This window comes from Schistocerca piceifrons, chromosome 2 (genome assembly GCF_021461385.2).
Source record: "Schistocerca piceifrons isolate TAMUIC-IGC-003096 chromosome 2, iqSchPice1.1, whole genome shotgun sequence".
Classification (NCBI taxonomy): domain Eukaryota; kingdom Metazoa; phylum Arthropoda; class Insecta; order Orthoptera; family Acrididae; genus Schistocerca; species Schistocerca piceifrons.
This window is the reverse complement of record NC_060139.1, coordinates 549,144,618-549,216,706: the sequence shown is the minus strand read 5'-3', so window position 1 is coordinate 549,216,706 and position 72,089 is coordinate 549,144,618.

Below are 72,089 nucleotides of genomic sequence, written 5' to 3'. Positions count from 1 at the left end.
CACTGTCCAGTTCTACAGCCGACTTTAATAGGAATGATTCACTTGTTATAGCTTCAGAGATCTCAATTGCAGAGACGCTAGTTAGCATAGCCTTCAGCTAAGTCAGTAGCTACGACCTAGTCAGGCGCCACATACAGTTTATGCATTAACAATTGATATATATATGTGAAGCAATTAGAATTGTAAAGAAGTATTCGCAGTTCAATCTATAACTGCACTTGTAAATATTATTGTACAAAGTCAAGATCTACGTTACCGCTGATGCTGAATTAAAGCTAAGTATTTAATTGTATTCCTGTCTACTAACTTCTAATCACCTAAGATGTTCCAGATACATCCCATCAAGTTTAGTTCATTGACCCTCACGTCAGTCTACGTGATCAACGCGTGCAATTAATGGCCACACCTCGTGATCAGACTAAGAGTCAAATTGCGTGACTCAGCCTGGTCACCCTTTTTCCATGAGGCCCATAGTTCCGCCTCGTACACAACAAAATGGCGACGAGGATGGGATTCGAACCCACGCGTGCAAAGCACGGAAACGCCGATGCGTTGTCCCGTTTACCTGTAGCTGAGGATAAAGCATTCGATTCTTCCGAACTTGCTTGTATGTTTATCGACACTGAAACCGATGACGTGGTCGAATCTTTTCCGATAGATTTTCGTCGTGTAGCCATAGCCACGGTTGCCGACCCTGTCATTGTTTTATTGTTCTGCGATATCTTACAACGCAATGGCCGTTGTCAAAGTCACGGATCTTGGACCCGTTGGCTCGCCCATTTTTTCCTCACAGACAGAGACTTTGTTCGGCGTGGTGTGTTGTTGTTGCGTACTGATAATGATCAGTCCAGACTCATAGTGCCCCGTTCTTTACAGTCTTCTGTTTTAAATCTTCTCCAACAAGGACACTGGTGTGTAGTGCGGACGAAGCAACTTGCTCGCCGACACTGTACTTGGATGGGAATCGATGCAGCGATTACAAAGATTTGCTCTTCTTGCACGGTTTGTGCAGACCAACAATCAGCAGAAGTTCATTGATCCTCACGTCAGCCTACGTGATCAACGCGTGAAATTAATGGCCACACCTCGAAATCAGACTACGAGTCAAATTGCGTGACTCAGCCGGGTCACCCTTTTTCCATGAGGCCGATAGTTCCACCTCATACATAACAGTATGGATTACTTCTCACAGGAATTTTTAAGCTAAAGTCGCGAGTCATGCCTAGCTAGCCGAGTCGGTAATAACGTTTCTAGCGAAAGGCCACGCACCGAATGTTAGTTCCGGCCCGGCACGTAGCTTTAATCTGTTAATAAGTTTCAAAACCGGGGTGGCAACTTTTGACTATAAACGTTAATGGAATATTGCTTGGCCGGCCGGTGTGGCCGAGCGGTTAAAGGCGCTACAGTCTGGAACCGCACGACCGCTACGGTCGCAGGTTCGAATCCTGCCTCGGGCATGGATGTGTGTGATGTCCTTAGGTTAGTTAGGTTTAAGTAGTTCTATGTTCTAGGGGACTTATGACCACAGCAGTTGAGTCCCATAGTGCTCAGAGCCATTTGAACCATTTTTTTGAATATTGTTTCAAATTTTCGGACTGCTGTACTCCCCGCCTAAGCAATTAAAATGATGTAGTGGTAGTATAATATATGTTAAAGTGAGTTTTTATCTATCCAAATAATTTTATCCTGTATAACAATATTATAGGAAATATATATTTCGCAAACGTCTTTGTTTCTCTGTTCAAGTCGAGCGCTCGATCGGCGCAACATTCCGAAGTCAGAGTCTTGGTTGCAGCAGACGTTGACGCTGATCCGGTCTCCACCACAGCTTTTGCGACAGCCAGAGATAACAAGAATATCCCGTCTTTGAGTGTAAGGGAGACCGGGGAAATACCAACATATCAGGCAATACCGTCATCGTTTTCACAACTAAGTAGCGCTGGAGTCAGTAGGAGGTTGTGCTCCAGCTCAGCAGATGATGGTAGAAGTAGGGTGCACAGGCGACGAGTTCTCACAATCGATAGTCTTATTGCGGCACAAAACATTAGTTTTTGTTTAATTTTGATGTTATTTTTGGTTTGTACTTGAACTGATGTAAGCCTTTCAGTGCTTTTTTTACGTTAATAACTATAATGTCCTGCCCCCATGAACCATGGAGCTTGCCGTTGGTAGGGAGGTTAGCGTGCCTCAGCGATACAGATGGCCGTACCGTAGGTGCAACAACAACGGAGGAGTATCTGTTGAGAGACCAGACAAACGTGTGGTTCCTGAAGAGGGGCAGCAGCCTTTTCAGTAGTTGCAGGGGCAACAGTCTGGATGATTGATTGATCTGGCCCTGTAACAATAACCAAAATGGCCTTGCTGTGCTGGTACTGCGAACGGCTGAAAGCAAGGGGAAACTACAGCCCTAATTTTTCCCGAGGGCATGCAGCTTTACTGTATGGTTAAATGATGATGGCATCCTCTTGAGTAAAATACTCAGGAGCTAAAATAGTCCCCCATTCGGATCTCCGGGCGGGGACTACTCAAGAGGACGTCGTTATCAGGAGAAAGAAAACTGGCGTTCTACGGATCGGAGCGTGGAATGTCAGATCCCTTAATCGGGCAGGTAGGTTAGAAAATTTAAAAAGGGAAATGGATAGGTTGAAGTTAGATATAGTGAGAATTAGTGAAGTTCGGTGGCAGGGGAACAAGACTTTTGATCAGGAGAAAACAGGGCTATAAATACAAAAGCAAATAGGGGTAATGCAGGAGTAGGTTTAATAATGAATAAAAAATATGAATGCGGGTAAGCTACTACCAACAGCATAGTGAACGCATTATTGTGGCCAAGATAGACACGAAGCCCATGCCTACTACAGTAGTACAAGTTTATATGCCAACTATCTCTGCAGATAATGAAGAAATTGGTGAAATGTACGATGAGATAAAAGAAATTATTCAGGTAGTGAAGGGAGACGAAAATTTAATAGTCATGGGTGACTGGAATTCGAGAGTAGGAAAAGGGAGAGAAGGAAACATAGTGGGTGAATATGGATTGGGGGAGAGAAATGAAAGAGGAAGCCGTCTGGTAGAATTTTGCACAGAGCATAACTTAATCATAGCTAACACTTGGCTCAAGAATCATAAAAGGAGGTTGTATACATGGAAGAATCCTGGAGATACTAGAAGGTATCGGATAGATTATATAATGGTAAGACAGAGAATTAGGAACCAGATATTAAATTGTAAGACATATCCAGGGGCAGATGTGGACTCTGACCACAATCTATTGGTTATGAACTTTAGATTAAAACTGAAGAAACTACAAAAAGGTGGGAATTTAAGGAGATGGGACCTGGATAAACTGACTAAACCAGAGGTTGTACAGAGTTTCAGGGAGAGCATAAGGCAACAATTGACAGGAATGGGGGAAAGAAATACAGTAGAAGAAGAATGGGTAGCTCTGAGGGATAAAGTAGTGAAGGCAGCAGAGGGTCAAGTAGGTAAAAAGACGAGGGCTAGTAGAAATCCTTGGGTAAGAGAACAAATATTGAATTTAAGTGATGAAAAGAGACAATATAAAAATGCAGTAAATGAAGCAGGCAAAAAGGAATACAATCATCTCAAAAATGAGATCGACAGGAAGTGCAAAATGGCTAAGCAGGGATGGCTAGAGGACAAATGTAAGGATGTAGAGGCTTATCTCACTAGGGGTAAGATAGATACAGCCTACATGAAAATTAAAGAGACCTTTGGAGAAAAGAGAGCCACTTGTATGAATATCAAGAGCTCAGATGGAAACCCAGTTCTAACCAAAGAAGGGAAAGCAGAAAGGTGGAAGGAGTATATAGAGGGTCTATACAAGGGCGATGTACTTGAGGACAATATTATGGAAATGGAAGAGGATGTAGATGAAGACGAAATGGGAGATAAGATACTGCGTGAAGAGTTTGACAAATCACTGAAAGACCTGAGTCGAAACAAGGCCCCGGGAGTAGACAACATTCCATTGGAACTACTGACGGCCTTGAGAGAGCCAGTCCTGATAAAACTCTACCATCTGGTGAACAAGATGTATGAGACAGGCGAAGTACCCTCAGACTTCAAGAAGAATATAATAATTCCAATCCCAAAGAAAGCAGGTGTCGACAGATGTGAAAATTACCGAACTATCAGTTTAATAAGTCACAGCTGCAAAATACTAACGCGAATTCTTTACAGACTAATGGAAAAACTAGTAGAAGCCGACCTCGGGGAAGATCAGTTTGGATTCCGCAGAAATATTGGAACTCGTGAGGCAATACTGACCCTACGACTTATCTTAGAAAATAGATTAAGGAAAGGCAAACCTACGTTTCTAGCATTTGTAGACTTAGAGAAAGCTTTTGACAATGTTCACTGGAATATTCTCTTTCAAATTCTGAAGGTGGCAGGGGTAAAATACAGGGAGCGAAAGGCTATTTACAATTTGTACAGAAACCAGATGGCAGTTATAAGAGTTGAGGGGCATGAAAGGGAAGCAGCGGTTGGGAAGGGAGTGAGACAGGGTTGTAGCCTCTCCCCGATGTTATTCAATCTGTATATTGAGCAAGCAGTAAAGGAAACAAAAGAAAAATTCGGAGTAGGTGTTAAAGTCCATGGAGAAGAAATAAAAACGTTGAAGTTCGCCGATGGCATTGTAATTCTGTCAGAGACAGCAAAGGACTTGGAAGAGCAGTTGAAGGGAATGGAAAGTGTCTTGAAAGGAGGATATAAGATGAACATCAACAAAAGCAAAACGAGGATAATGGAATGTAGTCGAATTAAGTCGGGTGATGCTGAGGGAATTAGATTAGGAAATGAGACACTTAAAGTAGTAAAGGAGTTTTGCTATTTGGGGAGCAAAATAACTGATAATGGTCGAAGTAGAGAGGATATAAAATGTAAACTGGCAATGGCAAGGAAAGCGTTTCTGAAGAAGAGAAATTTGTTAACATCGAGTATAGATTTAAGTGTCAAGAAGTCGTTTCTGAAAGTATTTGTATGGAGTGTAGCCATGTATGGAATTGAAACATGGACGATAAATAGTTTGGACAAGAAGAGAATAGAAGCTTTCGAAATGTGGTGCTACAGAAGAATGCTGAAGATTAGATGGGTAGATCACATAACTAATGGGGAGGTATTGAATAGAATTGAGGAGAAGAGGAGTTTGTGGCACAACTTGACAAGAAGAAGGGACCGGTTGGTAGGACATGTTCTGTGGCATCAAGGGATCACAAATTTAGCATTGGAGGGCAGCGTGGAGGGTAAAAATCCTAGAGGGAGACCAAGAGATGAGTACACTAAGCAGATTCAGAAGGATGTTGGTTGCAGTAAGTACTGGGAGATGAAGAAGCCTGCACAGGATGGAGTAGCATGGAGAGCTGCATCAAACCAGTCTCAGGACTGAAGTCAACAACAACAACAACTATAATATAGATATACAGTATTTTTCATAGTGCATCATTTGGAATGGGTTTTTGTGACTTTTCGAGGATTGGGAAAGCTATTGAAGTCAGGTCTCGGCCATGATGTCTGAGTGAGGTAGTATCGACGGACGAATATGTGGCAATGTCGATAAGCTGTCGATATGTGTCCATGCACTAAACTTCAGAAAAAAGTTATTTACACTTAAGATGGCAAAAGAAATTCAGAGAGGGCAAAATGGACTGAAAAAGACATTAAAAAAGCATTAAGTTTAGTGGAGTCAGAGAGATCACTGAACAGCTTTTCAAAGGAGCTGAACATACCAAAAATTACCTTTTATGATCGATTAAAATCAAATTAAGGCAAGAAAGTTTCTTGGGGATAATATCTGCCTTTACTCCTGAACATGTTAGTCAACCATGTGGCCACATTCACACAATTACGAGTATTCTATGGCATTTTCCTTGCTGAATTGTGGAGAATTGTCTGTTACCCTGACGAAAAATTAAACGACAGGCATAGTTTCAATGAAATTAGCAAAATGTATATACGAAGACAGTAACTTGTTCTCGAAAGAACAGTTACTGTTGATAACCGTGCAGCGATTCCCTGGAATAAATTATGACTAAGTGACAACCTCAGCTGCCGACAGGTGTTGTTGATATACCTCGATGTGAACAGTTGAAAATGTGTGCCCCGACCGGGGCAGAAGCTCTATCCACCTGAGCCACCGAGGACACAGATGAATAGCGCGACTGCAGGGACTTATCCCTTGCACGCATCCCGTGAGACTCACATTCCCAACTGTCCACAATTGTACATACGTATTGTACCTTATAGACATTTGCCCACTCACTCATTACTCGCGCACGCTTTGGCGTTTCCCGTAAGAGTTTGGACAACCTGTGCGCATTCGCAAAGACGAAGATCAATGGCTGGGTAGCCTTTAACTATACGAAGACAGTAACTTGTTCTCGAAAGCACAGTTACTGTTGATGACCGTGCAGCTTTTTCCTGGAATAAATGATGACTAACTGACAACCACAGCTGCCGACAGGTGTTGTTGATATACCTCGATGTGGACAGCTGAAAATGTGTGCCCCGACCGGGACCCGAACCCGGTATCTCCTGCTTACACGGCAGACGCTCTATCCATCTGAGCCACCAAGGACACAGATGAATAGCGCGACTGCAGGGACTTATCCCTTGCACGCTTCCCGTGAGACTCACATTCCCAACTGTTCACAATTCTACATACCAAAGCGTGCGCGAGTAATGAGTGGGTGGGCAAATGTCTATAAGGTACAATACATGTGTAGAATTATGGACAGTTGGGAATGTGAGTCTCACGGGAAGCGTGCAAGGGATAAGTTCCTGCAGTAGCGCTATTCATCTGTGTCCTCGGTGGCTCAGATGGATAGAGCGTCTGCCGTGTAAGCAGCAGATACCGGGTTCGGGTCCCGGTCCCGGTCGCGGCACACATTTTCAGCTGTCCACATCGAGGTATATCAACAACACCTGTCGGCAGCTGAGGTTGTCAGTTAGTCATCAATTAGCAAAATGGCTCGAGAAGACTGGTTTTCTGGTTTCAAAATAGAATTCCTAAAGAAGTTTAAGAAAACGTTTCAATAAAGCTGAAGTTGAATTTTTTTCCTACTTTAAAAACATTTCCGAAAATTTGGTGTGTACGTATTTCAACACATTTTAAGATAATGAACCATGTTACTTTCTTACAATAGGAATTTTATTCTGTCTGTATTTCATACTGTTGTTATGACCCTGAAACGATGTCGACATTGCCCAGGTATTCGGGGCAATACCGACAGGCTGCAGACTTGAGAAGATGTATATGTAGCTTTGAAAATATTCAACTATTTTTACTTTTCTGGTACAGCCAAGCATCTAACGTTGCCAGGTCACATAGGTTGCCATAAAGTTTTGCATGGAAGTGACAGATCACAAAACAAACCGAAAAATCGCTTATGATCTCAGTATTCCCCCCAGTCTGCCCTAAAGAGCCTTTTTCAGTTTACACACCCCTGACTCCATTGTGAATTAGAAAAATCCATTGCGAAAACTAAATAACTGGATGACTTCCATGTATCATGAAGTACACCACGTAGAAATACTTCACTTCTTGTTTAGTACTGATCAAGTTTCGAAGCACTAAGATTGCGTGCTATAGTATGTATGAGAAACTGCACCTGTAACGTTAATAACTTACATTGCATTGAGATGTTTTCTTCATGCAATTGAGATACCTCCCACGAAAATGAAATGATTTTATATGTTGAATGATATTATCTCGCGCGGAATATTTTCTTGAACGAAAATATTAAAAAGTACAGAGAGAAAAAGAGTATTCACGATTCGCTCAAGGAGCATAAAGATTGTCTCTGAAAAATTGCTGAATAGTCTTTTAGGCGAGAATACAGCAAATTACAAGGAATCAGACTTTTTTTTATTTCTATGCTTAAACGAACCAGCAAAATGAAAAATTAAGATACTGCATTGAAAATCAGAAGGTTTGATTGTGCCTACACACTGAAGGAAGTTATTGTTTCGAAAAGAGTCAATTTAGCAAGCAAAATCATCGAAAGCTATTCGACCCAGCAAAGTAGCGCAGTGGTGAGCACACTGGACTTGCAGTCGGGAGGACGACGGTTCAAACCCGCGTCCGGCCTTCCAGATTTAGGTTTCCCGTGATTTCCCTAAACAGCTACAGGCGAATTCCGCGGTGGTTCCTTTGAAAGTACACGGCTATCTTCCTTCCCCATTCTTCTGTAATCTGATGGGACCAATGACCTCGTCGTTTGGTCCCTTCCCACTTATCAACCAACCGAAGCTATTCGTACAGTCACAGAACGTGAGAGATTCATTATTCTTGCAGCTTTCTTTTTCTGGGTGAAGAACGCGAAACAAACTTGTAAAACCAAGAAAAGAAAGGTATCAAAGAATGAAAAAAGTTTAAGATAATTTATTTCTAAGGTAAATAATGCCATGTTGAGATATCCTGTTGCAAAATTTGTCGAAATTCTTTACGTACGCGATCACATTAATTGAGTATATGTACACTACTGGCCATTAAAATTGCTACACCACGAAGATGAGGTACTATAGACGCGAAATTTAACCGACAGGAAGAAGATGCTGTGATATGCAAATGATTAGCTTTTCACACAAGGTTGCCGCCGGTGGCGACACCTACAACGTTCTGACATGAGGAAAGTTTCCAACCGATTTCTCATACACAAACAGCAGTTGATCGGCGTTGCCTGGTGAAAACGTTGTTGTGATGCCTCGTGTAAGGAGGAGAAATGCGTACCATCACGTTTCCGACATTGATAAAGGTCGGATTGTAGACTATCGCGATTGCGGTTTATCGTGTCGCGACATTGCTGCTCGCGTTGGTCGAGATCCAATGACTCTTAGCAGAATATGGAATCTGTGGGTTCAGGAGGGTAATACAGAACGCCGTGCTGGATCCCAACGGCCTCGTATCAGTAGCAGTCGAGATGACAGGCATCTTATCCGCATGGCTGTAACGGATCGTGCAGCCACGTCTCGATCCCTGAGTCAACACATGGGGACGTTTGCAAGACAACAACCATGTGCACGAACAGTTCGACGACGTTTGCAGTAACATGGGCTATCAGCACGGAGACCATGGCCGCGGTTACCCTTGACGCTGCATCATAGACAGGAGCGCCTGCGATGGCGTACTCAACAACGAACCTGGGTGCACGAATGGCAAAACGTCATTTTTTGGATGAATCCAGGTTCTGTTTACAGCATCTTGATGGTCGCATCCGTGTTTGTTGACATCGCGATGAACGCACATTGGAAGCGTGTATTCGTCATTGCCATACTGGCGAATCACGCGGCGTGATGGTATGGGATGCCATTGGTTACATTTCAGCAGGATAATGCACGACCGCATGTTCCAGGTCCTGTATGGGCCTTTCTGAGTACAGAAAATGTTCGACTGCTGCCCTGGCCAGCACATTCTCCAGATCTCTCACCAATTGAAAACGTCTGGTCAATGGTGGCCGGGCAACTGGCTCGTCACAATACGCCAGTCACTACCCTTCATGAACTGTGGTACCGTGTTGAAGCTGCATGGGCAGCTGTACCTGTACACGCCATCCACGCTCTGTTTGACTCAATGCCCCGGCGTATCGAGACCGTTATTACGGCCAGAGGTGGTTGTTCTGGGTACTTATTTCTCAGGATCTATGCACCCAAACTGCGTGGAAATGTAATCACATGTCAGTTCTAGTATAATATATTTGTCCTATAAATACCCGTTTATCATCTGCATTTCTTCTTGGTGTAGCAATTTTAATGGGCAGTAGTGTATGCAAAGGGATTAAATAATTGCTTGGAATATATGTCTATAGATGTACCTCCAGTACTTTCACTGTTCAGATTAGGGAAGTTCGTTTACGGACACCCGGTATAAGCCGAGGTCGCTCCTATAATTCGGTGTCTTCAGCGAACCGGTTGCACTTTGCACGGTCTATTACCGCTGTTAGTTGATGAGGGGCAGATAAATGGTGGCTGGCTCGAGTTAGGTAAGTGGATTACTAGAGCCGAGGTAGAAGCTGAGTCGATTACGACATCGCCGCTGCAAGAGCGCACGCCCGTGGCCCGCCGTGGAGTTGCATCTCGTCCCGTCGCCACAGCGCAGCAGAGCACAGCAGAGCAGGGGACGGGGCCGGCTCGCCGACTCAATCTCGGTTTCATTTCCTGGTCGCCCGCGGACGGAGAAGTTTTCTATTTGAGTGCGGCGGGCGGCAGTGCTTGGCCTCTGTGGTGGGACGGAGCCTTTCGTCTTCAGCCGACGTCGCCTGCCGTATCTGCAGCCAGCCGGAGACAGCCGACCTCCTCCCGCGGCTCGCGCCTCGCTTTCAGGCACTTGCGGAGCGGGTCGCAGGCTGCGACTTAGGAAGCTGAATAATTTCTACACAAGCATCAACTGGAGATTTTCAAACTCGAGGACCACAGGGTGAACCAAAAAGAATCTTCCGATTTAAACAAAAATCGTAACTATTATGTTGTTTGATATATGTGCGTGGACAGTGTGCTGTTGGAAAGAGCAAACTCTCGAGTTTTACATGGTTCCCGCTAGGTAGCAGCAGTGCGCGGCCCCTTCTGTTCTAGTAAAAATGGTGTCGGGACAAGAGAAAGCGTTTTGTGTTGTGCGTTTTGCGCAATGCGGGTCAATAATAACTGTTGAGCGTGGCTTGCGTACTAGGTATGGTATAGATCCTCCAGCAGCAAAGAACATTAGACGATGGCATGAACAATTCCGAGAAACAGATTGTTTGTAAAAAGGCAAATCGCCGGGCCGTTCCCGAGTGTCTGACACAAACGTCGAACGCATCCGTCATAGTCACAAGGAGTCCGCAGAAATCCGTTTGCCGTGCAGCTCGACAGCTGAACATGCCCCCCGACGTCCGTCTGGTGTGTGCTGCGTCGACGTTTACACACGAAACTATACAGAATTGGACTACGGTAAGCTCTTTGTAAAGGTGACAAACAAAGAAGTGTGGAGTTCTTTAATTTCGTTCTTGGCAAGATGGAGGACGACAGTTTTCTTCCACGCTTAGTGTTCAGTGACGAGGCAACATTCCATGTAAATAGAAGAGTTAACCGTCATTATGTGAGAATATGGGTTACGGAACAACCAAATGTAGCTATACAATATGAGAGGTATTCTCCAAAATTTAATGTGTGTTTGTTCAGTTTCACGGGAATGCATGTATGGTCCATTTTTCTTTGCCGAGAACACTGTTACAGCAGGCACTTATCTCGATATGCTTGAGAACTTTCTTTTCTCACAGTTGGAAACTGGCTCGAACGACTTCATTTACCAACAGGATCGGGTACCGCCACACTAGTATCTGGAAGTGCGGGAACCTGTAAACCAAAGGATTACTGAACGACGAATCGGTCGCATTGGGCCAAATTATTCAGCCTTTCATTCCTGACCTACAAGGTCACCGGACCTAACTGTGTATGATTGTTTCTTGTGGAGGTTTACAAAAGACTATGTTTGTGTGCTTCCGGTGCCAAAAAAGAAAGGTTCAAATGGCTCTGAGCACTATGGGACTTAACTGCTGTGGTCATCAGTCCCCTAGAACTTAGAACTACTTAAACCTAACTAACCTAAGGACATCACACACATCCATGCTCGAGGCAGGATTCGAATCTGCGACCGTAGCGGTCCTGCGGTTCCAGACTGTAGTGCCTAGAACCGCTCGGCCACTCCGGCCGGCTAGTTTTGAAAAGCAAGCTCCACAACGGCATAGCGAAGCCGCGGTGGCAACCTCTTAAAGGGGTGGCAGAAAGGAGGACAGCGACGCTGGGCCAGGAGATTCAAGCTGGAGGGCCACCTGTAGCGAGGACATTGGTACAAGAGCAGGCCGGCTCGGTACCAACAGCAATGAATGAACTGAGACATCATATAACAGCAGCTGTGGAAGCTGTAACTCAAGACACGCTCGCTGCAGTGTGGGAATAATTTGAATACCATATCTACGTGAGCCATGCCTCTCAAGCGTGGTGTAATAAACGCCTATGAAAAGATATGAGAAAAAACTTTTTGAGTTTCCCGTTCATCAAAAAACAAAATTCTTTGAAGATGTTTATTAATTTCAGAAATATATACGTGCTAGATCGAATGTTTCTTTTTGATACACCCTGTATACCGATTCCATGGTCCAAGAACAACATGTAAAATAATATGTCCGACAATCCCACATTTTCAGGTTGAAAGAAAAATTGTAATTCACAGTATCCTCCGCAGTTTTTAAACATGTAACAGCATTTGTGTCAGTGCTCAACAACAAGATGCAAGCTTGAAAAATCATTATTTGCACAGATCTGCATTGTCACTTTGTTAAACACCCACTTTCGGTCATCAACAGATCATCCTCAGGTGTCTACAAAGCGCAGAAAAGACAAGAAGGAGGCACAGTGAGCAATTAAAAAAAGTATTCGTTATGTACTAATCACTATTCATAACCCTTACAATATGACATCATTGTCAGATATATGACATACCATAATTATTTGTCGTGAAGTCTCAAAACTATTTTGCCATTCTCCCTGAAAATAACTTGAGTTGCCCATTCACCCCCACCCCCCTCTCTCTCTCCACCTCACCCCTCTCTCCAGCTATGATCCTGGGTACGCTGTTAACCCTAACACTCATCTTCAATAACACGTTTTAGAACCTTTACTATTATTGAGTTCTGTCGGCAGTTAGAAGAATGCAATGAACAATACATTCCTCTGCGATGTTGAACAGTATGTTTTCATTTCCTATCAGCTCAGAGCCAGACTACTAAAGGAAAAAGTCTCAAGAGAAAGCCTATACGATTTTCTTTTACTATCGGCTTTTAAAGTGAGTCGTAAATTGTCCACCTTCAGTTCTAGGGGAAAGCCATCGCCAAGGTAGCCCCTGCGGGCCGGCAACGCATCTAACACGGCACAGGAACGAGGTTGCCTACTTCCTGCAGAGGGAGTTCGAGATGGCCAGCAGGAAGTATTACTACACCAACATCTGATTGGCTGACCAATACTATTTAAAGGCTAGAACCAGCACCGGACGTCAGTTTCACGCTGAATACCGACCGCAAGGACGTCTCCACGGAAGACTACGTCTTCGCCCTCGGAATAGGACTTGGAATTAAGTGTATTTGTGTTACAACGAACTCTTATGGGGAAACTTAGAAGCTATCTTTTGTTGCCTCTGTTAGGAAATTCTTACTGGCTTTGTGATTGTGATTTTTTGTTGTTATTCAGTCATTTCCATGCAGACTCACGAAAATAAAAGTTGTGTTGTAAAAACGTTCGAATTGTCAGTTACAACACTTAGCAAGCGTATAGAGAGGAAATCGGCTGTGGACATATTACAATGTTAGATTCCCCACATATACCTGCACGAAAAATAGTTCAAGGATATCCGACGGTGGCATTTGGGGCGCACATCGTCTAATAACGGTAAAACACTATTCACATAGATAACAGTGTATTCTAACAGATATGCGCATGGATCATCCGAAACTGAATAATTCACACCCTGATAATGTGAAGCTATCTGTATCTGAAACTATCAAATGGCTTTTAAAAAGTTTTAGTTAACACGTATTATTCTTCCAACTAACCTAATTATGGGTTCTGAACAAGTTTTAGCGAGATGGCAAATCAGAGTGAGATGCTTTCTTGTTATACAGAGATGACAGTGAATCTAACCTGTGGGCATTGATCTCAGATACTCGCAACTAACTGTAGCCGATTGCTCAGCAGTTTCTAATAAATCTGTGAAAACGTTAGATCGAAACCGAATGAGGCAGTGGAAATGAAAAATACGGATAGATGGAGACAGTGCATAGGTCTGGAGTGTCTGAACCCTTCCAGGCCGGCGAACTCAACGGCGCAGGTATAGAGGAGGGTGCATTTTGAAGCGAAATTTTAAACACGTCGGTATAAAGTAAAACTAAATTCTACCCCCCCCCCCCCCCATATAATTTTGGAGCTGTCGAGGTGTAATGGAGAAAGTGGCAATGGGAAGGAAAGATAAAAGGAGACAGTGTAAATGAGAAAGGAAACAGTGGCAGTGGGATATACTGGAATCAATGGAAGGAAAAGGAGACATGTATACAAAGTAGCAATGAGAGGGAAATGCTGAGCATAAAGGTTTGACTACAAAGAGAGACAGGGTAAAAGCATTTAGAATGATAGGTGTTAAAAGAACGCGAGTACGTGCGCATGCCAAGATTTTTGGCGAGGAAAGCGGAATGACGACTGAGGTAGCAGGATCCCCACTTTTCTGTCAGTCTTTTAAAGAGGAACACATTCGCTTTCTTGTGCCCCGATAGGAGCATTTTTCCGCTAGATAACAACATAATCAAGACATGCACACAAGTGCAATGGTCAGATGTGATTAAAATATTCACTGCGAAGCTCGAAAATCCTTGATCAAACGAATGTGAGTAGCGCCGTCTTTTGTTAAGATTGCGATGCAGGGCAGGCAACGGTCATCACTCGAGCTTTCCAGCTTGTCGAGCCGCTTGGACTGTACAAGATATTCAGCGTATCAGACTCGTTAAGTAGATTATCAGTTACTACGAACAACGAGGGGTAACAACGTTTATCTCATGAACGTTATGCAGAAGAAAGAAGATGGTTTACAAGCTGGCGATACTGTGAATTGCAAACTGCTAGCCCCAGAAGATCATGGTGTATGGATTTTAGATGTGGCGTACATAATTAATGTCAATGATTACTCAATTTCCTCCAAAGGACATCTGTCAGAGAAGTGTCAACTTTTTCGGACACTCAACATCATAGAATGAATTATATCCTACAATTTCCTTGTATGACAGGTATGCCAATCAGCAAGTAACTTTATGGAAGAGACATAACAAACTGAAACACAATTTTTCCACTATTATTAATCACACACTCGCATCAAAAAATGCAGAAACTTATAAAATGAACATCGACTTGTATGACATTCTAACCTGTACATGCATGTGTTCTGTCTGTACTAACGTTAATTTGTTGCAGCCATCAAATGTAGCACTAATATAATATGGTTTAGGCAGCATGGCATGTAGGTCAGCTGGTAATAAAATTAAATAAATAAGGAAGGAAAATAGTTACTGCGCATCTAAAACAGCACGGTAATCTCTATTACAAGGAACCAAAGCTGACCTACAGGACAGGGTGGCCAAAATAAAGCTATCACGGAAAATATTTACATTGAGACTGACACGAGACTGACTCTTGTTAATGAAAATCACAGAAGATGCTGGAAAAGGCCACTGTTAACACCGATGCCGCGCTGCGCACGATTTATGAAACAGTAAGACACTGGCAGCAGTTTCGCCTGAGAAACAACAGCAATAGTGTTTTCAATATTCTGCTGCAGCTCTAGAAGTGCTGAGGATTCAATTTGTCCCACAGGTAAAAGTGACTGGGAGAGAATGAGTCGACCGAGGTGGCTAGGAGATTGTTGCACTGTCTGTGTTTATTATACTGTCCTCGCAGAACACCTCATGTCTCGCCGGCCGGTGTGGCCGTGCGGTTCTAGGCGCTTCAGTCTGCAACCGCGTGACCGCTACGGTCGCAGGTTCGAATCCTGCCTCGGGCATGGATGTATGTGATGTCCTTAGGTCAGTTAGGTTTAAGTAGTTCTAAGTTCTAGGGCACTGATGACCACAGCTGTTAAGTCCCATAGTGCTCAGAGCTATCACCTCATGTCTCGTGACGTGGTTGTCAAGACGGCGGGATATCCATACAATCGACGATCTTGCGGGAGTTGATTCACGTATTGATTAAACGCTTTCTGAACATGGCGGTTAGCATTAGCAGTTTGGTGAAGGAGGAGTGCTACGTTACGGACACCAGACAATACGCATCAAACTAAATCACTGAGATTATGTAGGAGCTCTTCTATTACTGATGGGATTTTCTGACGCAAAGTGGGCGCATAGTCTGTGAGTTTTCATACCAGTCAGGGTGAACAACACCTCATCTGAAGAAATGGAAAACTGTGGATACAAAAGTTGTGATTCTACTTCAGTCAGAAGCTATCAACAGAGCACGGAAGATCGTCTGGACGCTTTGACTCTTACACAATAGTGAATCAGTAAGGAAACATAAGCAGTTCGTTTTTGAAAACGTTTCTCACTTGCACAGATAATGGCTTTGAGATATCGTCGGACTTTGTTGTAGGCATTCCTCACCAGAACCGTATTTTCTGGTATTCCAGCTCTCTTCGGACAGTTTCGGTTTTTATTCGCTACCGTTTTGCGATTAAGTTTTGCATTGCGGACTTTGCTGAAGGTCGTGCGAAAACGCTTCCTCTCTTAAACTCTTGTGCAAACAGTTCCGCTCACGTTTCCACGAACTGTCCTTCGCGTATCACTCGACAATGAGACGCACTGTTCTGTCGTGAGCACCACGTTGTGTTGCACTCATCTGACCTCTAAGTGAGCCAGATCCTCCCACCCACACAGACGTACTGACGCAGCGAGGTACACGGGACAGAACACGCGGCAAGTTTTATTTTGCTCGGCCCGCATAAAAGTATCATCAAGACAGTTTTTCTCTGTAAGGGACTTTCATGTGAGCTCTTTACCACTAAAATGGTGTACAGGTTTTGAAAAAAACGACGTTGAGTCTTACTACATACAATTACATCAAAAAATACGTCTCTTGTTACTGTCATTTGAAATCACCACGAACGGGAATTATTTCAGTTGACAAAATAAAAAGTATTCCTTTGATTTTATCAGACAGCTTCTGATTTTTGCTAACAAGCTGTGCTCCTATTCGTATATTAACCGCAAAAAGTTATTAAAAATGTAAAACAGTCCAAATTACGTGCTCTTTTTTAGCTCCAATTAACAATTCGCTTCAAATTTTAATTGGTGTCAGCAAATTTAGTTGTGTCATGTATTTTTATGTATCCAGAGACCATGCATTCACTGCGAATGGCGTTGTCTCCATTCTCTGGTGCTGTAATTTTTCAATACGAAGGGTTTGATGTTTCTAAAATTATAAACACGTTGACCTTTGGTCACAAAAATGGATCACAGTACCAGAAATTCCTCGATTAATACTTGTAAGCTTCTTTTTCCTGGCAGTAATTCGCTGTGATGTTAATCGAAATGCGTAAGGAGACATCTGGTTGAACTCCAAGGAGGAACCTTTCTTCGACGCAAAGGCCATTACAAAAGGGGAGTGCAGACTCGGACAGAACAAGGATGAGGGGCACGCTGGGCCTTGTCTTGTCTTGTCTTGTCTTCATTATTTAATGGGACAGGTCGTGATGACTGGGTGTTGTGTGATGTCCTTAGGTTAGTTGGGTTTAAGTAGTTCTAAGTTCTAGGGGACTTATGACCATAGATGTTGAGTCCCATAGTGTTCAGAGCCATTTGAACCATTTTGAATATGACAGGAAACGTGTGGCTTAACTATTAACTGTATCAACCTCTCATTCGGTGAACTGTCTTTCAAACATGGCCCTAACACACAAAAATGGAAATGAGAGTATGGCATCGTTGGCCGGGAGGCCCCATCCCGGATGTTCGGCCGCCAAGCGCAAGTCATTTCAGTCGACGCCACATTGGGCGATTTGCGCGCCGGCGATGAGGATGAAATGATGGTGAGGACAACACAACACCCAGTCCCCGAGCGGAGAAAATCTCTAACATGGCCGGGAATTGAACCCGGGCCCGCCTGCATGGGAAGTGAGTACGGTACCACCCAGGTAAGCAGGCGGACCTAACGACAAACTCCACGATAATGCACAACGGATAATTGTTTAACAGTCTTTTCGTGCCCCTAAAATGTGCATCTGACTTCTACACACTATCAGTTCCTACCTTGATAAAGTTCAAAAGTCAAAGCCTAACAGCTCATCCTCAGAATAAATAAATATCCCCACTACATAATATTCTTTAAAAAAAATGTAAAAGTTGCGCAGCGCCGTCAAGTCATAAATTAATTGTGACCCAGTCATTAAAATACTCCGTACATTCAAAGGAAACAGCGAATTGCAGCCAAACAATCTGGAAGTATATTCTGAAAAATATATATATATATATACACTCCTGGAAATTGAAATAAGAACACCGTGAATTCATTGTCCCAGGAAGTGGAAACTTTATTGACACATTCCTGGGGTCAGATACATCACATGATCACACTGACAGAACCACAGGCACATAGACACAGGCAACAGAGCATGCACAATGTCGGCACTAGTACAGTGTATATCCACCTTCCGCAGCAATGCAGGCTGCTATTCTCCCATGGAGACGATCGTAGAGATGCTGGATGTAGTCCTGTGGAACGGCTTGCCATGCCATTTCCACCTGGCGCCTCAGTTGGGCCAGCGTTCGTGCTGGACGTGCAGACTGCGTGAGACGACGCTTCATCCAGTCCCAAACATGCTCAATGGGGGACAGATCCGGAGATCTTGCTGGCCAGGGTAGTTGACTTACACCTTCTAGAGCACGTTGGGTGGCACGGGATACATGCGGACGTGCATTGTCCTGTTGGAACAGCAAGTTCCCTTGCCGGTCTAGGAATGGTAGAACGATGGGTTCGATGACGGTTTGGATGTACCGTGCACTATTCAGTGTCCCCTCGACGATCACCAGTGGTGTACAGCCAGTGTAGGAGATCGCTCCCCACACCATGATGCCGGGTGTTGGCCCTGTGTGCCTCGGTCGTATGCAGTCCTGATTGTGGCGCTCACCTGCCTGGCGCCAAACACGCATACGACCATCATTGGCACCAAGGCAGAAGCGACTCTCATCGCTGAAGACGACACGTCTCCATTCGTCCCTCCATTCACGCCTGTCGCGACACCACTGGAGGCGGGCTGCACGATGTTGGGGCGTGAGCGGAAGACGGCCTAACGGTGTGCGGGATCGTAGCCCAGCTCCATGCAGACGGTTGCGAATGGTCCTCGCCGATACCCCAGGAGCAACAGTGTCCCTAATTTGCTGGGAAGTGGCGGTGCGGTCCCCTACGGCACTGCGTAGGATCCTACGGTCTTGGCGTGCATCCGTATGTCGCTGCGGTCCGGTCCCAGGTCGACGGGCAGGTGCACCTTCCGCCGACCACTGGCGACAACATCGATGTATTGTGGAGACCTCACGCCTCACGTGTTGAGCAATTCGGCGGTACGTCCACCCGGCCTCCCGCATGCCCACTATACGCCCTCGCTCAAAGTCCGTCAACTGCACATACGGTTCACGTCCACGCTGTCGCGGCATGCTACCAGTGTTAAAGACTGCGATGGAGCTCCGTATGCCACGGCAAACTGGCTGACACTGACGGCGGCGGTGCACAAATGCTGCGCAGCTAGCGCCATTCGACGGCCAACACCGCGGTTCCTGGTGTGTCCGCTGTGCCGTGCGTGTGATCATTGCTTGTACATCCCTCTCGCAGTGACCGGAGCAAGTATGGTGGGTCTGACACACCGGTGTCAATGTGTTCTTTTTTCCATTTCCAGGAGTGTATATATACACGCAGTGTGCCTTGTAATTCCTTGCCAAGTTTTTGATTATTCTTTCAGTGTTAAGAAAAAATTCAGTCAATCGTTCTAGAGCTGCCAAAAGTATTAGTCCCATTCGAATACTGGGCAATGAATGAAGCCTTACAATATAACTGATTTATTCACTCATCAGTAATGACTTCCTTGTTGGTAGAGCCACTGTCAGGTAACTGCCACCCACAAGTTGGCTGGCTGCAATACTGCGTGGCGGCCCATGATTTACTAATTTTGCAGATGTGTTAATACATTTATTATTTCACAATTGTAGTTTTAATTTCATTGCCCAGCAAATATTTTTCCAACATCGCCCTAGCCTTATCACATGGCAGGAGGGAATAGAAAAAGGCGCATGTACTGGCAACATACTACCTCTCTTGTATTGTTCAAAACTTCAGAAAATAAAATGCCAAAATGTTATTAGGCCATTAGCAATGGGTGAGAAAGCATTTACATTAACTTCTGCAGCCACGTCTTTATTTCGCAACTCAGCATTTTCGATGCCGGAAAGTGTATGGTGTAGTAAAATGCCCGTTCTGTTTCATTCGTGATCAGTGCTTGGGAGCAAAGATCGTGGGGACTCCTTGCATGCACCCGAATTTCTTTAATTGTTACCCACGCACATCGGAATTAGCTTTTATTGTCATATTTATTATGCCTGTCTAGTGCGTCGACTAATCTTTATATTTTCATTTAGGCGAAGTGTTTGCAAGCGGGTAAAATTTTAAGAAAGCAAAGAAATGGAAATCTGTGTGTGTGTGTGTGTGTGTGTGTGTGTGTGTGTGTGTGTGTGTGTGTGTGTGTGTGCGTGCGCGTGCGCGTGCGCGTGCGCGTGCGCGTGTGTGTCTCAGAGGTCGGAACTCAACGTCGAGGTTATAACAGCCCTTTCCACAAATTTTCGAGACCATAGCGTATGTAGCTTAGGAAGGAATTGTTGTTATGTTTGTCATCAACATATAGGCCTACCAGGGGACGTAGTAAACAGTACGAGCACACAGGTTTGTACCAATGGGACTACGTTCCTCGCAAATACACCTATCTTTACCTGACTGCTCGCCAGTTTATGGGCATAATTGGCTATATGACATAATTTCAGCAACAGAGAATAACGTTTTAGCAAATGTGGCGACTAACCGTTATGGCGGACGTCCGTAGTAAGCTGTCTTACCTCGTATACAGGACACAGCAAGTAGAACAAGTTTTGCAGCTAGCAGAATCAGGGAATTGCAACATTGAAATGGTTTGCTGTTTTAGTGGACAATACTGTCGTCATCTGGCCACAGGAAGAATGGGATCTCGAGGGGCTCCACAAAAATGTTCAATGTGGACAGGAACAGATAACACTGCAGATCCAGTTCTGGTTGTAGAGGTTGACTGAATCACACGTTTGGGTATAACGTCTACCGCAAAACGATCCACACAGATCAGCTTATACACTTCGAATTTCTGCGACATCCAGCTCTAAATGCTATTTTTTTGCTATCACTGACTGCCAGAAAGAGTTGCACATTACTTTCCGAGCCAAAGGACACAATAACAGAATCCTATGAGGGGCTAAACCCCAACAAGAAGAAAGATAGAAAAATTCAAGACACCAACAAACAAATGAGCAGAAGGTATCACACCAGTTTCGCAAAGCAGCCACAGTATTAGTAATTTGGTAACGCCGGTAAGGTTTTTTGTAAGAGCTCTCAACACTGAGGTGTATGCAAGGTACATTGTGGAGTGCTAAGGGTAGCTAAAAGTGAAAGGCCTGTAAAGCATCCGCTTAGCAAAAAACGAATGTTGTGATCAGTTGGGCAACACAATGAATGGGCAATAGCGGAACAGCACCACAACAACGTTCAGGATGTAAGTTGCGCGAGGTCATGTGCTTGCGAGGCAGTCGTGGACGCACCATTGAAAAATAAGGCCACTGTTATCCGGAGAACACTAGTGGCGCCACTCGTGATGGCGGCAACTAGCGACGCCACTGATCCACTAGCTGCCGGGCCTGGCTGCACCTCTGTCTACTTGCAGTTACGGTCGAAATCTTGGAGCTACCTTACAACGACAGAAGACGGATGCAGGCTCTCAACGGAAAGGTGCCACACCACTAAATATAAATCTAAAATTACGCATACAGTAGTGAAATCAGTATAAAGACATGGATATTCGTAGCAAAATTAACGTTGTCGGCTGGAATAGTTGAGCACAGAGTTTACGCAGTAGTATAAGATCCAGTGTAATGACAAATGCAGTCAGATGGTATTGCATTTGATGTCAGTAGTACAGAATGTAACAAGACATCAATAATTCAGGTGGTAGAGGGTGGAACTCAATATAAAGGCTGTCGGTTCAGTGGTGTACATCTGTGCGTATGTGCTTTGTTGGAGCTAGGAAACAGACACTATTAGTGACAGTGCGGAAATCGGGGCGTGCAAGGAAACGGGACACTCTAATCGCCGTATTGCCGGGAAGTTGAATCGTTCGAGTACACTGACTGATAATTTAGTTACATTGGGCGTACGATAAGGACAGAACGTAAAATATGGGCCACTTAGAAAAATATTTGAGGCAACGAAACGGTTCCTTTTGCGCAAAGCAAGAGCCATAAACGATTATTCTTCTCAGCTTGTTGCTGATTTACGGTTCTCAGTACATGCCAGACGTGTACAACAGACATTGTCAAATGACAAACATTTGCATTCAAAAAATGGCTGCTGAAAACTACTTTAACACCAAAACATAAACAGGCTCGATTGGCGTTTGATGAAAAACCTATGTCATGGACTTCAGAATGATCTTCAGTGTTGAAAAGTTTAATTTAGATGGGCCGGATGGATTTCAATATTATTGGCACGATCTGAGAACAGAGCAGCAGGTAAGAATGAGCAGAAATTTTGGTGGTAGAAGTGTTATGATTCGGGCAGCCTGCTCCGTTAAAGGTAAATCATGCACTGCTTGGCTGAACAATATAATGAACTCTAACATATAAACTGAGATGCTAGGGACAGAACTGATTGGAATGCTCGACGACCTAGGGAACGAAAGTCTTATGTTTCAACAAGATAATACATGTCCATGTTTCCACTACACCCAAAAACTGACCTAAAGATAAAGACATCGATGTCTTGCCCTGACATGAGCATAGCCCAGAAACGACCCCGTGGAAAACCTTGTGAAATACTTGTAAGGCCTGTTTGTCCTCTGGAAGGCAATTTGAGACTGTATGTGAGCTGAGAAGTGTGATACGAGAAGAGTGGGCGATAATTTCATTGCAAGAACTACAAACCCTAACAAAATTAATGTAGAAGAGAATTTTTTAGGTGAAATGAAATGTAATGCTGTGTGGTTAGGATCTCCCGTCGGGTAGACCGGTCGCCTGGTGCAAGTCTTTTGAGTTGACTTGGGCGTTGATGGGGATTTAATTAGGAAGAACGGAAGTTGCACTAAATACAAACGGTGCTATAACACAACAGCACAGTGAGTGCCTTTATACCAATTTCTACCTAGGAATTGCATATGCCTTATTTGGTTATTCGCATTATGAAAGAAACTGTGTGATTTCGTCATGATTGTTTGTGCCATATATCTTTCTACCACTTTCATAATAAATTCTATATAGTATACTACAATGTGCTATTATTTTCGTAGGAACCCCGCATTTATACTGATTTCCACTACTGTATGGATCACACACCGCTGTACAGTGCATATTTGAAACATCTTTGTACCCTTATTATCTATTTATTGTCCTACTGAAGTCGGTACACATGAAGGTACAGACAAATGCTTCATGCTTCTGTATGTGTTCTAATCACTCTTACCTTATTATCACCATGAATCGTGGCAGAAGTATACGATGATGACAGCGTGTAAGTAGGCTGTTTAGGTTTTTATGTTGGTAACGCCACGTAGCGCTCTATATGAAAATCACTGGCTGTGCTGTGTGCAGTCTGTGGCTGGTTTGCATTGTTGTTTGCTATTGAAGTGTTGGGCAGTTGGCTGTTAACAGCGCGTAGCGTTGCTCAGTTGGAGGTGAGCCGCCAGCAGTGGTGGATGTGGGGAGTGAGATGGCAGAGTTTTGAGAGCGGATGATCTGGATGTGTGTCCATCAGAGAGAGTAAATTTGTAAGACTGGATGTCATGAACTGATATATATATTATGACTTTTGAACATTATTAAGGTAAATACATTGTTTGTTCTCAATCAAAATCTTTCATTTGCGAACTATGGCTATCACTAGTTAGTGCCTTCAGTAGTTAGAATCTTTTATTTAGCTGACAGTATTGGCGCTCTCTGTATTGCAGTAATTCGAGTAACAAAGATTTTTGTGAGGTAACAATTCATTAAAGGTATAGGTTATTGTTAGTCAGGGCCATTCTTTTGTAGGGATTACTGAAAGTCAGATTGCGTTGCGCTAAAAATATTGTGTGTCACTTTAGTGAATGTAGGAGTACGTTCAGTTTTGCTCAGCTGTTTGAAAATCAAATAACATAAGATGTTTATCAGCACAGTAATTCATTAATTTTTCTAAGGGGACGTTACAAGCGTAATGGACGCACTGTCTTCTTCGAATATAGGTTTTCCAAGTTTACCGAACAGTGTTTAGTGAGTACTACATTGTCTTTCTTTCAAGGATTCCCGTTTAAGTTGCCCTATCATTTCTGTTACACCTTCCTATGGTAAACCCTAGCTGGGTGTGCCCGACTTAGTTCAAGTCTGCTGACACGCCTACTTGAAAAGGAGAACAAACGCTAGACTAACCAACGTGATGAATACGATTTCCTTCAGAGATGCACTGCACTTCTCAATAACCATTCCCACAAATATAATTCTTCCATATACATTTGTATATGTCGTCCCATTTAATATCGTTTCTTATAATAACCCATACACACGATGCGACGAGTGCTAGATGTTCATTGATAACTTTTTAATCGGATATTAATGCTTTCTTTCTTTTGGTTATAGGAATCATCTTGCAGTTATCCACATGCGAAGAGTGCTGCCATTATTACATCTCCTTACGATCGCCTAACGACGATACTTCTCCGTAGACAACAGCTTCATCAACTATCATACAGAGCTACTGTTCTTATCTGATAAATCTTCTACGCATATTAATAGCTGTAGAGCTCCCACTACCCTTCCTTGGGGCACACCCGAAGTTCATTTGGCTTCTCTTGAGTATTCGCTGTCCAGTATAAACTACTAGGTTCTGTTAGTGAAGGATTCATCGAAATAATGACATACCTCCGAAAATACCTTCTCCTTCTACTTGTTCTTCTTCTTTGCCTTGACCCGTACCCTACACGGCTGGCATTCCTGTGTGAGTTGTAGCAGTGGTGACAGTGGTTACCGGATGCTCTTGCTGACGTCCCCCCCTCTCCCCTGCGCCCTTCCCTCTCCTCCTCTCCTCCCCCCCCCCTCCTCTCTCCCGTCCAGAGTTCGAGTACCGCATCCATTTTGGAAAGTTTGGGAATCGTGTACTGAGGCGGGAAGTGGGAACCAGCCGAGTATTTACCTAGCTGGATACGGGAACCGCCTAAAAACCACATCCAGGCTTGGCGACACACCCACCATCGGTGTTGATCCTCTGGGCGGAATCTGTCCGCGGCCGGCACGTTTCCCCGAATCCCGGAAGCGGTGCGTTAACGCGCACGGCTGTTTGTACGAGTCTTCTTTTTATGATCGTATGTTGGTTAGTTATCGACGATGGGGTACGGTGTCTGACCGCTTTCGTGGAGGCAGTAAGGAGGAATCAGTCTGTTCACGTGCATCTACTGTCGTGCATGATGAAAGCAACGGTATTTGCTTCTGAATCCACGATGATCTTTGAAAGAAGCTGGCATTGTACCAGTACCGTAATAATTTTTAGTTTAGAAAATGTTTTGAGATCGTGCAAAAGACAGTCGTCAGCGGAATTGGTCTGTAATTTTGTGCCTTCGATCTTTTACCCTATTATCATTCACGAGGGACTGTTTTCTGCCCAAGATATTCTCGATAAGTATCAGCTAGCGTATTCAATGTAGAATCTAACTGGATTTCTGTAGGAGCGTAATGTCTTTTTCGTTTAAATTTGTGTTAATCGCTCTTAAATACCGGAGGCGCTAATATCTATGTATCTCATCTGTGAGCCTGTGTGGTGGTCAAGTATTGGAACGTTAATATCGTCATAAGTGAATATAGTTTTAATATCTGGTATTTAATGTTACTGTCTTTTTTTGCTTTAGTTTCAGTACCAGACGGTACCACGAGAGACTGAATGCACGGTTGAATCGGTTCATTGACTTTACGCATGATCAAAACTTCTTACGCTTTTCTTCTGGTGCACCTGCCGCCTGACACTACTCGAAAATTATTAGAGGTTTTACTCGTATGTATGTCCGTTCTTACAGATGCACTAGTTGCTATTAACTTTTCTGTACCAGATTCGTTACAGTCTCTTTTGCAGCGAGACTGCAGTAATCTCTGTTTTGACTATACTCTACGAATGCCACCACAAAAATTACGCACCGTGAGTGGACTTTGATCAGAGGCCTCACATGACGTTACCGCGATCGATTAAACAAACTCCATGGGTGAAACTGACGCCGTATTCCATTGAATGCCAGCCACGAGGTACGCCCCGCGGGAAAGCAAAGCCGTTACTTGTCGACAGTCTTCGCTCCACCTCCACCTGGCATGAGTTGTCCCTCTGTAGCTCACATTCTGTGTACCGTCTGGCTGCAGGCTCTCCGCATAGCCAAGGACTTAACCAGCCCGCAAACAGGGGATGCTTGTCCTCGGCCAGTCTGAACAAACGACATGTGGAGAACTGTAGTATTTCTGCGATTAGAAGCAGAAAACACTGCCATCAGCGCATATTAAAACAAGCAGAGTTAAGGTGAAATCAGGGTGTTCCTGAACTTACTGAAAATAGTAACACACTTAAAATTTTAACTCGAAACATTTGTGATTGTGCTGACAAAATTAAGCCAGACATGCGACTTTCCCGCAGGAGCTGGGACACTTTCATAAACGCGATGATACAATATTCAAATAAATGTAGTACAATCCGATGAGAATTAACACTGTGTTATAAACCTGTAAATGCAGGGAACCTTAAGACAATTTGGATGGAGGCATTATTCTCGCCGCTGCACGGCAGTATAATAGTCTCCCTTCATGCGCAGTATGTACCCTCCAATCGTGCTTTAATGATTTTGAGTGCACTATCACATGTAATAGTGTGATATTTGTAATGTAACACGTTTTACTCAAGTCTGAAAATGTTCTTCTCCTGTACCAACCTCTTCATCTCAGAGTAGCACTTGCAACCTACATCCTCAATTATTTTCTGGACGTATTCCAAACTATGCCTTCTTCTACAGTTTTTGCCCTCTACAGCTCCCCACATTAGTACCATGGAAGTCATTCTCTGATGTCTTAACATATGTTCTATCATCCTGTCCCTTCTCTTTATCAGAGTTTTCCACATATTCCTTTCCTTTCTGTGTCTGTGAAGAACCTCCTCTTTCATTCCCTTATCAGTCCACCAAATTTTCAACATTTGTCTGTAGCACCGCATCTCAAATGCTTCGATTCTCTTCTATTCCGGTTTTCCCACAGTCCATGTTTCACTACCACACGATGCTGTGCTCCAAACTTACATTCTCAGGAATTTCTTCCTCAAATCAAGGCCTGTGTTTGATACTAGTAGTCTTCTCTTGACCAGGAATGCCCCTTTTGCCAGTGCTAGTCTGTTTTGGATTTCTTTCTTGCTCCGTCCGTCGTGGGTTACTTTGCTGCCTAGGTAGCAGAATTCCTTAACTTCATCTGCTTCATGATCACCAATCCTGATATTAAGTTTCTGGCTGTTCTCACTTCTCCTACATGTCATTACTTTCATCTTTTTTTCGATTTACTCTCAATCCATATTCTGCACTCGTTATACTGTTCATTTCATTCACTAGATCTTGCAATTCGTCTTCTCTTTCACTCAGGATAGCAATGTCATCAGCGAATCGTGTCATTGATATCCTTTCACCCCGAATTGTAATTTCACTCCTGAACCTTTCTTTTATTTCCATCATGGCTTATTCGAGGTACAGATCGAACAGTATAGGCGAAAGACTACGTCCCTGTCTTACACGCTTTTTGATACGTGCACTTCGTTCCTGGTCGTCCGCTCTTATTATTGCCTCTTGGCTTTTGCACATATTTTCTATTACCCGTCTCTCCCTATAGCTTATCCCCATTTTTCTCAAAATTTCGAACATCTTGCACCATTTTGCATTATCGAACCCTTTTTCTAGATCGACAAATCCTTTGAACGTGTCTTGATTTTTCTTTAGTCTTGTTTCCATTATCAACCGCATCACCAGAATTGCCTTTTGGTGCTCTTACCTTTCCTAAAGCCAACCTGATCGTCATCCAATGCTAAATTATCATTACCGACCAAGGTTAATAACCCGATTACAAATAAACATTGTGATCCAAGATTGGAATTGTTGTTGTTGTTGTTATTGATATTTTATCTCCAGTTTGAAGACTGATCTGATGCTGCTCTCCATGCTACTCTATCGTGAGCAACCCTCTTCATCTTTGAATAACTACATCCTTCTGAATCTGCTTACTGTTCTCATTTCTTGGTCTCCCTCTACCATTTATACCTCCCACACTTCCCTTCGGTACTGAATTGGTGAGCCCTTGATGTCTCATAATATGTCCTCTCAACCGATCCCATCTTCTAGTCAAGTTTTGTCACGAATTTCTTTTCTTCCCATTTCTCTTCAGTACCTCCTCATGAGTTATGTGATCTTCAATCTAATCTTCAGCACTACATTTCAAAAAGTTCTATTCTCTTCTTGTCTAAATTGTTTATCGTCCATGTTTGTCTTACATATGTGGCTGGACTCGACACAAATACCTTCAACACTAATCTATATCCAACGTTAACAAATTTCTCTTCTTTAGAAACGCTTTTCTTGCCATTGCCAGTCTACATTTTATATCATCTCTGCTTCGATAGCAAAATCTGTCTACTACTTTAAGTGTCTAATTTCCTAAACTAATTCCTTCAGCACCATGTGATTTAATTCGACTCCTTTTCATTACCTTGTTTTGCTTTTATTGATATTCATCTTATACCCTGCTTTCAAGTCACTGTCCATTTTATTCAACTATTCCACGTCCTTTGCTGTCTCTGACAGAACTACAATGTCATCGGTAAAACTCAAAGTTTTTGTTTCTTCTTTCTGTACTTTAATTCTTACTCCATATATTTCTTTCGTTTCCTTTACTTCTTGCTTGATGTAGGGACTGGATAACGCCTGGGATAAGCTACAACCCTGTCTCACTCCCTTCTCAGCCACTACAGCATGTGTCCTGCTTGTGCTGCCGTAACCAGCTGGCATCCAGCAGTCCACGTGGTCAAGTTCACATTAAAGCCGTCGGCACACGGGACGAGTTAGATAATGTTTACGTGGCGCTCTACGACATTTTGACGTCACTTCCTGATATTCGTCACTTAACCGCGGCGTATACGTCACCCGCTGACCGTCACGTGACCAGAAAAGCCGAGCTAAGGAGACCTATGAACCTTCTACAAGGTAGTCTGCATTTTTGGCTGATTCAACATTTTGTCATCATCTATTAATACAGGTTTATGAACTGCATCTTATATTAGAGTGTGTAAATTTGCACCAGAATAGATTTTCAAGTGAATAATACTTCAAAATAGCTCATGATTAGATCGGAATTACAGACGAAAGTTCGGAAAAAGTCAGATAAACGCACATTTTACTTGGCCTTTAGTTGGAGACGAACTTTTCTGCTACACGGTCTTTTATTTCATACAAGGTGCTCAACGTAACACGATTTTACATGTTACCTTTTGCTCATTCTCATTTAAGATATTTGTTACGTTGGCTAATACATTACATTTATGAGAGTCATACTTTTACCACTTATTATTTTAAGCTACGAAAGAGATAAATTAAAATCGTATCATGTCATGAAATTAATTCTAGACAGTGCCGTGATAGAAAAAGTTCATGAGTCACTGTACACTTGTAACAATCTTAACAGAAAAGAAACTCTCCGCCCCCCCCCCCCCCCCCCCGCTTCTCCGCTTCTCTTGCGCTAACACACACACACATACACACAGAGGGAGTGAGAGCTCGAAATAAAGCAAGCTAAACAAAACTGCAGAGAGAATTTCTGCTGGATCAACACATTACTGCAGAAACAGACTACTAAATAAACTTAACCAGTTCGTAAGCAACAATAACTACCAATTGGAACGAAGATCAATACACTGATAGTCACAAGAAGAGTTGTTTGTTGTTTGTAACGTGGCAGCTCAGTCTCCCACAGTTTCCTGCGTATGAGGTCACAGCTGTTACTTACACCTGATTAACAAGAACTATACATAATTTCTGATGTGAATCTTCATCTTTCCTATTACTAAGGAACATAAGCGACCAAACTCTGCATTATTCTGTACTTTTTCGAATTTCAGACCTAGGTATAAAATATCTTCTGTGGTTTGCACCTATCCTATTACTGACTGGGTGAACCTATGACAGTATTTTAGCTCTTTCTGCATAACATAATAAGCCATTAGCTACACTTCTGCAACACACAAAACAACGAAGTTACAAAACATAAGTTTCACTTCAGGACCATACCACGGATACACACTCACCTTGAATAAGAAGGCATCTGCTGATGCTTGATCCATAGGAATGTAGACAGTGTTGCATGGAGGGAAAAACTGTCACTTTAGTTACTATTAGTATCCTGCACATAACAAAATCCCTGAGTAAATAATGAACAAAGACACAAAACATACTGCGTGTGTTAAATAATGCAAACCAGTGGTCTACAAAGTGATGCCTCTAAAGAAACAGTATCATTTTAAACTGCACGACATTGAACTAATTAGCTGAGTGTTTTAGAGAATATTGCATTACGCTCAACTCACACTGAATGTATTCTTGAACAGACAGTATGCAATGTTCAGCATTCTTTGTATGACAAAGGGGGGGGGGCGGAGGTACAGTAAAAAAAAGCTCTCTAAAAATATATAATTGAAAGTAGTCACTTTGTGGGTTGGATATACATACCGTATCAATTTATTCTCAATACACAATGTGGAAGTTAGGTGCAAACAATTTCATATTTGTCTAAGTGGATGCACATTTAAATTTCTTCACTTTTCTTGATTTTCCTTTTAATATCTGTGTCGTTGTCATTGCTCATTTTCTCAAAATTCTTTAGCAGAATTTTGGATATTTTTACATATAGATATATATTATAATTTACGTAATAGAGTGTTATACAGTAAACATTTACACTTACTGCAGAGTTGACTAGTCTTCTGAAGCTTCAATTGTGGGCAGCTGAAAGCCACATCCCACATGCTGTGAGCTGCTGCAGGTACTTTTCCAGTAACAAAGATACTGCGTGCCATACCAGTGCTACAGTAAAGTCTGCCTACTCAGAGGGCAAGGTTAGTCGACCACTGTTCAACTCTTTTACAAAATCATTCTTCATCTAACTGCAACCATGTACTGCATGTGTCACGCTTACACAGCTGTAAAGCTTTCACAACAGCATAACCTCCAATGTAAGTTAAAACATGATATGTCATCTAGAGTAAGGCTTAAATTTATGAGATCTGAAAACATATGTAAATCAGCATTTTCACCTTTACACTGATGAACATAAATTAAGGTTTACAGATGTACATTTCCACTATTGTCAGCAAATAGTACATCATTCTTAAATCTGAGTTTTCTCTTATTTTCAAAACCTGCACATAGCTAATGTGATAATTGGCATCAGTCAGTTGCTGATAGGATCCAAACCTGTTTCTAAATTGTCAGACTGAAATTTGGCTAGCAGAATATAATCCATCTTACATTTGTCAAATAGTAGGGAATTACTTCCAGGAAAAATTATGTAGTCGAAATTAGACTGAAATGTTTGTGCAGTTAAAGGAACATTTTACGGGACAGATTGTCTCCAGATTTGAAGCCACTGAAGCACCTTCAATTGATTAACAGAAACGATTCTTATAGCTTCTCTGTATGGATCACTGAACCTTTGGGCATCAAACTCAACTGTCAAGTCCCACGAGACAAACGTGCATTTATCATCTTCTTTCATCACAGACCACACATTGCCGTTACTGTTTGTTTTCCAAAAGTGAAGTTATCTCACCCAGACTTTCCAATGAATCCTGCTCAAGATAACACTTATGGGTTTCAGTACTCTCGAATACTCTTTTGCATGTTGTCTTCTTCTATAGCTGGAAGACGTTTTACTTTTGGCACAGATTTCGGGTACGATGGTGTATTTGGAAATATTGTGGGCACAGCATCATCTGTTAGTTTACGAATTACTCTTGGAAAACTTTTAATTCTCCCTTGTCCATAATGTTTCCCACTCTGATTACATACGACTCATCGAAACGTTTTTCGCCGAGCGGTTCTAGGCGCTACAGTCTGGAACCGCGCGACCGCTACGGTCGCAGGTTCGAATCCTGCCTCGGGCATGGATGTGTGTGATGTCCTTAGGTTAGTTAGGTTTAAGTAGTTCTAAGTTCTAGGGGACTGATGACCTCAGAAGTTAAGTCCCATAGTGCTCAGAGCCATCGAAATGTTTTATGCAAACAACTGGTTGTTTCACTTTGGAAAACGCAATTGGAATCTGTTCAAGCGAAACATTACGACAATTTTCATCCGATGGCAATGAAAATACTGTTGTTCTTTCAGATTTCGTTTTGTAATTGGATCTGCACCCAAAGACATTACACTTTGGCGGAATTTCGAAATTTCTCCAAATATAGAAATAAAATGAAAGGTATAGTAACATCTATTGCAAGTAACTACCGCAATGTTTGTTCAAGGCTTATATTACTTCTACCTCGCGACTGTAACCTCAGAAGTGTAAATACAGAGAAGTTCAACTTTTACTTACCTCATATACCGGCTGATCAAAAAGTCAGTATAAATTTGAAAACTGAATAAATCACGGAATAATTTAGATAGAGAGGTACAAATTGACACACATGCTTGGAATGACATGGGGTTTTATTAGAACCAAAAAAATACAAACGTTCAAAAAATGTCCGACAGATGGCGCTTCATCTGATCACAATAGCAATAATTAGCATAACAAAGTAAGACAAAGCAAAGATGATGTTCTTTACAGGAAATGCTCAATATGTCCGCCATCATTCCTCAATAATAGCTGTAGTCGAGGAATAATGTGAACAGCACTGTAAAGCATTTCCGGAGTTGTGGTGAGGAATTGGCGTCGGATGTTGGCTTTCAGCATAACTAGAGATGTCGGTCGATCACGATACACTTGCGACTTCAGGTAATCCCAAAGCCAATAATCGCACGGACTGAGGTCTGAGGGCCTGGGAGGCCGAGCATGACGAAAGTGGAGGCTAAGCACACGATCATCACCAAACGACGCGCGCAAGAGATCTTTCACGCGTCTAGCAATATGGGGTGGAGCACCATCCTAATAAAACCCCATGTCATTCCAAGCATGTGTGTCAATTTTTACCTCTCTATCTAAATTATTTCGTGGTTTATTAAGTTTTCAAATTTATACTAACTTTTTGATCACCAGGTATATATTTACGGTACCGATCAGCCGCCGTGTCATTCTCAGCCCACAGGCGTCACTGGATGCGTTTATGGAGGGGCATGCGGTCAGCACACCGCTCTCCCGGCCGTATGTGAGTTTCTGAGACCGGAGCCGCTACTTCTCCATCAAGTAGCTCCTCAGTTTGCCTCACAAGGGCTGAGTGCACCCCGCTTGCCAACAGCGCCCGGCAGACCGGATGGCTACCCATCCAAGTGCTAGCCCATCCCCGCAGCGCTTAACTTCGGTGATTTGAAGGGAACCGGTGTTACCACTGCGGCAAGGCCGTTGACATTCTCGTCAGCCACGAGGTCCACGCGAGTTACTGACGTCACGAAAACGGGTCGCGGCCTGTCTTTCTCGTGGGCCTCGCTGATATTTCATGTTGAGGAACCATTGCTTCACCAGATACGTAAAATAAGTTCTCCGATATTTCGGTGACGTGTCACTTGAAGTAGAGCCAACTGGAAGCAAGAAGGTCTCCTACGGCACAAGCGGAAAACTTGAGGCGCGCAGAAATCAAGACATCAAATTGTACGCTTCTTGTTCAGTACACTCGGTGGGTTTTGTGTTGCGCCATACTCCCCATGAATATATGCTATTTCTAAGCACGAGCGCATTGAATGTCTCGAGAACGAATCGTTATTTGCACTATTAGTTGTAATAAAATTACGGGAGCGTCATATTGGTGATTAAACAGTATTCATATTCAGTTATTATCGCGTTAGCATTCGTGTGCTATTAGAGCGAGTCGTTTTAAAGCAACAGCACATTAAAGATTCATGAACAACGTGTCATTCTTGTTAGGATTTGTTACAATTAAATGTAAATTAAAAATATATCGGCGATTAAAGCTTATAAAAGACTATAAGATAAAATCCAAAGTCTCACATAGTGAAGCTGCAGCCTAGCATACTGTGTAGAGGCAACATGCTACAGAGCCGAGATAAGGTCGCGACAGGTTTCGAGTCCTGTCACTTTTCCCAAAAGATTTTACGAAATTAATAGAAATAATTTCTCTAGTGCTTGATGTTGTATAAATATAAGTGTGTTCTGTGGCAGGAGAGATTTTGTTCGATTTTGAGAACTTTTATAAGCGAATGTCCTCACTGACCCGGACACACATCTTTCCTTTTTGTCTTACATGTTCACCGAATGGGAGTTTTTAAGTTTTGTTTGTGTAAAACGAGTATCATATGGAGAAGGGAGGAAATGTGTGTTTTAACAGAGCTAACGTAGGAATTTTGAGCGCCTCTATTTTCGTGAAGGAACTACGTATATTGTTCGTGAGGCAAATAAAGCAGACAGCTTCGCTGTAGAGAGCTGAGAGCGCAAAATCAAGTTAAACAGCTCGTGCATTGTGCCTATGGCACTGTGTAACGTGACGTTGGATATCCTGTCTGTGTGCACGTCGACATTAGCTGCCTTGTTCCGTGTGTCGACGGCTTAACTACTGTGCTCCACCACAGAGTTCATAGTGTAGAAAGAGAAGGGCTATGCCTGCCAATAAGGGACTATGAGGTACGTCTCTGTGGGGCAGTCATCCGGTGATATCAGACTACGTCGTCTAGAGCCCTATCGCCATTACGTACGAAACTGTTCCACATATAGTTGCCTTGGACGCACCGCTGTCACAGCAGCATTTGTGCAAGAACAAACGTCGGGGAATGCACAGTTTATGTTCCGGACAGAGATGATTTCTCCGCATTCTAACACACTCAAACGCTGATTTTGTGACAGCTGATGTATCGACACATGATGATTTACATTTCAAATTCGTCTGTCTGCTGTTACTGACAGAGCTTAGTGTAATACCAACTTTTCTGACAACACCCTAGAGAGCGCTACATGATTTCATGTGCTTAGGGTTGTGAAACTATCATAGGCTACCACAAAATACCATAAGTAAGTATAGATGGCCGCCCACAGTGGCCGATCGGTTCTGGGCGATTCAGTCCGGAACCGCGCTGCTGCTACGGTCGCAGGTTTGAATCCTGCCTCGGGCATGGATGTGTGTGATGTCCTTAGGTTAGTTAGGTTTAAGTAGTTCTAAGTTCTCGGGGACTGATGACCTCAGATGTTAAAACCCATAGTTCTCAGAGCCATTTGAACCAAGTGTAGACTACGTTAGCTTTCGTTGTAGCTTTGGTCAGTTAAAGTCGTACTCGCGTTACCATGTTAAGTATAGTGCATTACTGTCTGGCGTTGCATCATAACGATTGCTTTCTTTACGTAAGCGATCAGTGTCTTATTAGATTCCCCTAAAATCCAGAAGCAGTGGATCGTCTACAAACTGATGCAGGATACATAATGGGCCAGGTAACGTACGGAATATTCTTGTGGTAAATAATTATCCTCCTGTCTGTTACTTAAAAGTAAACAGCATATATAGAAAAACTGAAACTGTCATTGTTCAATTCAAGCTTCGAAAATTGTTGATTTGTAAGGTGAAGCAGATGGGCGTTGAGGTAAAAATAAAGAAAACGCAACTTCTCCAATGAGAAGATTACAAAATCGCAAAACAAAAATATATCCAAACATCGCTTCAATGCTTCACCGAACTTACATAAAACATATTTATGTTATTCATAAACAACTTTTGCATTTATCAGCAATAATAGGAAACTCTTGCCTTTGATCTTGATCAAGAATATTCTATTCAGTACAAAATAACGACAATCATTGTACGTGTATTTTTCTGTACTTTCATCAAAAGTTATTGCTTTAGCTACATATAAGTGCAGAAGTTGCGTGATCAAATTATTTTTATTACTTATAAAATACAATTTAAATTCTGCCAGGATGCTGTTGTTGTTGTTGTGGTCTTCAGTACTGAGACTGGTCTGATGCAGCTCTCCATGCTACCCTATCCTGTGCAAGCTGCTTCATCTCCCAGTACGTACTGCAACCTACATCCTTCTGAATCTGCTTAGTGTATTCATCTCTTGGTCTCCCTCTACGATTTTTACCCTCCACGCTGCCCTCCAATACTAAACAGGTGATCCCTTGATGCCTCAGGACATTTCCTACCAAACGATCCCTTCTACTAGTCAAGTTGTCCCAGAAACTCCTCTTCTGCCCAATTCTTTTCAATACATCTTCATTAGTTATGTGATCTAGCCATCTAATCTTCAGCATTCTTCTGTAGCATCACATTTCGAAAGCTTCTATTCTCTTCCTGTCCAAACTATTCATCGTCCATGTTCCACTTCCATACATGGCTACACTCCATACAAATACATTCAGAAACGACTTCCTGACACTTAAATCTATACTCGATGTTAACAAATTTCTCTTCTTCAGAAACGATTTCCTTGCCATTGCTAGTCTACATTTTATATCTTCTCTACTTCGACCATCATCAGTTGTTTTGCTCCCCAAATAGCAAAGCTCCTTTACTACTTTAAGTGTCTCATTTCTTAATCTATTTCCCTCAGCATCAGCCGAGTTAACTCGACTACATTCCATTATCCTCGTTTTGCTTTTGTTGATATTCATCTCATATCCTCCTTTCAAGACACTGTCCATTGCGTTCAACTGCTCTTCCAACTTCTTTGCTGTCTCTGACAGAGTTACATGTCATCCGCGAACCTCGAAGTTTTTATTTCTTCTCCATGGTTTTTAATACCTACTCCGAGCCGGCCGCGGTGGTCTCGCGGTTCTAGGCGCGCAGTCCGAAACCATGCGACTGCTACGGTCGCAGGTTCGAATCCTGCCTCGGGCATGGATGTGTGTGATGTCCTTAGATTAGTTAGGTTTAAGTAGTTCTAAGTTCTAGGGGACTGATGACTACAGCAGTTGAGTCCCATAGTGCTCAGAGCCATTTGAACCATTTTGAACCTACTCCGAATTTTTCTTTCTCAATATACAGATTGAATAACATCGGGGATAGGCTACAACCATGTCTCACTCCCTTCCCAACCACTGCTTCCCTTTCATGCCCCTCGACTCTTATAACTGCCACCTGGTTTCTGTATAAACCGTAAATAGCCTTTCGCTCCCTGTATTTTACCCCTACCACCTTTAGAATTTGAAAGAGAGTATTCCAGTCAACATTGTCAAAAGCTTTCTGTAAGTCTACAGATGCTAGAAACGTAGGTTTGCCTTTCCTTAATCTAGCTTCTAAGATAAGTCGTAGGATCAATATTGCCTTACGTGTTCCAATATTTCTACGGAATCCAAACTGATCTTCCCCGAGGTCGGCTTCTACCAGTTTTTCCATTCGTTTGTAAGGAGTTCGAGTTAGTATTTTGCAGCTGTGACTTATTAAACTGATAGTTCGGTAATTTTCACATCTGTCAACACCTGCTTTCTTTGGGATTGGAATTATTATATTCTTCTTGAATTCTGAGGGTATTTCACCTGTCTCATGCATCTTCCTCACCAGATGGTAGAGTTTTGTCAGGACTGGCTCTCCCAAGGCTGTCAGTAGTTCTAATGGAATGTTGTCTACTCCCGGCGCTTTGTTTCGACTTAGGTCTTTCAGTGCTCTGTCAAACTCTTCACGCATCTCGTATCTCCAATTTCATCTTCATCTATATCCTCTTCCATTTCGACAATATATATAGAATGCATAATGGCCTAACACTGAATGATGTGTTGTTCTAATTATGTGCAAAACATTCAACGAAAAAAAAAAGAAAAAGAAGAACAAAAGTCGCCGGCTTTCAGTTTCTCTATTGCACAGTCATTTATGTGTCTTTCCCCACCAATTTTACCAGTGGTACCGGTAACATTACCATTTCCTACGTCATCTATGTACTGTACTAAAACTATCGAACCATATGCATTCCTATACTGTGGCATCTATAGCTACGATGCCACAGTGTGGGTACAAGTTCTTAGGCTGGCACTGCGACACCGACACCAGACGACAGCGCCCTCTAGCCGGTGCTGTGCAGCTCTACGAGCGCCGCTCCAGATTCATTTGATCGCGAGCAGACGACCTAGCAAGATTGTTTCTATTACACAGTGAGCGAGCCAGCACAGATTTTGCCTGTGTTAGCTTTGATATATACGGCTTCGCACCTATGTGCTCCTCAGAACCAACTTACGTATTCACGTAATTTAGAGTGTTGACATATAGTAAAACCACTTTTAATTTACTGGCAGTACCAAAATTGTTACCTCACCTCCTGCTACTCGCTTCCTACGTTGGTCCTACCCTTCAGTTTACAGGAACAGACCCACGTGCCACCTTCCGGGTGGGATACAAAACACACTACTAACCGTAGTAGTTTGGTAGAGAGTAAGTCTAGATGTGCGTTATCTCTCTGCAGTTTATTTGTGTTCTAACTAGTTTTAGGCACGTAAATAATAATGTTCTTACAGTGATTAACGTCAGAAACATTTTTACACCATATGTGTTAAAGAATGTAACATCAGCAACTGCGTTGGCTGTCATTAAAAAAGGATCACCGTCTGACGTACGACGAACTTCAATTAAAGGCTGAATTCGTCAGTTCCCTCTAAAAGACTTTTAATACACAACTGTTATCAGTAGAGTTGCTTCATCGCGAGATGTCGACCGGGCTAGCTAAATCGATTCGCTGTCGTCGTTTAAATATGTATAAAACCACGAAACCCCTTACGCAAGATATTATATTTTATGTTTTCATGACTGCCATGAATACACTTTGTCCCGGCAATGCGGTAGTGTTTGCTTGTGCATGAAGTTTGAGGATTTTTCTGTTGCGCACTGCTTATAATTGAGGCACTAAAACACCGAAATTTCCAACATTATGCCTTTATACACTCAGCCGGTCTGGAAAATCGTTGTAACATGCCTCTGTTTCCGTGTGATACCATGAAAAGCTCATTTCCCTCGAAGTTTGAAATTCTGTTCCCGAAACTGAAAAAGGTTAAAGTTGATCTAGCTGCACTTACGATGTTCTAAAGCGTCTACTCCATTTTCTGACAGGCTGTTGAAACACAAATCCAAATTTAGAAATGAGTAAGATCCAATGGCTGCAGAAATAGTAATTATAACAGTTCAGTAGTGCGAAATTAAATAACGAATGGGCAGGACACTATTGCTACGTGATGCTACACGATTAAAAAATATGCATAGAAACTAACTGATGCACTAACGTAGCAGTTACAACAATTTTCGACTTTGCAGGTGTGATTTCTCAATACTGCGAGCAAAACATCATCACTTATACTCTGTCGGATACGAAAAGAATTACACCACTAAGCAGCAGCATATTTTGTGGCAATATGTATCACATTACGAGTACAAAATGATTGAACTTTCATTCCATTTATAACTAATATCCATCATCATCATTATCATCATCAGTGTGAGATTTTACCACTACAGGCACAAATACACTGTTGCATTCGATGTGATATGGAAGTAAAGAGCCCCCGAATGTGTTGTTGAAGAATTTCGTGTTATCTCTGAAATATATGTTGTGTAAGTTCATGAAGATTGCTGATTGGAAACTGATTTGAAATTATACATCTTCCCATCGCATTCCAGATATTCTCTCTGTGTTACAATTGAGGGACGGATAGGCCAATTACGGATTTGTAAATTCCTGAAGGTGTTCGTGATGTGAAATGCAGTGTTGTGTTTTGAATTATCCCGCTGGTATATGCCATTTGGTAGACTGATCGTGAACGGCTTGACAAGTGGGTTTATCATTCTTGCTGTATGTTGGTGGGTATCCAACCTCCCTTCAACAGTGACTAAATCAGTCCTGCTGTCATATCTAATAGCTTCGAACAGTTTTATTGTAGGAGTTGTGAGAGACAAATCTCGAGAAACATTTTTTCCTGTGGCCACTCACTAGGCCGTCTAGAGACACATTGGCGTCGATATGAGCATCACATATTGAAAGCGACACTCATAGCTGAACGCCACAGAGCGCCACTCACGGTTCCGGTTGAATCTGGCTAAACGTAACCCAAATCGCTTTTGTCTGTAGTAAGACATAAGATATAAACGACACAGAGCAATTCAAGATCACAGCACAGCTGTTAGCGATATGTTCCCGACGGTTCGTGGAGATACTCTGCCTGTAAACTCTGCCCACATTTCAGCCGTTCGTCAGATTGAGTCGAATAATCCAAAAATCTTGTCCTAATGTCATCTTTCTAAAATACCTGTGCCTACCCTTGTCGGTAAACTGTTTCTCTGAGTCCAGCTCGTCACCGCTTGTTCTGCAATTACTGCGCTACAGCTCAGGGTCTTCGCGATGTCTAGGTAAGACGCTGCCATGTCCGTAATGTCAATGATTCTGTCTTTCCCAAATTCGAAAGACGATGTTAAGCTGCAGTTACGAGCCTTGTGGTTGTACTTTGTTGTGGTTCCAACCTGAAAAGTTCCAGTCAAGTTACACTCACCCTACAGCCATCACATTCTCACGTCACTCTTCGTCTGTCGGAATAGTTTATTCTGTAGTGGATAAAACTGAAATTGAGCTCGCTTAACAATGAAATTGTTATCATTGTGATCATTGTGTCTTACAGAAATGGAAATTTGAGTGCTATTGAAGCATTAGATCAAATCATTTACGATGTAACACGCCCTATTTCATTCTAGAGATGTGTACGAAGTGCTGAGGATTAAAGCAGATAAGCACTATTAAAAAAAAAAAAAACTGGTAAAGGATTTGACCTCGGAATGCGAACTACGAGAACATCATGGTGTCTCACTATGGTAGAATCACACGAGCTAAGGGGTATGTATTGTTTGTGGGTCTTCATAAGGTATCAACCTACAACGGTCATGGAGATCAGCAGAACGGGACTGAAACAGCTACCGCGTGGAGCGATGCTCCGCGGCAACGGAAAGTGGGGCAGAATGCTTTTGGCTGGAATTACCCGACTCTGTTCCGCATGTATAAACAGAAGAAGAACACGTGCACCAGATGCAAAAGTCAGAGGCAGGAATTAAAGATTGCTATTGAGAACTATTTTCATACTACAGGATTCGCTTGCGCAAATGTCTTTATGATATATTCCCCTTAGCTATCAATGCTAAATGGGTTGATATTTTGCGCATAAGAAATTGCACTAATTCACACATATGATTATCCATTTAGATTTAATACCAGCTTCTAAATGAAAATGAATTACCTAGAGGGTCAGAATTTAAGATGGGACTGCAGTGATACTTTATTAATTAATTTATAAGTCGTCACATTATTGACTGGTTTGTCGTCGTCTCTATTTGTTTTGAGCTAATATTATCATATCTGCATATGTAATGCACACAGAAGCGTCAATAATTTGTTCCTGTATCCAAAATGATACTCAAAAAATGGTCGGAGAAAGGTCTTGTGATGAGCTCATTGTGTATCATTTCAACTGCCTTAGAACTCCACGTATACATGTTAGTGTGGTATTTGCCTTCCTTGAAGCTGTATTTATGATCGTTCTATGTCTCTCGGAAAGATATTTTGAAGCTATTACAATCTCCACTAACTGATACCTGATGTGTGCGCAAACTATATTGCATATTTTTATCTTTTCGTCCATTTACGGATTTTACGTCGTTTTCTGCCGTGGGTCAGATGCCCTTACTTTCACGTAGTACTGATCATTTGTATGTTTTCTTGCATTTCGTGACTATTTTCTGACGACGTGACTGAAATCCTAGTACACAAATGCTCCATCTGGCGAACAGTCTCAGGGAGCTAATAACGTTGTTTGCTAGCTCATTTATATATATTGTGATCAGTGGCAGTCTTATAATGCTTCCATTGTGTACGGCAGACGCTATTTTTGCTTGTAGAAATTGGGAGAAAGATTAGTGGGTAGCATCCCGCTGACAGCGATGTGATTCTGTAACAGACTGATTTCGTATTGTGAAAGAATAGGATCGGAAATAGGCGGTGTTATTTTCAAATGAACCATCCCAACATTTTCCTTAACTGATTTAGAAAAATACCGGAAAACGTAAATTTGGATGACCGAAAGAGAATCCAGACCGCCGTCGTCCTGAATGAGGTTCCATTGTTTTCTCAGTGAGCCACCTCGTTTGCGTCTTTTGGCGATGTTTTACCATTTAGAACAACAAGTTGCAACGCCGTTTAACGTCCGTCTTCGAATGTGCCACGGTCCTGCATTACTTTCTGTTCCAGTAAAGTGCTGCAATTCATGCAGCCTTAGCTTCGACGTATGTTTAGCAGTATTCTCGGCTCGACCAAGCCGGGGATTTGTTCCCGCAGTATCTAGACGTGCACGCCCAAAGCCGCGGCGATAACTGTCACCGGCGGCCGCGCGCCTGAGCCGGCGCCGCCTTGCCGCCATCAATAGAGGTATTTTTCCGGAACGGACCCGGAAATTAATCCGGTCAGTCGCCTCTCGCTCTGGGGAGCGTGGATCAATGGCCGGCGAGCGCCTGTCATCCAGGGATTCACTGTCGCGTCGCGCTGCCGGCTCGCTGGACGGCGCGAGTAACCGCCGCCTCCGCCATTGAGTATACCGCGCGCCGGGCAAGCTTCAGCCAAGACTGGCAGTGCTGCATTCTGAAGGATGTCAATCTTCTTTGATCAGTGGCTCAGAGTGGCGGTTTGGACATGCTTGTCCGAACTAAATGACAGCGTATTAATAGCTATGGGGGGGTGGGAGGTGGGGGCTGCGGGGAAGCATTGTCGGCTGGCAGATGGCGAAAAGTGGCTCAGTCGCGACACAGAAGAATACTCAAAACTGTTCACGTTAAGCGGGTCCCCGACGACTATTATGCCATTTGGTCAAATCCTTGTAAGAGGTGGTATCCAAAATATCCCGAAATATATTAATTAAAAATTTTACTTGTTAGCTCGATCTTATTAGCCAACAGCTCTTTCAACGCGGTCACATTGAGAGCGACTACACAGGTGTTAACGTTGCAGACACTTCTAAGTGCATTCTCAGAGTCTTTGTTACGATGTTTCGAAAACTCTGCGACTACTTTTTTCTCATCCACCGTATCAAATTTCCTGTCCTTGAACTTGATTTGTATCTTGGGGAATAGGCAGGAGTTATACGCAGCTAAGACTGTTGAGTATGAAATGGTGGATAAGGAGCAACTGTCAACTTGAAATATCCTTACAGCCTCGAACTGTGTGCCGGAAAGGGAATCCAACTCGAGACCTTCGCCTTCCGATAGCAAGTGATCGACCGACTGTTCTACCCAAGCACGAATCACGACCCGTCCTCACAGCTTTACTTTCGCCAGTACCTCATCTCCTACATTCCAAATTTCATCCTTTCTTCCAGAAGTGCTAGTCTTACAAGTTTTGCACGAGAACTTCTGTAAAATTTGGAAGGTAGGGAATGAGGTACTGGCGGAAGTACAGCTGTGAGAACAGTTCGTAAGTCGTGCTTGGATAGAACAGTTCCCGTCTGCTTAACAGGAACAGTCAGTTTTCCCCATTGTATTTTCTGATGTTATGCTGATTTGGGTGTATTGTTTGTTTGTCAATAAAGTTTATGTTTATGATCCAGTAAAGAGCGGCAGATCATTCAGCCTTAGCTTCGATGTATGTTTAGCAATATGCTCGGCTCGACCAACCCGGGGATTTCTTCCCGCAGTATCTAGACGTGTACGCCCAAAGCAGCGACGCCGCATGTTTTAAAAATAAATAAACAAGAAAAACGAACAAAAAGTGGTCAGAGAGAAAAAAAGTGAGACGAAGCAAATCCGTCAGGAGCACTACACAAACTTGCCGATGTTCGAGTAGTGCTCGTGTGCAACTTTTTTGTTTAATTAAAGCATCAAACTGTACCCAATTTACAGCTCCGCATTTCATTACCTTGTGTAGTTCTTTCCGTTAGTAGTACCTTTATTTCAACATTAAGACATAACATGAACTACTTACAGACATAAACGACCAGTTTCTTTCGTTCCTGTCACAAATAAACCCAACAGAAAATAATAGTGGATACAGGAACATCGTCTGTATCCAATGAGGCTAAAAAAAGTGGTTAAAGCAATTTCCCTCGAAAGGCAAAGGTCGATAGTTCGAGTCTTGGTCCGGCACATAGTTTTTATCTGCCAGGAAGTTTTATATAAGCGCACACTCCGCTGCAGAACGAAGATTTCATTATGGAGCTGTCACCTTGTTTTTAGCAAAGAATTCATGATGTAGAATTCAGCAATTTTAAGTATGTTCCATGATAATCGATTTTACAAAATGTCGATGGTACGAGTGTAAATATTGATGTTACGAAACTGATAATGAATTCTATGCAATATGCCGATGTTAACTTCGATGTTGGCAAAAAAAAAAAAAATGGTTCAAATGGCTCTGAGCACTATGGGACTTAACATCAATGGTCATCAGTCCCCTAGAACTTAGAACTACTTAAACCTAACTAACCTAAGAACATCACACAACACCCAGTCATCACGAGGCAGAGAAAATCCCTAACCCCGCCGGGAATCGAACCCGGAAACCCGGGCGCGGGAAACGAGAACGCTACCGCACGACCACGAGCTGCGGACGATGTTGGCAAAAAACCGGGGTCTTTATTATTACCGTCAGTAATTTTTTCGTCACTTAAACGAAAATTTTTCACAACACGATTCACAACGACACCAGTGCAATGAATTTGCGATGCGTCAAATATGACCATGGAGCGGAACGGAGTGAGGTGCTACTGCTGTCCTTTGTGAGACAAACGCGTAGCTCTGATGACTGAAATCGATACGTAGAAAAACATAACATCGATCGCAAAAATGCATGCAACTTCTGAAACGTGTTTAACAGAAACTCAGTTGAACTGCCATACTAATCTCTACTAAGTTAGTACTCATCTTATGGTTTGCTACATTTCTCTGCACTTCAATTATTTCGGAATTAATAATTTTTTCCTTTGGTTATAATGTTGGCTTCATCCTTCTGCCTCAACGACAGATGTACTTTGGAATTCCATACTCAGGGAATTACAGACTTGCTGCGCACACCTCTGAAGAGTCGATTTCATACTCTTGTCTAGGTAACGTTGTCCTCAGCCGCGATGCACACGCCCCTCACCTAGGCGAAGCTCCTTATCTGCTAGTCTGCTAGCAGCCTTGAATCTGTCGACTTACAGTCTACATCTACATCTACATACAGTCCGCAATCCACCACAAGGTGCGTGGCGGTGCGTACCTCGTACCACAACTAGCATCTTCTCTTCCTGTTCCACTCCCAAACAGAACGAGGGAAAAATGACTGCCTATATGCCTCTGTACGAGCCCTAATCTCTCTTATCTTATCTTTGTGGTATTTCCGCGAAATGTAAGTTGGCGGCAGTAAAATTGTAGTGCAGTCAGCCTCAAATACTGGTTCTCTAAATTTCCTCAGTAGCGATTCACGAAAAGAACGCCTCCTTTCCTCTAGAGACTCCCACCCGAGTTCCTGAAGCATTTCCGTAACACTCGCGTGATGATCAAACCTACCAGTAACAAATCTAGCAGCCCGCCTCTGAATTGCTTCTATGTCCTCCCTCAATCCGACCTGATAGGGATCCCAAAAGCTCGAGCGGTACTAAAGAATAGGTCGTATTAGTGTTTTATAAGAAGTCTCCTTTACAGATGAACCACATCTTCCCAAAATTCTACCAATGAACCGAAGACAACTATCCGCCTTCCCCACAACTGCCATTACATGCTTGTCCCACTTCGTATCGCTCTGCAATGTTACGCCCAAATATTTAATCGACGTGACTGTGTCAAGCGCTACAGTACTAATGGAGTGTTCAAACATTACAGGGTTCTTTTTCCTATTCATCTGCATTAATTTACATTTATCTATATTTAGAGTTAGCTGCCATTCTTTACACCAATCAAAAATCCTGTCCAAGTTATCTTGTATCCTCCTACAGTCACTCAACGACGACACCTTCCCGACACCATAGCATCATCAGCAAACAGCCGCACATTGCTATCCACCCTATCCAAAAGATCATTTATGTAGGTAGAAAACAACAGCGGACCTACCACACTTCCCTGGGGCACTCCAGATGATACCCTCACCTCCGATGAACACTCACCATCGAGGACAACGTACTGGGTTCTATTTCTTAAGAAGTCTTCGAGCCACTCACATACTTGGGAACCAATCCCATATGCTCGTACCTTAGTTAGGAGTCTGCAGTGAGGAATATCGCATCCGTCTGATACCCTTCATCCATGGTTCGCAAGATATCATGTGAAAAAAGGGCGAGTTGCGTTTCGCAGGAGCGATGCTTTCTAAAGCCGTGCTGATGCATGGACAGCAACTTCTCTGTCTCAAGGAAATTCTCTCACATTTTCACCGGCGCAGTCATAAAATATTTAATCGCTCGTATCTTTTAACTGTGAACAATGAACCCAATAATGGTAACAACATCTATTTATATCATTTGCATCAAACAATGTCACGGTGGAGGTTCATAAATATGAACACTGTGTTCTGTGGATATTACTACATTCTCATAACGGTGCTATTTAGTCCTCTTTAAGTTAATTTAACTGTTGAGTAATGAATGTTTATCGCTGGTATCGTATCATGGATATCGTTAATTCGATGTCTCCGATCATTTCATTACTTTACAATTTATTTCCCAAACAATTTATTCACAGTTGTTCCCTTATTTTTTCATTTGAAATTTTATCTACAAGGATACATTCTCTACTGTTCTTACAAATCTCATTTTGGCTGCCTGTATGTTGGCCTTACCAGATTTTGTCAACGTCTGTGTGCGGAGGAGCAATTATTTTTGGCATACAAAAAAATGGTCGTACATCTTTCGGCGAACTTCTCTTCTTTTCAGTACTCACACGCGTTCCCTGTTAGAAAAGAAATTAATGTTATGTCTACCGGAGAAGCTATAGGAGAACCAGTAGCACTACACATATCTAAATGTCGCATCAAAAATTTCTTTAAAAACAGGATTATCTAAGTATTGACTGAGAGAAAGTCTTCGAATGAACGTTATTGCATTATTAATCCTTTGATATGAAATACCACCAAGCCTCATTTAGTATGAAGTTACAATTTCGACACTCACACGCAATCACATTTATTCTTGTTTAGCCAGCTTATGGCAATAAACTGAGCTTGTTGCCAGAAGAATTAGAAATGGATGTTCCGCAGTTTTCGAATGCTCGCGCCATATTATCCAAATCAGCCTCTTCGAATGTTCATTTCTCGATCTACATCCACATCTTAATACATAGATGCATAGGTATCACGCAAGCCACGGTACGGCTCGTGGTGGAGGTTACTTTGCACCACTACTAGTTATTTCCTTTCCTTTTTCACTCCCAAATAGAGCAAGGAGAAAACTACTGTCTGTATTCCTCCGTATGAGTCCTAGTTCCTCGTATCTTATCTTTGTGGTACTACCGCACAATGTATGTTGGAGGCAGCAGGATCGTTCCGCAGTCAGCTTCAAATGCCGATTCTCTAAATTTTCTCAATTGTCTTCCTCGAAAAGAACGTCGCCTTCCCTCCAGGGACTCCCACTTGAAGTCCCGAAGCATCTCCGTAACACTTGGGTGTCCTTCGAGCCTATCGGTAACAAAACTAGCAACACGCTTCTAGGACGTACTTGTAATTTGAATACAGCCAAATCGTTTTGAGATTTAAGAGTAAACATTCTAAAAATGTAAACTGCCCACTATTTTTTTCTTTTGAAAAAAATTTAAGTTTTAGTGTTAAGTCTCTCCTTAAAATGGAAAGTAGCTGCTTTGACAGGGATGAAAAGCAGCATGACGGTCGGGTAAGGAACTTCAAAGCCATCAGACACGTTAACGTTGAAACCTTCCCGTCTCCTCTATATCTCTTTTGTTACGCAACCTTCCCCTCTACAATAACCTATGAAACCTTCCCTTAGGATTTCTATACCTTACTTAATAATAACAAATGAAATCTTCCCTTTGAAATTAATTCTCTTTCTCAATCTTCGCATACAAATTTAAATGGTGCTTATTAAAAGTGATTTCCTGATTATTTCGACAAAACATAGAATGTGTCGTCGTCGTTGCCCTCTGTCGCTACCTGCAACAACCCAAAACTGTTCCTTAACTTTTTTACTGTTACTGCATTGCCATCTGATTGCTACATCTAACTGCGACATGAATATACTTACTCTGTTTTACTATACTCTATTAGCTGCTGGTGGGCTGTCGTAATAAGTGGCTGCATTTATTACCAAAGCTGACGTTATCCTTTAATGGCAAAGCTGACGTTATTCTTTAATTAATTTGACTGAAGTTACGTAATTCATAGTTAACCTTTTTCTTGACAACAATAAATTTTTGCAAAGTTTTACGTTGGTGGTTTTTGGGATGGATTATAATCAGTAATGCAATATTGCTGGTAAAAATTAATTATATTCTGAATGAAATGATTTTAGAAACGTTCAAATGGGACTTACGTTTTACAATAATCTTACAGCTAGCATTGCGCAAACCTACCTTCAGCAGTCTTGAGTTTCTCAAAAAAATAATTCAATAATGTTAGTTCCTCTTATGATAATAGTTGCTGATGTCTCTGTGCATCCGTTTATAATCTCTTGTAAATCATAGCTGGTGGCTAGCAGGCACACCGCTCCTCTAAACCTTTCGCTTAAGACCTGCTATCGACTCACTTCACATCTCGCTTACTACTGACTTCCTACGAACGCTAAAGTGTGGTCTCTCCCGCCAGAAATGCTTTCTGGTGCAGACAGTCCCTGCTACCATTACAATATGTATCAAATGCGCGGTCTTTCCCGCTCTTTTTTTAAAATGTATCCATACGCGGTCTCTCCCGCCCTTTTTAAAATTATACCATTGTGCGGACTCTCCTGCCGACAATACTTTGGTGCAGACATTCCCTGCTACAACTATTTACAACATGACAAATATTAATTATTCCTACTTAATCCTATTAATAAAATACAAACATTTTTCATAAATTTTGGTTTGACAATAGACAATAGAAATATACATATCTTACAACGTCAACGATACCTAATCTGTATGTTTCTCTGAAGATGGGAACTAATCTTTTTAAAAAACAAAAATTAATGTTTTAGTATAGAGTCTCTCCTTAAAATGGAAAGTAGCTGTTTTGAAAGCTATGAAAAGTAGGCAGGAACTTTAAAAGCGACATCAACGTCAACGTAACCTTACAGAACATCTAGTCTGTTTTCTCAATGTAAATTTTCACGACTTTACAAATCTCTAGTTACAATTATGTCGATATTTAGTTACATCGAAAATTGGTACCAGTCGATGATCCTATAGTGAAAATTATAAGTAACATTCATTCACATTCTGTGTTTTTATGTTTAATGTTTAATGTTCAAATAAAACGTGATGTAGTCTTGATACACTTAGTGTTTTGATTATATGTTTCAAACTTTGAAAGCAAAGAAAAAATTCAGTTTCCAACAATATTATAATTGAGTCGATGCAAAATATTATGGTCACTTGGAAGATGAACAGCGAGAAACCGCTTTTAAATTATAAGACTGAAGAAAGTGTTCACCATCAGGTAACAGAGAAATAAACGTCTTAATAATTTTCTCATATTTTTACTTAAAAATACATTTTTGTTTTCAAGAGAAACTCTCAATGAATGAATCTGCAGTTAGCTCAAGTTACATATAGCTTTTCAGCTTACAGAGTATTGCCCATTTCCAATGATTTCCAGATTATGTTGACAGTATGAAAACTCGGCTACAGTTAACTTAAACATCTACTGTATGACGTTTGCGTGAATAGTTTCACAGCAAAATTAGTCTCGTAGACTTGTGTTTGCTCAATGTAAATTTTCACGACTTTACAAATCTCTGGTTACAATTATGTCAATACTTAGTTACATCGAAAATTGGTACCAGACGATGATCCTATAGTGAAAATTATAAGTAATATTCATTCACATTCTGTGTTTTTATGTTTAATGTTCAAATAAAACGCTAACGCAAAATACGTTTGTCCTAAGTCTGTTGCAGCCGTCGACTGCCGTTTCAGGACGAAATTTAAATTGAAAAACTTATATTTCGTCCTAAAATGGCCGTCATCATAAGTCTGCAACAGTCGTAACAAATACCACGTTTCCTACTTTGCGGCCCCCGTTCCCTGCAACATCAAAATACTGTAAGAGATACTGAATTTCACTGTCAGTTCTCATTATGTTGAATTTCATTGTTAGTTCTCATTAATACAACAGTCTTAAAAATAAATTTTCCACGAAACGCGTCAATGATACTTAGTTGCTCACTGCTGTAGTGTGAGCGCGAGCCAGCTCGCATGAGCTGCTGTTGTAAGGCTTTTGTTTTGTACAGAAAATTGTAATTTTGGTAATATTTTGGATATCACGCAGAAAAATAAAGCTTCAATAGCCTTTGAGTAATAGTGGGGAACATCTCTGACAGAGAAGTCGCGCTGCGAGACCTTTGCTTGTGAGTGGAGTGCAGCCTTGGAGAGAGAGGAGGATTCATGTTGCATCTTGTGATGGAGTAAGATGTGTTCAGGCTTTTCCGTGTGCCAGCAATAATTTTCTTATATTATTTTTCATTTAAATAGAGATATTTTGTAAATTCATTCAGAAGACTTCAAAAGATACTGTAATAGTTCATTTACGGAGACATCCAAGCGTAGTAGTTAATTTGGTCAGGGATTTAGAATTGTAGATATTTATGATAATGTAAAAATGTGTGGTTTACTGATTTTTCTTCAAAGATGGATAGCGTACATGTTTGTAAGAAAGTAAAGGTAATTTGTTCAAGTTTTTCCAGTCTTACTGTAAAGTGAATTTTTAATATTTCAAGTATTAAAATATTTTGTCTTAGTGATGTAAAGTTTTGTTAATACAGTTGCTTTATTTTTTTTCTATCAATCACCATTTATCTCTTTATTTCAAGTTATACATATATATATATATATATAATTTTGCTTTTCAGAGTTTGTCAGCAACAGAATTTTAATTGACAATGATCATTGTAGCAATGAGATTTATCATCACGAAAGTTCTGTAAATGTCTCTATAGTTTAAAGCACGTATTGCACATCCCGTTTCTAGCAGTTTGAATTTTTAACTTGCGTAGCAGTAGCAGCTTCAGTAGTCTGGAGGTAGCAGCAGCACAGCATTCATTCATTGTGCAGTACGTCACAACTCATGTGATACAATTGCTGAAGGGGTTCAGAGAAAACTTAAGTCTAATTTCAAACATGTACCCGACTCAAACAATTATAACTGGCGTTGACCTCAATTTGCTCTCGTTACGCCGACGAAAACATGTTTAAATCCAGAGGTACCAATACAACACCGTCCGAAATTGTGTTAAAGGCATTCTCTGAAAATTATTTAGGCCAGTTTTTTAGGAACCCACTCGAATAGTAAATGTTTTTATAATCGCACTTGACCTCTTAACCACAAATAATCCTCAGCTAATAACGAGCCACAAAAGAGATTCAGGGATTAGTAGACACAGGGTTCTCATAGTGAAACTGAATACAGTGACTCTCAAATCCAACAAAAATAAACGAGAAATATATATTATTAAAAAAAGCAGATACAAACTCTCTTGACGCCTTCCTGAGAGAACAATCACCGTTGCTCCCAAATTAGCAATATAATAGTATCGATAATGAAATAGTATCGGAAGCAAATGAGAAATTTATACAAAGTAAGTTAACAAAAGACGGAGCTGATCCCCAATTGTGCACAAAACAGGCGATAAAACTTGCAGAAACACTGAAAAAAACACGCCAAATTTAAACGAACACAAAATCCCCAAGACAGGCTATCTTTAACAGAAGCTATAAATTTAGAGCGGACTTCAATTTGAGATGCCTGTAATAGTGTACACAATGAAACTTTGTCTCTAAACCTGGCAGACTATCCAAAGAAATTCTAGTCGTATGTGAAGTTTATTAGCGGCAAGACACAATCAACATTTTCTCTGCGCGATAGCAATGGAAATTCTATCGATGACAGTATTGCTAAGGCAGAGTTACTAGACACAGCCTTCCGAAATTCCTTCACCAAAGAAGACGAAGTAAGTAGTCCTGAATTAGATTCAAGAACAGCTGCCACCATGAATAACTTAGATATCCTGGGAGTAGTGAAGCAACATAAATCACTTAATAAAAGGAGGTATTCCGGTCCAGATTGTATATCAGATAGGTTCCTTTCAGTGTATGCTTATAACTGCTCGCTCGATGACAGATCCTTACCCAGACTGGAAAGCTGTACAGGTAACACTAACATTCAAAAAAGGCAGCAGGAGTAATTCACTAAATTACAGGCCGTTAATATCAACGTCGATATGCAGCAGGATTTTGGAACGTATATTGTGTTTGAACATTATGACTTACCTCGAAGAAAACGGTCTGTTGACATATAGTCAAGACGGGTTTAGAAAACATTGTCCTTGTGAAACACAACTAGCCTTCTATTCACACAAAATGTTGAGTGCTATCGACAATTAAGTCTGAATTTCTAGATTTCCAGAACGCTTTTGACGCCGTATCTCAAAAATGGCTTGTAATCAAATTGCGTGCTTACGGAATGTGGTCCGATTTACGAGAGCTGGATTCGTGATTTCCTGTCAGAGAGGTCACAGTTCGTACTAATTGAAGGAAAGTTGTCGAATAAAACAGAAGTTATTTTCGGTGTACACAAGGTAGTGTTATAGGCTCTTTGCTGTTCCTTATCTACATAAACGATTTAGGAGACAATCTGAGAAACCGTCTTAGGTTGTCTGCAGATGATGCTGTCGTTTATCGTCTAGTAAAGTCATCAGAAAATCAAACCAAATAGCAAAACGATTTAGAAAAGATTCTGTATGGTGCGAAAATTGTCGATTGACCCTAAATAATGAAAAATGTGAATTCATCCACGTTAGTGCTAAAAGCAAGCCGTTAAATCTCTCTTACATGATAAATCAATCAAGTCTAAAGGCCGTAAATTCAACTAGAAACCTAGGAATTACTATTATGAACAATTTCATATTGGAAAAACCACCTATAAAATGTTGTGGGGAAGGCGAACCAAAGACTGCATTTTATTGGTAGTTGATGTTGTTGTGGTCTTCAGTCCTGAGACTGGTTTGATACAGCTCGCCATGCTACTCCATCCTGTGCAAGCTTCTTCATCTCCCAGTATCTACTGCAACCTACATCCTTCTGAATCTGCTTAGTGCATTCATCTCTTGGTCTCCCTCTACGATTTTTACCCTCCACGCTGCCCTCCAATACTAAATTGGTGATCCCTTGATGCCTCAGAACATTTCCTACCAACCGATCCCGTATTCTGGTCAAGTTGTGCCACAAACTCCTCTTCTCCCCAATCCTATTCAATGCTTCCTCATTAGTTATGTGATCCAACCATCTAATCTTCAGCATTCTTCTGTAGCACCACATTTCGAAAGCTTCTATTCTCTTCTTGTCCAAACTATTTATCGTCCATGTTTCACTTCCATACATGGCTACACTCCATACAAATACTTTCAAAAATGACTTCCTGACACTTAAATCTATACTCGATGTTAACAAATTTCTCTTCTTCAGAAACGCTTTCCTTGCCATTGCCAGTCTACATTTTATATCCTCTCTACTTCAACCATCATCAGTTATTTTGCTCCCCAAATTGCAATATTCCTTTACTAATTTAAGTGTCTCATTTCCTAATCTAATTCCCTCAGCATCCCCCGACTTAATTCGACTACATTCCATTATCCTCGTTTTGCTTTTGTTGATATTCATCTTATATCCTCCTTTCAAGACACTATCCATTCCGTTCAACTGCTCTTCCAAGTCCTTTGCTGTCTCTGACAGAATTACAATGTCATCGGCGAACATCAAAGTTTTCATTTCTTCTCCATGGATTTTAATACCTACTCCGAATTTTTCTTTTGTTTCCTTCACTGCTTGCTCAATATACAGATTGAATATCATCGGGGAGAGGCTACAACCCTGTCTCACTCCCTTACCAACCACTGCTTCCCTTTCATGCCCCTCAGCTCTTATAACTGCCATCTGGTTTCTGTACAAATTATAAATAGCCTTTCGCTCCCTGTATTTTACCCCTGCCACCTGCAGATCTTGAAAGAGAATATTCCAGTCAACATTGTCAAAAGCTTTCTCTAAGTCTACAAATGCTAGAAACGTAGGTTTGCCCTTCCTTAATCTAGCTTCTAAGATATATCGTGGGGTCAGTATTGCCTCACGTGTTCCAACATTTCTACGCAATCCAAACTGATCTTCCCCGAGGTCGGCTTCTACTAGTTTTTCCATTCGACTGTAAAGAATTCGCGTTAGTATTTTGCAGCTGTGACTTATTAAACTGATAGTTCGGTAATTTTCACATCTGTCAACACCTGCTTTCTTTGGGATTGGAATTATAATATTCTTCTTGAAGTCTGAGGGTATTTCGCCCGTTTCATACATCTTGCTCACCAGATGGTAGAGTTTTGACAGGACTGGCTCTCCCAAGGCCGTCAGTAGTTCTAATGGAATGTTGTCTACTCCGGGGGCCTTGTTTCGACTCAGGTCTTTCAGTGCTCTGTGAAACACTACACGCAGTATCGTATCTCCCATTTCATCTTCATCTACATCCTCTTCCATTTCCATAATATTGTCCTCAAGTACATCGCCCTTATATAGACCCTCTATATACTCCTTCCACCTTTCTGCTTTCCCTTCTTTGCTTAGAACTGGGTTTCCATCTGAGGTCTTGATGTTCATGCAAGTGGTTCTCTTATCTCCAAAGGTCTCTTTAATTTTCCTGTAGGAGTATCTATCTTACCCCTAGTGATATTCGCTTCTATATCCTTACATTTGTCCTCTAGCCATCCCTGCCTAGCCATTTTGCACTTCCTGTCGATCTCATTTTTGAGACGTTTGTATCCTTTTTTGCCTGCTTCACTTACTGCATTTTTATATTTTCTCCTTTCATCAGTTAAATTCAATATTTCTTTTGTTACCCAAGGATTTCTACTAGCCCTCGTCTTTTTACCTACTTGATCCTCTGCTGCCTTCACTACTTCATCCCTCAAAGCTACCCATTCTTCTTCTACTGTATTTCTTTCCCCCATTCTTGTCAATTGTTCCCTTATGCTCTCCCTGAAACTCTGTACAACCTCTGGTTTAGTCAGTTTATCCAGGTCCCATATCCTTAAATTCCCACCATTTTGCAGTTTCTTCAGTTTTAATCTACAGATCATAACCAATAGATTGTGGTCAGAGTCCACATCTGCTCCTGGAAATGTCTTACAATTTAAAACCTGGTTCGTAAACCTCTGGCTTACCATTATATAATCTATCTGATGCCTTTTAGTATCTCCAGGATTCTTCCATGTATACAACCTTCTTTTATGATTCTTGAACCAAGTGTTAGCTATGATTAAGTTATGCTCTGTGCAAAATTCTACCAGGCAGCTTCCTCTTTCATTTCTTAGTCCCAATCCATATTCACCTACTACATTTCCTTCTTTCCCTTTTCCTACTACCGAATTCCAGTCACCCAAGACTATTAAATTTTCGTCACCCTTCACTATCTGAATAATTTCTTTTATTTCATCATACATTTCTTCAATTTCTTCGTCATCTGCAGAGCTAGTTGGCGTATAAGCTTGTATTACTGTAGTAGGCGTGGGCTTCGTATCTATCTTTGCCACAATAATGCGTTCACTATGCTGTTTGTAGTAGTTTACCCGCATTCCTATTTTCCTATTCATTATTAAACCTACTCCTGCATTACCCCTATTTGATTTTGTGTTTATAGCCCTGTAGTCACCTTACCAAAAGTCTTGTTCCTCCTGCCACCGAACTTCACTAATTCCCATTATATCTAACTTTAACCTATCCATTTCCCTTTTTAAATTTTCTAACCTACCTGCCCAATTAAGGGATCTGACATTCCACGCTCCGATCCGTAGAAGGCCAGTTTTCTTTCTCTTGATAACGACATCCTCTTGAGTAGTCCCCACCCGGAGATCCGAATGGGGGACTATTTTACATCTGGAATATTTTACCCAAGAGGACGCCGTCATCATTTAACCATACAGTAAAGCTGCATGTCCTCGGGAAAAATTACGGCCGTAGTTTCCCCTTGCTTCCAGCTGTTTGCATTACCAGCACAGCAAGGCCGTTTTGGTTAGTGTTACAAGGCCAGATCGGTCAATCATCCAGACTACTGCCCTTGCAACTACTGAAAAGGCTGCTGCCCCTCTTCAGGAACCACACGTTTGTCTGGCTTCTCAACAGATACCCCTCCGTGGTGGTTGCACCTACGGTACGGCTATCTGTGTCGCTGAGGCACGCAAGCCTCCCCACTAACGGCAAGGTCCATGGTTCATGGAGGGGGTGGGGGGTAGAACACTTAGAAAATGCAGTAGATCTACTAATGAGATTGCCTACACTATCCTTGCCCGTCCTCTTTTGGAATACTGCTGCGCGGTGTCGGATTCTAATCAGATAGGATTAATGGGGTACTTCGAGGGAGGTCAAAGAAGGGAACACGTTTTGTACTATCGCGAAATAGGGGAGAGAGTGTCGCTGACATGATACAGGATTTGCGGTGGACATCATTACAACAAAGGCGTTTCTCTCTGTGGCGGAATCTTCTCACCAAATTTCAATCACCAACTTTTTCCTCCGACTGCGAAAATATTTTGTTCATGCCGACCTACATAGGGGAAATGATCATCATAATGAGATAAGGAAACTCAGAACCCGCACAGGAAGATATACGTGTTCGTTTTTTCCTCGCGCTGTTCGAGGGTTGCCCAATAGAGAATCAATGTGACGGTGGTTCAACGAACCCTATTCCAGGCATTTAAATGTGATTTGTAGAGTAACCACGTAGATGTAGATGTAGATTTAGAGGAGATATAAATTAACGGCTCGAAACCAACAATAAATTGTATTCAAAATAATATTAAATTCACCATACAATGGTCCATTCAGTTCTCGACAATTCCAAGAGATTCTGTCCAGATAGAAATTCTCAAGATACCATTTACTCAGATAATAGACATAAGAAAATTCATTTATCGTATTGCTTCGCTTCACACCTCCATTCACACTAATAACTAAACATTTTGAACCTGCAATAGTCAATAAAAGACATAATTTTCACAGATCATAAAATTTAGTTTCCAAAATACATTGTTTTTATTGCTTAGGTACATAGTGTGTACGATAGCGACATCGTTTGACCACAGCCTTCAGCACTTGGAACTATTGGGTTTGTATGGTGCTCTTCTGTCACAATAGAACCATGACTCATCTCAGCCTCAAGCTACTTACTACCACAATACTGCTGTCGATATGATTTAAAGGCGTTAGGCCTCAGATATTTCAGATCCATAGAGAAAAGCAGGCACAGTTTTTATTTTGTAGAACTTCGTTTGGTGTTTGTTTTCTGTTTTAGTTTTTGGGCTTCTATTTATTGTACTGCATGTTTGGTGGAAAATGGGCAATTTGATTTTGGAATCCTTTTCATATTAAATGTAGATATAGTATTTCATGTACTATATATAATTATATGCATCATGTAATATATGTAATATAATTAAATGTAAATTTTATGACTGACATATGTTCCTCAGTAATTAAAATATGTGACGTGTTCCAGTATAGTTTCACTAATTGCAATATATTTTCCTCTGAGTGCCGTTGTTTTTCCCTTAACTATCGAAATTTTAAAATTATCGTTCTCATATAGCTTCTGTAACATTTATGTTGCCCTTTGCTGCTAGTCTTGAGTTTTCCTTATAACAGTCTGATCATAAGCAAAGAGGATCGCTTTAAGCAGAAAATTTGGTGAAATACAAATGTCTCTATTTTATACATCCATTATCTGTCAGATCGTCTGTATAAATGTTAAACAAAATAGGTGATATGCTACAACCCTTTCTAAATGTATCTTTTTATTGTACCTTCCGTTTACGACTTGTAAGTTGATTGTTGTATCTTTATATGTACGTTTCAGTACTTTAATTAGGTAATTCGGATATCCTTTTTGAGTCATGATTTCCAATAATTTTTTCCTACCCACTGGGTCGAACGCTTTTTCGTATTCAGTAAAATTTATATGAGATTCATTGCTACATTTCCTTCTTTTTTCTATTATCTGCTTAACTGTGAAAGTGGCATGTGTACAGGATGGTCCCTTTCTAAAACGATTTCATTCTTTAAGCAATAAAACGTCTGCAACGGCTTGTACTCGTTTACTTACTATTCTTGCGTATATTTTATATCTTGTATTCAAAACACTTATTCCCCTGTAATTTTTACACCTGTTTATAGCACCCTTTTCAAATGTAAGCATAACCTGCACATGCGTCCAGGATATTGGAACGTAACATCCATTCAAACGTCAATATTAATTGGATTCGGATATTTAGGATTTAATATTGGGTACACATACCTCCATAATTCTGCATTTACTCCTTCTCCTGTAGCCTTGCTATTGTTCATTTTTTTAATATTTCTAATTCCTCTAAGCCTATAGGATCTACATTTCCATAAATAATCTGTTTGCTTTCCTCTTCTTTTTCCGGGGAGTCATTAGACCGCAAGAGTCTATAACGGTGTATCCATTATTTTACGTCAACTACGTTTATATTTGCCATATCCCTTTGTTCACTACCTAGGTAATTAAACACCTTAGAAACCATTGTTTGTCTCATGTATATCATCTTCTATATTCAGGCACAGGGACACTTGATAACGGTCCAAAGACCAAAATTGTAAAGGCGTCATACAACGGCTAAGGAAAAAACATGGCCGCTGCAAGCATTTCATCCTAGCTGCAGAAACAGTCTCAATGAAAATCATAAATGGAAGCACTTACAGCAGGTAATATGCTGTTGTTATACAGTATATGGTGTCGTATCACTGGAGTGTAAATAGGTAATTTGACGATATACTACAAGAAGTAGATAATGGTCCATTCTCAGTATTACTGATAGGTGTCTCATGCAATAGAGGTTTTTCAGGTTTCTTTTCTGGGTGATCAGCCTCCCAACTGGTTTCCTGCAGCTCACCACGATTTTTCTCTAATGCCGATTTCTTCATTGCAGAGTAGCATCTGTAGCCAAAATCCTTAATTTTTCGCAACATATATTATAATTTTTAGAATGGTTGCCTTTTACACATCCTTCTGGCACGCCTATATATAACACATCTTATATGCCCCTTTTCAGTTTCAGTCTTCCACATGTTCTTTTCCTTGCTGTTCCGGAAGTACGCCATCTCTTGCCTTATCAGTCCACTTAGTTTTCAAAATTCCTCTACAGAATAACAAGTGAGACGCTCTGATTTTCCTCTTTTTCGATTTTCCCTTTGTCCGTAATTTACTCCAATGCTGATGCGTCTGCATCCAATGGCACACAGCAGTACCACCAGACGGCGCAACCAAGCAGACAGTCTTCACGCCAGTCGCCGCCTAGATGGAGCTCATATATTGGAACCAGTTTGCGCTTTCGCGGCAAATCCTTCAGTTCTGTCTGGCGCTCGTTCCATCAGCTGCGACAGCGTGCATTGATACTCTGAACTACTTTCTAGTTTCTCTACCGAGATCACAGGTAGAACACTATTCCGCCCCTTGTGGATGAATAAAGGCACGCGGGAGCACTCAGCCAGTTCTTTCATGCTACAGTTCCAGTCTACAGTTCCAACAGCCGCTAATAGTCTGTTGCCGATGTTACAGCCAGCTACTATAAACGAGAGATCTTAGGCCACTAACCGCCGAATACAGGTGACATTAAATATTTCGAGCCAGACCTAAACCGTCAGACAAAGCAGTCCGAACAGAACTCTGTAGGTCAGATACTTCCTTTCAGTGTGTTAGGTTAGTTGGGAGTAGGACATGGGCTTCAGTGCCACGGATCTAGCAGAATTCAAACCTGAGTTTTCTGTATATATTCTTTCAATAAATGTTTACTGCGCATTTCAAACTGTTTTAATCATATCAGGTGTTTTTGAGATAATTCCCCATGAGCACGTACGTTGCAAGAGTGCAAGCCAGCGACTTCGTATTGCAACGATTATTCTGCGGAAAATAGTTCCCTTCCTGCTGCTTGAATATTGGGCACTAGGCTTCCTTTTGTAAATATGAAAAATACGATGCTACACTCCACACGTACATTCTTAGAAATTTCTTTCCCAAATTATTGCGTGTCATTGATGCTAATAGACTCCTTTTAGAGATGGGGTCTATTTTTGCCTGTACTAGTATTCTTCTTACAAGTTCTTTACTTCGACGGTCATGTGTAGTTATGTTTCCAAGATAGCAGAATTCATTCACTTCGTGGCCTTTAATCTTGACGTTAAGTCTGTCGGTAACATTATTGCTGCTGCTTCTCAATAATATCTTTGGTTTAAGGTTCAATCCATGTGCTCAACATAGTGATAACCCTATCGACAGGTTGTAATATCCACGACAATATTTTATTCAAAATAATATTCACGACAGCATTGTATGTGGAATGTGACTGAACTTTGATCCTATTCTCGTAATACTAACAAAAAGGACTTCATCGTTAGTAAAGCAATAAATAATTATTGTCAACGACATAATTTAATATTTTGTAAAAACTTTTATCTCAGACAATACTCGTGTAAAAAAGGCAATGAAAATTTTAATCATTTGTTATCTATGATTTTGTGGAAAAATCCTTCTTCTTCTTGTTCGAACTATTATACTCATAGGATGTGATTGATGTCTCGTAACACAGAGGTCTCTAAAAATTGTACTAAAATATTGTTATGTTGCTAACAGGTATTTGAAAAAAGAGTTTATGTGTTATTGAAATGAATCTTCTGTGTTTGGATTTTTATTCCACTGTAATTCTCGTTTCATATAAATATTAAGTTTTCTTCTCAGCTACCAAAGAGCGCAGCCTTTAGCTGTATTGATCTACAGATCAGTTTATTGGTAAATGGTGAATATTACTGTGTCTTGTAACATTGAGAAATATTATCAAATGTTAATGCATATAGTGAAGGTGAGAAAAGATTTAATATATATTATTTATTACGAGTAAAACACAGTCTGAAGCAGAATCGATAAGTGATTATCTCATGTGAGCCGCCATCTTACTAAAATATTGCTAGTGGCCGAGGACCCACTCTGAGGTAATTAATTCGAGTTAGACTGCGAGTACTTTGAATTTCTATGTATAGAAACAGCAGCTTACGTGATATAAATTCTTATCTGCTGATGTATGAAGCCTGGTAATTTCGTAACAACTTTTCTGAAGTATTTTGACAGGAAAATACATTCGTATTGAGTACGTGTGGTATTGTGTGATAAAACTCTTCATTTTGCTTAAAGAAAAGTGTTGCCACCTCGAGAAAACAGTAGCAATAATTTTGATAAACGATCTGCAACTAGCAAAGCTTCTTTTAAATAACAGCACTGGAATTACTAAAAGTCATTAATCTTGCTTAGTTCAGATTACTTATCATGCATTTAGCCTGTTTGTTGGTTATAGATGATTACTTTTGTGAATGAACCTAGTGACATTTACACTGCTTGACATAGAACATTGCTACACGTTCCCAGGTGGAGATTTATTTAACAAAATAACGTTCATTAGCCAGGAAAATGAGTGATTAAATAAAACCTCATGTTGCATCAACAACTTTGATATGACAAATAGTATTAAAGTCAGCATAGTGCCTATGGAGACAATATGAGTAAATAATACAGACTATGAACTAAAAAAGGTAATACTCGCAGTATTACTTCTGTTGCTACTGATACCACTGATAATAACAATAATAATAGTAATAATAATAATAATGTGACTATGTTTTACTGTACTTATTATATAACAGTAATCTCTTTTTAAGGGGCTCCGGAACGCCCTATACTTGCAATGTTAAAATACCGCTTATAAATTACATCTTTCCTCACAAAGTATTTGAGGTAGGAAGTTCTTTTTACGGATTATTTATTGGAATATGGGCTACAACTCAACACAGGGATTTTACAAAATTTTAGTTCAGTTATTAAAGATGATTTTTTTCAATTGTAATGAAAATTCACAACATTTTTTTGCAATTTTTTATTTATATATTCAAAAATATACAGTTTTTTTGGAAAAGGGCTGTGTTAAATTATGCAGAAGGTACTGTGTAACATTTACTGAAAGTTTGAAACAAACATGTTTGGAAGATCCTTAGAAAACATGTAATTAGTATGAGAAAATAAAAGTTTTGGGAATTGAGCGACAAAGATTGGATTAACTTTTTAGTGCATTCCAGGTACGTAGGATGGATTATCTTCATCCTCTGCAAACTCCTCCTCCAGCTTCCTCTTGTTCCTCCTCTTGTTTACTCTTGCTTGTATTTCTAGACTCTTTACAGCCCTGTCTGCAGCCGGAAGGCGTTCCTTGTCTAAAGCAAGCATCGCTCGTACCATGTTAGAACCTATCTTCATTCCCATATTTCTAAATACCTTGCACCTTACAATGTTGCCATCATTGAAAGTCGCAACAGCATCATACACACCAAAGTGAAGTGTTTCTATTCCAACAAATACAGTCTTGGGGATTCTCGACCATATAACACTATTTACACTTTCATTGGGATTTTGAGTTTTTCCGTGAATACACTTTTTCAACAGTTCAGGTGCTGCTAAGTCTCTGAAAATAGGTTTTATCACCTCCATTATTGCATGAGGCAGACTATGCTTATGAGTGTACACTTCACCAGTTAGCAATCCTTTGTTATATTTACACCAACTGTCTTCTTCTTTGGGACACAAGCTATGTTGGGGATTTTCATTGGTTGAAGAAGTATGAAAAAAAAGAGCCCAAACAGCCTTCTTCATTTCGTCGACACTTTGTGTATTTTGCCTAATAGCCATTCCATAATAGTTCTGTATTTTGTCAATTACACTGTCAGTTAACCTTCCCTTCCCATCCAACCCTTTACCATCACTGAGTTTTTGTTTTTTGTACGAAGCTTTCAGTCGCCGAAGTCTTGTTCCCATTCGCTTCTGTACGTGTCCAATACACTCAAATTTCTGCACTACAACATCATCACCATAGGGCTTCAGTCCTTGAACATATTTGAAACTTTTAGAATCACCGTCACCTAGGCAATTAACATATCGCACTTTATCACACGCCTCAGAACACTGGAATATACTGGCAACACCAGCCACTTCCATTCCTCCACTACTGCCACTATAGTTAGCTTTGCAGTTATTTTCATGTGTACCTTTATATTTTTGTGGACATCTACAATACTTTGATATTACTGCTACATCTAAAACTTTCCCTGTATACATACTGGTGGCAGATACTACACCATGAAGAGATGTGTGTCCCCGTTTATGCCAGGTACCATCGAACGCTGCAGTCAAATCTCTGTTACCATTGTTTTCCATTACTGCCTCTTCCACAGCGTTCTTCATAGATTCTATACAGACATCTTCTACTTTAGACCCTATTAATTTATTATAGGTCGTAAACTTGGTTGGGGGATTCGGAAGATTCATGATGCCACAGAAAATTGCACCTGCAGTAGCACCCTTACCAACTGAACGCAAGGAATAAACAAATCTAATGTTGTGTTCGTAGATTTTGCTAGTTTTCTTCAGTTGCAGTTACTGCAACACTGTTCCAAAAGGTGGTCATGTATGAACACTTATCACATTTCAGTTGTATTTCACTAGCAAGTCCTACGTGCTTTATTATGGAGAGTTCCAGACCAACTTCACTACAATGAATACATCTTGTACAGTTTGAAAAAATTCCTTTGAGAACCGACATATCAGATATTTCATTGACATCCGATTCGCCCATAAAACATTCATAGTTTTCACTCATTGAACCAAGCTTCTTCTGTGAAGTATTTTCTTTCCCACTTTGACTGCTATGGGCAGGTGTACTTGAGAAGTTAGGTTCACTCACTTGGTTATCGTCTTTATTGTTTACAGTAATAACACATACCTTTGGCTTTCCAACATTTCTCCTTATCTTAAAAGCTTTCAGAGGATTTCTAATAACTTTACTTTTACTCATTATTATACTTCAACAAAACAGAGACTCAAGAAACAGAATTAATTACGAATATTTTCGAGATAACGACAGAGTAAATAAACATGAAACAATCGACAATCACACCAGCGATATATATTGAACTATCACAGGTTAGCCACAACACATACTTTATCTCACATCACTAAAATGTGCCTGATGAACACGGACGTTAATAATAACACCATTTGACAGCAGTTTAACAGCGCCACAGTGGGTCACGCCCATGTAGAACACATTTCAAAAAAAATTTAAAAATAGTTGTAGTCTTCGGAATTGAATAAATTATATATCTATTAAAAGGTAATAGTCTGCAGATTCAGAAAACGCAAAAAAAGTAAAAATTGAACTTTTCATTATTTTGAGCCTTTCCGGAGCCCCTTAATGTATTCATTCTTGAGTATGAAAATTTCCAATTTTTTGTTCTTCTTTATAGTATTTTTTTAATGTAACATGTGAAACCAAAAGCAATGTGTAGAATTTTTACATGAAATGTGATGCGAGAGCGATATCGATAGTTGAAACAGCAAACTGCATCAGTATTGGTGCGAGAGGCGCACGAGTGCTGTTATACTGTGTGTAACGTGTTAGTACCACGTCGGATAACTACGCACGAAAATATACTGTTGAGCATTTAGGTTTTGGACATTGTTTGGACTAGTTATTGACGGAAACTCTATGAATGGAACATGTTTGACTGTTGGAGCATTGCAAGCTTCGTAGAGTATTATAAACCGCACTGGCAATCCACCCGCGAATGACTGTGACTGTTATCATGAGAACAAAATTATTTTGCAGCGAAGCGAGTAGCAGAAACGAATATACTTTAAGATTTGTAAGGTAGCATTTATTTACAGATAAGAGTGCATTTTATTTATTTCCAGTTTTGCTATTTCATCCATGTGAAGCGAATGTATCAGTGCTGCAGTATGCACGGAGTAAGCAATGAGCAGTAGGTTCCCACACTGGCTAGCGGAGGCGGTTGGCCGTTTGAACTTTCAGAACCAATGGGATGAAGTGCAGACGCAGAAACCTCTCGTGACGTCAGCAGAGAGATACGTGGGGAAATTACATTTATTATGGCACGAATCAAGTAATTATTATTAATAAATAATTGCTAACAAAAGTTGCCTTTTGCAATTCAGACATTAGGAGAAGTATACAATGCCAGGAAAGGGTGATATTAATAAATTAATGAATACCTTTGGACTAACAGCATAACCGAAGATGTACGGTCTTATACGAACTATACCGATCGCACGCTCAAGTTACAGACTGTTCGCCGTAGTCGGTAATCGTCGATACGTTGCCTTTCGATCTAGTCACGCTGTAGACCATGCTCTCGTACCGTTCATATTTAGCTTAAAACCAGTGTGACCAAGTTCATTTTACGGTGTTTCTCAAACACCGTAAATAGCATCCCGTGCAAAAATTATTTGTACAAAAGACTTCTTCCCGCTTCAGCAGTATCACACTTTCAGCATCCGATGGCATAGCTATCGCTCAGCGAGGGGACATAAAACCATGAGCGCAAATTCACATAACAGATAAGAAGAATTCCTACCCTGCGGCTCACTCACTAAGTCAGTTCAAGGACGAACTGGCTTAGCTATCGGAAAACTCGGGTGGGAAAGAGTGACAAGTTATATTGTACGCCCTTTACATCACCGTCTGTTGACTCACCGGCTAAACTGAGACATTTCTGGAGGTCTAGTACGAATGGGGGGTTGTTTAATTTGGCATTCCTTGTGGGTGGATGAATTTCTCGCAAATTTGTATAGATTATAGTGGATGCCTCTTGCATGTCGTCGCAATTTGGATAATTTTCAATGCATGCACCTTGCACTTGGCAACTTATGAGTGAAATACGGCTGTAGATAAATAACTTGCAACGGAAGAACTGTTTATTGCAGATTTATGGGCAAAATAGCAAGTGCAATTTCGATCAAAAACGTGACGAGGAAGAAGCGGGAAGTGAACAATAACTGTTAGAAGTGATTGCAATATGTAACATTCAAACTCTCTGAGTCAACTAATGCACGAAGTGTGTAACGTAAAGTGATAAGTTTCGCATAGCGAAAAATACAGTTCATTTCATTGGAGTACGAACATTTCGCGAGTGAAGAATAGCCAACGATCGTCGAGAACAGATCGTAGCAGAAGAAAGAGGATAGCGAAGTAAAACGTGGCAAGACAAGCCGCGTAAACGGAGGAAACAACGCGGCGCGACGGTATCGCGTGGATAGCAACTCAGCGCAGCACAGCAGCGAAGTGTGCTGGAAGGGGTCTAACTGAGATCCGGAGTTCGACGCCCGGCGAGGCAGCGGAGCATTAAAGAGCCCAGTTAAATATACAAAGTAAGTTAAAGTGATAGAATAGTGTTGTATATAGTTAATTTACTTATAAGTGGTACGACAACTAAAAGTAAAATGAGCGAACCAAATATTAGCGACAAAATGGCTCAGGAGACCTCTGACTTGTCACAGACGCATGATGTTTTTCCACTCGCAAAATCAAAAGAAGGCCATGTAGGTAGGGTGAATGATATTGGAAGTAATGAGGGGCAGGAAATCCCATTAAATACTTTAGATACCACAGAAAATACTGACGAATCAGACAATCAGACAATGGTTGAGGAAAGGGTGACGGCAAAGAATGAACCTAACTGTATTAATAGTTCAGAATTTAATATACAAGCCATGTTTTCAGCTATGATGGGTAAACTAGAGGAAAGTGCTAGGGAACCTAAACAACTAAACCAAAAACTGGAAGCTGACTAACAGCAAAACACAAGAAACTACTGGGGAAACTGACAAGAAACTAGAAGAAAATTAATAAAAACTTGAAGCAACTAATAAGAAAATAGGGGAAGAATGCTAGAGACACTGAAGTACAGTTAATAAAAATTATGTATAAAATTAACAGTAACACAGCTGATAGGTTGGATAAATGTTTATTAGGGATACTAACCAAAATTTTAAAGTGTTAGATGAAAAAATTGAGAATGTAATCAAGGAACAACGGGCAGTGGCTCAAAATATGGAAAAAAAAGAGTCGCAACTGGGGAGTAGCCGTAGTAAATAACAGTAAATATATTAAAGAATTATAACAGAATGTTAAAATTTTAGATCACAATTTTGGCAAGGAGACTGACAATTGTAATGCGTCAGTCTCCACTGTAAATAGTTCGAACAAGAAGAAGAAGGATTTTTCCACAAAATCATAGATAACAAATGATTAAGATTTTCATTGAAACAGATACAGCTTTATCGTATAGAATATCTTCAGTAGAAACAAATACTAAAAAGCTATTCACAAAAGCAGCTAGTATTCGAAAGAACTCTGTGATTTCACCAACAGAACACTGATATCTTTGCTGAAAGAGCTGAAAAGAAATTAGGTTCAAAATTAAAAGATATTAGTACTGTAAGTAATAGTGGAAACAATATAAATGTAGAACAACATTTAGAAGTTTGTACTTTACATAATGTTTCGCTAAAACGGAAACTTCGTGCTAAAGCTCCTGTGAAACACTTCCAAGTTATATTGCCAGAAAAATGGGAGGAGAGGATGAAAGTAGATTGTGTTACAAATAGAATGGTAGGAGACTCTCTTTCATGTGGACTGAGAGCTGGCGAATCATGTCAAACGTATGACAAATATATTAAAAGATTTTTAGACAGGTTTTTGTTTAACAGTACTCAATGCAACGTTAGAAACAGCATCTTACGGGAAAGGAATTTCTTGTGCAAGTAGGTATGGTAGCTATAAAGATTATTTTCAAGTTTCTGTAAGAAGAACTTGTATTTATTATAGAAAACCCACTAAGTGAGGAAGACCTTATTGCTGTAGTATTGGTCAAACAACAAATGAGTGCTCAGGAAATATTAATAGGGATACTGAAAAAGTAAACAGAAGATATTTTAGATGTTTTACACAAACTGGATGCAATTCGAGCGGAGGAAACATCTAATAATGCTAGAGAGCGGTTAACTGGAGATAAAGAGAAAGTGGCAATTGAAGTGAACAAAACAGAAACCACAATGAGCAGAGGGAACATAACAGAAATCAGAAAGGGACAGAAGACGAGAGGCATGTCAATGGGTTTAACAGATGCGGTAGAGGAGGTCGGACCTGAGGAGGTAATAATAATCACAGCAGCAGGCGATATCAAGAACAACATGAGAGATGTAGTGATGACATAACAGAAAGAAACCACCAAAGGGGAGACCAGGAAAGGGAAAACTAGAAAGGAGTTTGCGTGAGGTGTGAACACAAGTTCAGATAAGTGACAGACCATTGACTATGAAGAGGTTGATAAAGCAAAGCTCTGGCGATATTAGAGAAGTTCTTTTTAAAGAAGATGAATTAGATAATAAAGAGGAATACCAATCAGTTGTAGATGTGTAAAATAATGTAATTAAGGCAATTGCTATTGTCATACAGGTAGCGAGTTACGTGCTGTAGCAGAGGGGCACTATAATCAAATAAGAGGTAGAAGTGAGGTACCAGTATTGCCGTTACAAGGGTTTACACATATAGGTGCAGTAGGTGGAAAAAGAAAATAAAGAATGTGTTACTAGGGATAGATGTTCAAGGAATTTTGTTAGCGATTAGTGTTGTAGTGGTCCTAAATCGTTGTATTGGGTTGATGATAGGGACAGATTTTTTGGTGGTCTACGAAGCAATTATGGATTTAGGAAAGTGTAGTATGACCCTTATGGTAAACCGTACTCAGAGAGAAATTAAATTTGGTTACATAGTTAGTCCGAAAGGGAAAGTAACAGATAAGTTCAACCTAAACATAATGTGCGAGTATTTTCAGTGGGGAGGAGATAAAGAGGAAGGTATTCCACGGAGAAAAGGGAATCAGAATCACAGTGAGGTTGGTTCACGGACGGTACATGAAATGATATGAAGTAAAGAATATTGATGTTATCGATACAGGTGGGAAATGAGAGCTAGAAAATATGTTGTTAAAATATGAAGAAGTATTTCCTGGCAGATCAGTATTACTGAAGGGAGAACCTTATGAATTTAAAGCCAAGCCACATCAATCTTTTAAGCTGATACCATATGTGCTGTTTGTAAGCTAGGATCACACCAAAAAAGGAACAAGAAGAAGATACGATTTTGGCTATGGTAAAGCAAAAATGGGAAGAAAATTAGGAACCCAAAATAAGGAAATATTATTTTGCGGTAAACGGGGTATTGTATCGCAGAGCTAATTTAGTGTGGGAGGATTGGAAGTTATGTTTATCTGAGCTTTCCATAGAGGAATTCATATCACCCTATTAATTGTTGACGGGTAAAAGACCTGAAACTATCATCGAAAGATTAGTAAAATTCGCGAAAAGAACTGATTTGAGTTTGGAAGAAAACAGTAAATTAAGTTTGGGAAACTTGATAGCAAAGGGAGGGTTTCATAACGCAAGGCATAACAAGAATATAACGCCTAAAGAGTACATTGTGGATGCGCTGGTACTGATAAGGACTCACAGGAAATCACCTAAAATACATACTGAAATTAAGAAATTTTAAGAAATTTTTATCAGGGTGCCATACCATAAAGTGTGGAAGTAGCACATCCAGAGTCCCATGTAGTAAGGGACATATACAATGTAGTCGATGTTACGAGATTCCGAGGTAATTAACGGGAAGCCCTCAAACTCTGATGTCCTGAATATATCTGTAGTAAGATAACAAAGAATATACATTGTGAAAGACCCAGACATAACCATGAAACGCATTATAAATTGTAGTTCTATTAAATCGCTGAGAGCCGCGCGGGGTAGCCGCGCGGTCTAGAGGCGTCTTGTCACGGTTCGCGCGGCTCTCCCGTCGGAGGTTCGAGTCCTCCTTCTGGCATGAGTGTGAGTGTTGTCCTTAGCGTAAGTTAGTTTAAGTGAGACTAAGTAGTGTGCAATTTTAGGGACCGATGACCTTAGCAGTTTGGTCCCATAGGAGCTTATCGCAACAAACAAATCGCTGAGAGATAAAGTAGTTTTAAGGATTTTGAAATAACTCATGTCCAGTATACGTGTTTGTAAACAAAAGGCGATGGTTGAATGAACTTTGAGAGGATGTGGTGTGTTGGTGTATTGTGACGTCAGCAAGTCCATTAAAGGAATCGCACAGGCAGCGAGAGGCTAATGACATGTGCAGAACACATCTGGCGGCTGAAATAGCCGAGGCAGGTGATTATGTGAAATGGCCGGCTTGACGTAAGCAGAGACACGTCACGACCGCGACATTAGTAAACATGCCAACCCTTTATGAATTATAGATAAACCAATAATGTAAACCTAAATAATTTATTACCAGTAGTTAATAGTTGTCATTACTGAATCAATTAAGTAAAGAATAAAGTAATTAAATAAGGATAATTTCTCAAGACTTAATGAAATTAATAGACTGTCACGTAACTTTAGAATTGTTTATTACATAACAAGTATTTAAAAAGAATTCACTAATTAATGAAGATAGATGTTAATTAAAAGTTTTGAATTTTGGCCAGTTGGGCAGAACCAGTAGAGTTAGTTAGAAGAAACAATCCAATGTTTGGGAAATGCAATTCATTATTATTCTGTTGGTCTCAAAATATGAGTCTTTGTTTCATTCACCCATACTTGCTGTCTTGATGACGGGATCACACCTAGTCAGTTGAAGTGCCTGTTTGTTTATACAACCAGATGACCAGTTAACAATCAGAGATGCTGTTGACATATGCGCGAATTACGGTTGCAGTCATCAAGCAATACAAACACGTGGCCTAGGAACAACAATCTCGGCTGGCGAATAATAGCGCTTCTCGCCAAATAAGAGTGTCAGTGCAGTGACATATCATGGAAAGACCTTGAGTCGCAAATGCTCCATAAATTTCAATGGTGATCAGTGACCTGTGAAAAAGAAAAATTTTCCCATAGAGTTTTATGAAATGTGTTGTGTATTTTGTATATTTGTTTATTTAGGAGAATTATATCTGAATCGACTCCTGTGGTATAGCCAACTAGCTGCCTGAAAACATGAGCTAAACTTATGTAATAATTTTTCCCTATTTCTGTTAAAGTTAAACGAATTGTACAATTACGATATTTGCTAAACAAATTTTACGTGCTTGATAAATTTTTCAAAAGCTAATGTTTATTTTTTGTGAGTATTCTTGAAGTGCTTTCTGTAATTTGTTTTGTTGATATATATTAATGTGATATTCTGAAAGAATTTTGACAGTTGAAATTTAGGAGAGCATGGTACTGAAAAATCACAGTTATACAAATTCTAATAACTGGAAGCTAGGAGAAGTGTTTCAGTACGTGCACGTGTAATAAGATTTCATAAACCATTAGATTTTGCATTTTAAAGACTTCTGTCAAATTACTAAAACTGTATTTGAAGAGAGAGGATATTTAAAGTAACTGGCATAAAATAAAATGATCTACAGGGTGAGTCACTAACTATTGCCAACAAGAATAATTCCGAAAGTATGATAGGAGCTGAAAATTTGGTGGGACAAAAGTTGCATGGGACAACAAGGGCCATATGACGATTTTTTTGTTGCTAGGTGGGGTCGCGTCAGAGACATGAAGGTCAACTTTGTCTTATTAAATGGACTGACATAGTTTGGTACATATTTTCTGATAGCGGCTGTCGAGACGAATCCAATGACGTGGAACAGTAAGGTCTTTGAAGGTCAACGAAGGTCACATAGGTGGCATGAACGTCCATTTACAGAAGGTGTTCGAAGTGATGACCATTGGTATCAATGCAGTGCTGCAATTTTCTTATCATGGATTGAGTGGTATTCCTTATAATTTCGGCAGTTATCGAAGCACATGCTCTGACAGTTCTCTCTCGTATATCATGCAAATAGTAAATATTCACCCAATATGGCGTATCCATCTAATGTGCTATTGACATGTAAACACCATTCGACGGTTTCTTAATACAACACTAATAGGAACGGTAAGCCTAGTATCATCGAATCAAGCG